A 61,637-nucleotide genomic window follows, 5' to 3' on the forward strand; every position below is an offset into this window, starting at 1 on the left:
TATAGTGAGGGGTCCAAAACTGAGCACAGCACTCCAAATGCAGCCTCACCAGTGCTGAGTGCAGAGGGATAATCACCTCCCTGTTCCTGCTGGCAGCACTGTTTCTGATACAAGCCAGGATGTCGATGGCCTTCTTGGCCAGCTGGGCACACTGCTGGCTCATGCTCAGCCGAGCATCAACCAACACCACCATATCCATTTCCTCCACACAGGTGCAACTTCTAGCTGCTCTGCCCTAAGCCTGTAGCATTACCTGTGGTTGTTATGATCAAAGTGCAGGACCTGACACTCGATCTTGTTGAACCTCATCCTGTTGGCCCAGCTCTCCAGTCTGTCCAGATCCCTCTGCAGGGCCTCGCTCCCCCAGGCAGGTCAACACTTCCAGCCAACTCAGTGTCATCTGCAAACTGACTGAGGGTGCACTCAATGCCCTCATCCATGTCCTCAGTAAAGATACTGAACAGGAGAGGCCCCAGTACGGACCCTTGGGGAACACCACTCGTTATCGATGGCCAGCTGGATTTAACTCTGTTCCTCACCACTCTCTGGGCCCGGCCATCCAGCCAACCCTTTACCCAGGTAAGAGCACACGGATCCCAGCCACGGGCTGCAGCTTCTCCCAGAGAATTGTGTGGAACATAGAGTCAAAGGCTGCGCTAAAGTCCGAGCGAGCAAACTTCATCACGAACTTCCTTGAAATTCTGCACATACTTTTATTTTAATCTTACATTTTAAAAACACTGCTCATAATCCATAGCTCTGCCCCAGCTCCGTCCCGGCGCTCTCCTCACGGACACCGCTCTATCCCCGCCTCGCTCCCCGCGGCAAGGGCCGCGGCGCAAAGCGGGCGGGGAGGGCGGCAGGCGGGAGCGAGGGGGCCGAGGAGCTGTGCTGCGGCCAAGGAGCCTGAGGAGCCCGCGGAGGGGGCGGCGGGAGGAGCGGCAGGTAACGGGCGGGGAGGGCTCCGCTGAGGGTCCGGGGAGCTCCGCCGTGTTCGTTCATCCAGGGGTGTCCCGGATCGGCGCGTCCGCGGTGCTTGGGTCGCCTCAAGTGCCGCTCCCTCTCGAAGCCACAGCTCTGCTGTGTCACCCCAGGTGCTGGTGAGGGGTCTGGAGCAAAATTCTTATGGGGAACGGCTGAGAGAACTGGGATTGTTCGGTCCGGAGAAGAGGAGGCTCAGGGGAGACCTTATCGCTGTCTACAACCACCTGAAAGGAGGTTGTGGTGAGCTGGGGTCAGCTTCTTCTCCCACGTAACAGTGATAGGACGAGAGGTGATGGGCTCGAGTCGCACCGGAGGAGGTTGAGGTTGGATGTTAGGAAACACTCCTCAGAAAGAGTTACGAGGCATCGGCACAGGGGGGTGGTGCAGCCGCCATCCCTGCAGGTGTTCAGGAACCGTGGAGATGTGGCACTGAGGGATGTGGTGTGTGGGCATGGTGGGGTGGGCTGATGGTTGGACATGGTGATCTTAGTGCTCTTTTGCAACCTCTATGATTCTGTGATACCAAGGTGGATCCAAGGATGGTGATCCTGTACCTGTGTCACCTCAGGTGCCCGTCCTCTGTGGAATCAGAGGTCCTGTGGCTCTGGTGCCATGCAGTGGTGTCCACACACCTCTACGTGCTGATATCCATCCTCTTGAGAGTCCATGATAGGTTCCTGTCCTTGCACGCACCCAGGCTTTCTCCAGATCTCTGTTCCTTCGGACACACAGACCCAGGTTGTTCCCAGAATCACACTCTGTCCTTGCCACCAAGATGCTTGAGTGCTGTGTGTCTCCATGCTGCACTTGCAGCACATGGCAACAAATAGTCAATGTGAGTCCAAAAATGTGTTTGAGAGCAAATATGGCCCAGTATAACTTAATTATGAAGAGATGGAATTTGACCTCCGCACTATGACACTGGAGAAATGGCTGCTGACTGCACCCATGAAACTGGCAATTTTACATTCGTGTGTTTTGGAGCAGATCACTGATATCACTAGCAGAGAATGATCCAAACCAAATTCTTCCTCATGGAAATCCAGCGGTATCTTCAAGCCAGCAGCACCTCAACTATCTCACTGCTGCATCAAGTGTAACAGCTGCTGAGAGACCTGAGCTTACTCCTGAAGCTTTCATGTTGCCCATTGCAGTCTGTAATCATTTCTCTTCTGCTGTTGTTTGCATGGAAGAATCACAGAAATTGAAGGGAAAGCACTGAACTATCCCATATGTACTGCTTTGCTATGTACAAGCACACTTGAGAGAATCTGAATTATATGATTTCTGCCGTTCCAACAGGTTAACAAGGCTTTAATATGGAGCAGGGCTCAAAAGTATTTCAAGAACAGACTCTCACTAAGTAAGTAAAGACTGTCTGGAGGTTAAATGCATAATGCAATTGAATTGTGTGGGTTTATTAAGGATGTAAAACAAAATACTGATGATCTCAGAAGCAAACATTCTTTTATCCTTTTTGGGCAAGGTGTAAGGAGGCTACTGATACCTAAGACAACACAGTTCAGAGCTTTAATTTTCTACTTTTATTTATTTAAATCCTTAAAATCTGCATACCTAAACAAAAGAAAACAATGAAAACTGGGTTTTATTAAGATGTTAAGAATTTTCATTTTGAATGGTCTTCAAAAATTCTTGAAGTTGCTAGGCTACAGCAGTATAAACTTAAATATCACAGCACTTAAAACATTCAAAACTATTAGAAACAGGGTTGTTGGTTGTTCAAGCTGTAGTTTTATTTTTCACATACAATAACCAAAATTGTTCTGCCAAACATTAAGCACATTTCCCTTCCCAACACACTCACCTTTTTTCCACATCATCCAAATCGAGTTGCTTTAATCTGAAAAAAAATACAGCACAGCACAAACCATGGGTGAGATTTGATGTAGGGTCTCATATCATCCAGCCTGCTCAAGGAACAGAGCAAGGTAAAGAACACTTCTCCATATGTCATATCACATGGTTCTTCATATCGTTCTTATCAAGAAGCGGTCTAGCTAATGTGGCACATGTTGAGTGTAAAAGTACTTCTTAAAGTAATAGAAACACATACATTCACCCACACCTTCTTCTGGCTGAAGAAAGCTTTAATAAAAGCTGGTTGTACAGGATTTGGTTTTTTCTAAATTTGGAAATACACACATTTGACATGCAGATAAATAGTCATTAATGACAGCAGAATATGAATCATCTCTGTTTTCACTATTATGGAAATAGAGTAAAAGGACTAAGAGTTTGCCTACATCTCTTTAAAAATGCATTACTTTACAGTGTTTTGAGCCATTTCATAGTAAATGCAACAGAGTAGTTCCCACTTGCTTAAATACAAGTCATTGGTTCCGTGTGGGAGGAATGCATTTGTTGTACGCAGTCAGCAGTGTAGGAGTGCTGAATGCTTATGAGTAAAATCCCCATCCTTCTTCCCTTCATGGGAAAACTTTTTCCCTGTGTTTTCACCTGATCCTATATTAAACAAAACATGCCAGAGTTTTTCACCTTCCACCTCCAGTGATGAAATTAAAATTTGCATAATTCTCACACCATACGATTGGTCATATTCTGAGGGAGTGTAGTAACCACTGCTTTCAAAACACCAAAGGGATTAAAATAATAGGCACAGCAGCTCTTAGTCCTTCTGTGCTAGTAGGTGGGGATAACTGCTAAGCGCATCTTTATGCAGTGATGTGCATAATGCTACAGTGATGATACAGAGCAGCTCTGGAAGTAAGAACAGAAGCAGTAATCTACAGCTTCAGGTACAGCTTTCCTTTTTTAGTTGTGAATGTACCTAAAGGATCTAGGTAAGGAAGCAGACAAAGATGAAAAGGAGAAAATAGAGAGACTGAGAAGCTGCTTCAGATGGGAATTTTTCCTTCAACGTGTCCATTTTCTATACTGGCAGTTCTAGGTTCATGAAACTTGCAATAATTGCTGCAAGAAAAATTTCTAGCAACAGCTGCAGAACTTGTCTTGTGGAGTTGATCTCAAAAGAATAGGTGAAACAACCCGAGAGGAAAGGATGTCAGCCATGGTGGATCTGGAATGGTAATCAGGTGGTCCAGGCTAGAGATCACATTTGGAGTTGCACAGCAATGTTTAGATAATCTATATGATGCACAACAGAGAAAGTACCAATTTATGAAGGCTAAAATCAGATAGCAGAGTCCCTGCTCATTGTTCCCTGACATGTTGCCACCTGGCAATCATGGAGTGGTTTGAGTTGGAAAGGACCTTTAAAATCATGCAGTTCCAACCCCTGCTAAAGGCAGGGACACCTCCCTCTAGACCGGGTTGCTCACAGCCCCACGCAGCCTGGCCTTGAATGTCTCTGGGGAGGAAACATCCACAGCATTCTGTGGACAACTTGTTCCAGTGTCTCACCACCTCATAGTAAAGAACTTCCCCCTGACATCCAACCTAAATCTCCCCTCTTTCACCTTAAAACCATTTCTCCTTGTCCTTCCTGCTGTTATCTACTCTTTCAAAGAGTTGATTCCTCTCCTGTTTTAGGCTCCCTTGAGGTACTGGCAGGCTGCAATGAGGTCACCCAGCAGCCTGCTTTTCTTGAGGCTGAACAAGACCAGCTCCCTCATCCTGGCTTTGTAGGGGAGGTGCTCCAGCCCCCTGATCATCTTTGTGGCTCTCCTCCAGACCCTCTCCAACAGCTCTCTGTCTTTCTTGTACTGTATCATGCTGTTGCTTGCTACTTGCTTGCTTTTTTGTTTCGGTCATTCTATGAATGATATTAAATTTTATAAGATTACTAACATTAAAAAACATAAAGACTTTTAAAAGTATTTATAAAATCTTTCCTAGCTTAATATTGATAATGGCAAGGTTTCCAAGATTTGAATTTCTTTAGCAATTGTCACGATTATTATGTATGCACCTTTAAGCACCAAAAACCCTCAGTAAACATATTTCCATGTAAAGGAATTCTTCTTCTTAGTGCACTACACTCAGAAGTTGAGCATGCAAGATATGGAGTACAGAATGTGTGAGGCCAGGGCTTGACTCTGAGCAGAACTTACAGACAGAAGATTTTGGTGTGTCTGCACAGGTATCAGGAGGGCTGACAGTCAGGAAGCTGGTTGAACAGTGAGGAAGTGAAAGATTACCAGAAACATTTACAGCAGGGACATTTTTATCCACTGCCTTTGTTATTTCAAACAGATAGTTAACTTGAAAGAAATCCCAATGTTTCCTCTAGGTATTGACATCAACTGCAAAGAGTAAAATGTATGCTTATATTAGGGCCGGTTTTCCATAGCCATTTAGAGCAGAGGCACATGTGAGTACCCGAACTGCTCTTCAGTGGTGCACTGGCTGCAAACTCAGCAGCTGAAGGCTCACAGGCATTAGGGATGTGCTGGTTTAACCTGGCAGATGCCTAAACACAGCACAGTCATTCACTCAACTCCCCCAGAGAACAGGGGAAAAAAAAACGAAGTAAATTCATGGGTTGAGATAAAATTATTTGCTAAGATAGAGAAAAGGCAAAGGATAACAGGACAAATATATCCATATTTTTATGTGTGTATATAGCAAGTGATGCACAAGCAATTGCTCACCAGCCACCAACCAAAGCCCAGCTAGCACCCTCAGCAATGGCAGAGAGCATGATGAACTCCCACTCCTTTCAAAACTCCTTCCACATGATGTCATGTGGTATGGAATGTCCCTTTGCCCAGTTTAGGTCAGCTGTCCTGTTCCTGTCCCCTCCCAGCTTCTTGTACCCACCCCCAGCCATTTGTAGGAGAGGAGAAACTGGAACAGTCTTGGCACTTTACGACACTGCTTCGCAACAACTAGAAATGTTGTGTTATCAAACATTATTTTTCTCCTACAACCAAAACACAGCACCATAGCAGACACTGTGAAACAAACCAACTCTGTCCCAGCTGAAACAAAGACAGTATAACCTCTGAGTCCATGGTTCAGTTTGTGTTTGATTAGTTGGGTTCTGCTAAAAGAGCTCCTAATTGCTTGGCACGTTCTTAGTTGCAGTGTCCACTCCAAAAAAATCTGCCAGATTGCAAAGTACATGACACGAAATGGTATCCTGTGCTAATTTTGGATATTGAAATCCTCACCAACACCCCTTAGGACAGAGTGGTTACATGCCTGCTGCTCTGTGCTTTGTCATTAACCCTCTGCATGTTGCTGCTACATTATGCAGATGCTGCACTGGCTTTTTTTTTTGGTCTCTGTGACCAAATCTATGGCAATTATTTCATAACTTACTGACTGATGGGTACACTTGGAAGGAGGGGAAAGAGAGCTAGGAAATGGTAGAGAATTCATAAAGGAAGTGGCTACGCTCACTTTTTCAGACTGTCGCACCACAGATATTAATGAGTGCAAACCTGATAGGCAGTCACAGAGGCATTTGCCACACAACTGCGTGTACCATATCAAGAGATAAGGTACCAGTCAAGAGAGTTGGTAACTTTTAAGCGTGTGTGAATTAAATAGTCACCAGTTATTGTTCTTTTACTTATTTTTAGAAAGATTAGTTGAGATAATATTTTTAAGAGGAAAACTCAAAACAGTGACACCACGCTTAGATTTGTTTAAGAGAAGAGATGCTTATCAGACTGCTAAATATATTATAGTGAAAAGTAATAGATTACAATACATTTTTCATCATCTTAGATGATCAAATTTATGAAAGAATACAATTGCTCGTTTTATGAACCAAAAGAATAAAAGTAATAAGAGGCTTGAAAATCATCCAGCAGTATGAGGAAACTGAAATTAAATTTAGATTAAACTTCAATTTTATGAAGTTTACATGAACAAGAGTACAATGAATAGGCACTGTGACAGAAAAAAGTGAAGAGCAAACAGGTGTTTACTAACAGTACAAGCTATTGACTTAAGAGGGAGACAGATGACACTGCAGAAAAAAACACCACGATTTATTTGTACTTTCATGTAGATACAGCAGTAATTGAGTACACTAATCTCTAAATCATTGCAGAGGGAAAATGGAGACATTTTCGTAATGATTTTCATAATGGTGAGATAATAGCACTGAAAGGAGTAATTTGAGGATTTTAAATGAGGTTTTTTTCGTGGGCAAGGTAAGACAACAGTGGCTACTGATGACACATTTCAACACTTCCCGATATGTGCCAAAGATAAGATAAAGGTAGACCAAAAGAAAGTCATAAACTGTATAAGCAGGCAGTTTATAAATGTTATCTATTTAAAACAAACAAGCGTATAGAAAACTTTAATTAAAACCATAATAGGAAAAAGAAAGATACAAAAGGAAGTTAAAAAAGAAATTGTTAACTAATATGAGAAAGGGGCCTATAGATAACAGATGCCACTAATAAAATGTGTGTAAAGTAGAGATTTACCAAAAAGGAAATGAATGAGATGCTGCGCCTCGAAAGGTTAAAAACGCAATGCATTGCTCACTGGTTGAAAACAATCAGTGAAAGATTTTCCTTCACTTCAGTGAGATAAATGCCACTTCAGCTCAGTCTTTGCAGTGGTCCAAAAATAGCTCTAAATGTTAATGGAATGAAATTCCCCTTCTTTATTTAACGGAGAGGAATTAGCCAAGAGTGTACATTGTCTCCTCTTCCTTTTCACGAAACACCAGAATCTTATCTTAAATGGATACAAAGCAGTACGTTGGAAAAATAAAACTGTTAGAAATGTTTCAGTAAAAAGTTTTATTTAATTATATTGTCATTTTCTTTTTCCTAACTGGAATGTTCCATCGAAATTTGAATAGATCCACAAGTTCTAGAAAGATCCCGACTTATATAGAAGCTGCCATTCTAAAATGCCAGCTGTAAATTCACAGATGGAGAGAAACACAGTTCATAAAATGATTGAGTTTATTGGGCAATAAAGTCCCCAAAACACTTAGGGAAAAAATCTCATATACCCAGAAGAACTGTAGAACGTAGATGTAGAATAGGCATTTCTACAAATGGAAATTTTTAGAGTGCTGAAAAAATTGTGCAATTTCTTGCAAAGAAAGTATCCCTAACCAAATTTGTTATCATTCTTATTTCATTTTTTACTAATACTCATTATCAAATACAAAGTTTGAATTTATATGGAATAAAGAAATCTAAGTTCAGGTGCTTTTTATGTGTCTGCTAAATGGTATATAACATCTGATTTATTGCTCCCGTATAAGTACAAGAGGGTGACTAAGAGCATCTTTGACTGCTTTAAGTTGCTGATATCTCATATATTAGCCATATACCATCATTTTATTCCTTATGATACATCATATTCCTAAAGCAGCAATGCAAAAAATGTTCCATCACTGACAGTGAAGTTGTACTGCAGAGGACGTATTCAAAACTTAGCCTCTTAAGTTTGGAAAATTTCCAATGTTTATGGTCTCCCCAAAACAAGGTCATTTTCAAAACGCCCTCATCTCTGTGCTTCCTGGTGGTATTAAATATGGGTAGTGTTATAGAAGCCTCTTTATTTAAGTTCATTTTCCACAACAGGAAAATAGAGTGTAAATGTTGAACCAGCAGTCAAGCATAGTGACTAGCGTTCAAACTAGCTGTTTAGTAACTTCCTCCAGTAAACTCTTTTTCCACCATTGCTCAACACTTAGTAGGATGTCCTGTGCCCATAAGCAACTTGATATTCTCCTGCTCTTGTTCTTGGAGCTTCAGCCTGGATACTTTCTACTCAACTTATGCTCATACAACACTTTGTCTCCGAGGGAGCAAGAGGATATCAAGCACTATTTATGCTAGGCAAAAAGCCAGGAATATGCTGAATATTCGGATTTGGACTTCAGGCAAGCTTATGATTTAAGTTTTGAAAGTATTACTTTTCCATTTCTTTCCTTTCTGATGTTGAAAAATGGCTACTTCCATCAGAAGTAAAATGAAGTCTTAGCAATGTTACTACAAATTTGTTTTCTCCCTCGCCCTGTATTTAAAAAAAAATGGTTTTTTTCATTATTATTGTTACAGAGCCTCTTCATGTGAAGCTGCTCTTCAGGATGTAGTGCATCAAACTGTCATCATAGTAAACAGCAAGAAAGTAGAATGGGAAAGGAAGATGAAAGCTTTCAAAGCACGGATGGATATCCAGCATCAAGAATCAGCAAGTGCCCAAAGCAAACTGGATCAAAAAGGTCAAGAGGTATTTGAAAATATCAGATCTGTAAAAAAGTTTATATCCTGTGAAGAAGTGAGTAGTGTGATCACAATGCTCTGTTTGTAGGCTTATTTGATCTACCATGCAAAAATACCAAACTCTTTGGAGGTCACAAATTATCCTTACTATTTTGATTTAAAGTGGGCTTCTGTTCTGAAAAGTGATTGTAAAAATGTCATTCAAAGTCCCATATTTCTTTTATTTCCTTAAAGTTTAAATCAAATATTCTCAGATTAGCTTTGAAAAGATAATTTGATTTTTTTTCCTAGATGACAATACTTCTACTTTAATCAGAAATTTTAAATGGAAAAATGCAGTTCCAAAAGTTTGACAAAATTATGTCACTGTAATTCATATTTATACACCATTTTTATCATTTCACTTGCTGTACTGGCTTTGAATGTTAATTTCAAACTGAAGGCACCAGCGGATCTGACATCAGCTGCAGTTCAAGTCATGTGTGCTGAGTACTGTTTCAGAAGTATTGGTGAATCCTGGCACGACATTCAGCTCCATTGCAAGACATCTGAAGTTAGGTGTTAGGTGTTTACATGTGGGTGTCCTCATGTGTGCTAGGGGCCAGTGGGAGTCTTGAAATGCATCTCTCTCTCCCTAACAAACAACTGTAGGAACTTGGCCTTTGTCATTGCAGTCAAAGGAGCCAAGAGAATAATTCAGCTAGCCAGTCCTTAAAGCATCAATCTATTTGCCCATACACAGATGTTATCTGAAATATTTTAGCACATTGCAACTGGCTTTCAGCTGCCTCTCCAAAAAAACCTAGGTATCTTGTAGGCTCTTTGTTATATTTCCCATGTCTCTGTAAAAATCTCAGATAATTCAAGATGTAAACAATTCAAGCAAAATTCTTATGTTGGGACACAGCAGCTCATTTCTATAGTTGGGTCAGAAATGCTTCGTTAAGGGATCTTTCATGACAGACTCACATAGTTTTATCATTAATTCATCATATAATATGAAGTTTGATTGCTGCAATCTGGCTTTGTGGTGTGTTTCTAACTACTTTGTCAGCAACTGGAAAATGGCTCAGAATTACGAAACTCAGCTTTGTGCACTTAAATCTCAAGTAAGAAAAATATCACTTTTGTTAATTTCTGATTGCATTATAAAAAACTCATACATGTCTTATGGTATAGACACACCTTTATGGATTTTGAACCCCTACTGCAAGAAAGACATTGAGGCCCTGGAGCGGGTTCAAAGAAGGGCGACAAAGCTGATGAGGGGTCTGGAGCACAGGGCTGATGAGGAGAGGCTGAAGGAGCTGGGAATGTTCAGCCTGGAGAAGAGGAGGCTCAGGGGAGACCTCATTGCTCTCTATAACTTCCTGAAGGGAGGCTGTAGTGAGCTGGGGGTCGGCCTCTTCTCTCCTGTCATTAGTGATAGGACCAGAGGGAATGGCTTCAAGCTGCACCAGGGGAGATTTAGGCTGGATGTTAGGAAATACTGCTTCTCTGAAAGAGTGGTCAGGCAGTGGAATGGGCTGCCCAGGGAGGTGGTGGAGTCACCGAGCCTGGAGGTGTTCAAGGAACGTTTGGATTCTGTGTTGAGGGACATGGTGTAGTGAGAACTATTGGTGATGGGTGGATGGTTGGACTGGATCATCTTGTAGGTCTCTTCCAACCTTGGTGTTTCTGTGTGTGATTCTGTGTGAATTGTGTAATACAAAAGAAGCTGACTGTGGCTTCTAACCTGTCTCCATTGTCCTGTACTGAGATGTACAAACTCTTTGGATGCATTTTGATGTGAAAACAAGTGTTTAATTTTCTGACTATGAACTACTAACCTATAACCTCAGTGAATGAATAAAACACATAATTAGATTCATGCTAATATGATTTGGATGCACATTAAGAATTTTGAGATTTAAACTGCTCTTGCCACTACTTTGCTATAGACTTTTTTCTGTTATTAGTTTGATTGGTTTACAAGGGTTATTAAAGAAGTCTGTTAACTTTCCACAAGGGAACACAGCAGTAAAACCAGAGTAGCCTGGCTTTGTGGAGTTGTTTTGGCTTTGTATTTGTTGCTCTGTGTCCGTGCTTTTGTTCACCATTAGTTTTTCATTTCAGTTATGAATTCAGATCCTTAACAAATTCCAAACTATTCTGTTTTTAACAAGTTCATGTCCACATCTCTACATTGTTTTTACTGCTATTCTGTTTCCTGCATTGAATTATCCTACCAGAGAGTAAGTCTAAATAAAACTTTCCAGTCATCACACTTACCACAGAATTCTTAAATTGTCTAAATTGGGAATCATTATTTTCACTTAAAGGTGATAACACTTATCACCTACAGTCCATCAAGCCACTAAATATAGAATTTATTTCTAAGATGTCTTGTTTGGATTTTGTGTTGAAGGACATGGTGTAGTGAGAACTACTGGTGGTAGGTGGATGGTTGGACTGGGTGATCTTGTAGGTCTTTTCCAACCTTGGTGATTCTGTGATTCTGTGATCCCTTCTCTCCCTTCTTTTGGTTCTTATCTTCACTTGAACATTATACCTCCTTTAACAATGTATATTCTTAAGAGCTGCCATTTAATTTTGCGCAAATAGCATGTTAATATTGACATCATTGTATCTTTCTGTGCAGATGTTGTCTTAAAATCCCTTGCAATTTTTGTTCCTTCCTAATCTTGACAGAAATAGAAAGGGTTGTTTTTTCTAGCTCTCCCTAACAGCATTTAGACTATTCAGAACAAATTTCTCTATGATAACAATTCTTCTGTAGTCCTCGGTGCTTTTTACCCTTGATACTAATATGAGCAGCTGTTTAACGAGCAACCTTCCCACAGAAGGTTTATATTCCAGTTGACTGCAATAAAGTATTATTTTGTGTTAGAGAAATAGTTCCTGATAGCTAATCTGAAACTCTTAAACCACACTTTTGCACTCATTCAGATGTATAGCATTTTGTTATACTTCAATAGCAAAAACTTCAGGGATTCATCTTAATTATTTTCTGGTTTTCTTTTTCTTTTTTTTAATTTAATTTTGTTTTGTTTTTCCTATAGTGATAGTTACTCTCATTTTGAAAATGACAGAAAACCTTTGGCACAAGAAGGAGAATCCATTCTTGTTCTAAGCACTTCAGCAATTAAGTGCCTTTAGAATTTAATGTCCAAGTCTGAGCTGCGTCGTGCTCCCTTTAGGAATGCAAGGAATCCTTTAGGATGGAAGGAATTAAACACTCCTGGAATACGATTCCTCTCAGTGTATGCTGAGATGAGAGAGGTGAAATGTATAAGCATTTCAGGGCAGCTCTTTCTAACTCTGAATAGCGGAGCCCTCCTCAGGCTGATGTAGAGTAGCAAACTGTTCAGTGACCACACTTCTGAAGAATCTTGTACTTCTGCTGATACCTTCCTGACTTTGCCTTTGACACCTAAGCCATGCTTTCACAGCAAGATCAATAGGCAGAACAGTATTTGGGGTCTAATTCTCAAAGATGCTCTTTGGAACTCCACGATTCCAGAAGAAAGGAATCACCCCATGCATAACCTTTCATCAAATTCCATTATAGAAAGGAAATGTGCAAGCCTAAAATATTTTAGTGATAATCCTTCATTTTGGTTGATGAAGCACCCTTTTAAATTGTTAACACAAGATGGCAGTAAACAAGTGTAAAAATTTCACCGTAAGCACAGAGGCAATGACACTATGGGTAATGGTGCCATAGAAATCTTCAGCATAATTAAGTAGTTGTTAAATGAACCTACTTGAAATGTTAGTTTACATTTGAGGGAGACCTTAGTTCATCTCCAAGAAATTCATTTTGTTAAATGCTTCTTCATTGTATTGATTAAATATTAGAATGTTGAACTTGCACTAGGCAACTCTAGTTTAATGAGAACTTTGGTCACACAGTCATCCTTGACAGATTCTGTCTGTTCCCCTCTGCTTTTATTTTTAGTTTTTGAAGCTGACACGTAGTTATAACAAGCTATTAAAACAAAAAAATCGTCAAAGTAGAGAAATAAGTAAAGAAAGCCTAGAGACATCAGTTCTTCTGAACAACTTAAAGAAGAAACTGGAGGTAAGAATATTTTGTTACCACCCTCTATTTTCAGTATGCCTCTAGAATTAATTTCTTGGTTACAGCTGTAAACTCCAAGTATCTGATTCTTCTACAAAAGACACGTAAGAAAAGGTGCATAGTGTTCAAGTTTTGTTCTTTTGCTGAAGTTTTATTAGTGTTGTTGATAGTTTTATGAGTTAACATACATCATTTGCTTCATAAACATGTTGATAAATAAATTTTACTTCCTGTAAGCGTACTGGAGAGTATCATATGTTTAGGCATGAGAGTTTTTGCATGTGCAGGATTTTGTCACATGATATCTACCATTAACATAAGTCTGACAGACTTCAGGACAACTTCTATTGTGTAGGGCTAGATAGAATAAGGATTTAAGACTGAAAAACTGTTTGTTATAGACGCATCCTGTCAGCACTTACACGTCTGAGGCCATCCACAGCTTTGACTTCAGTGCCTAGTCTCCCTAGGTCACACATCAGCAAGGATAAGGCACTTAAAAATACAGTCTGCAGAACCCAACATTTTGAGTGGGGAACCAGGTAATCTGTGATGTTGAGGATAGGATTCAGTCATATTCTCTATTCAACCAGACACAGAAAGTATTTTAGCTGACTTATTCTTGGGTACAGTAAGATGCTGATCTCTAATCAGAATTCTCAGCCTTGACTTCTCAAGAGTTTGAAGTTCCATTATTATCTGCTGAGTAGTGAAATATTTACTGAGCCAATGGAAGACTTACCCAGCACAGAAAATTGGCACCTACAGAGTGAGATTCTACATGGCAGCTTCTCCTCGAATACTCTTACGGTACATGCACTGGCACAGAAACATAGGACTGAGCAATGTAATCTCTAGCTCTATTAATTTTTCCTTCTGCTTTCTTACTTAGCCAGTACATTTTCTTTGCAAAATGAAAAAACTTCCAGAAGAGAAATTCTAGAAACTGTTGAAAAACAGCGTGTAGTTGATTATGTAGAAAATTAACATGAGGAGATCCTGGTTCAAATTCTGTTTGGAGAGAAGATTATTAAACAGAGTGTTTCCTGTACTTGGAGAACAGTCTATCCTCTAGTCTGATGTAGCATAGAAGGATCAGAAAAAAAAAATATTTTCTCCAGCCATCCTTTACAGAGATCATGAAAAAATTAATGTGTGCTTCAAGCATTCCCTGACCTGGTTCTGTAGGGCAAGTAAGCAAAAGAATACCAGTAGAAACTAAGTGTGAGCTAGTTGCATAGCTTTTCAGCATGGTGAGGACTTAGATGCTCGTGATTTAGATTTATATATATTTATCATGGTAGACAATTTAAACACTTGGAGAACTCCACAAATGAAATCTTAAGAGCTCACAGAATCACAGAATCACAGAATTGTAGGGGTTGGAAGGGACCTCCAGAGATCATCGAGTCCAACCCCCCTGCCAAAGCAGGTTCCCTACACCAGGTAGCGCAGGTAGGCATCCAGGCAGGTCTTGAACATCTCCAGAGAAGGAGACTCCACCACCTCCCTGGGCAGCCTGTTCCAGTGCTCTGTCACCCTCACTGTAAAGAAGTTCTTTTGCACATTTGTGCAGAACTTCCTATGCTGCAGTTTCCAGCCGTTTCCCCTTGTCCTGTCTCCACTCACCACTGAAAAGAGTCCGGCCTCGCCATTCTGCCCCCCACACCTTAGATATTTATAGACCTGGATCAGGTCCCCTCTCAGTCTCCTTTTCTCAAGGCTGAACAGACCCAGTTCACTCAGCCTTTCTTCATAGGGGAGATGCTCCAGGCCTTCACCATCTTCGTGGCCCTCCGCTGGACTCTTTCCAAGAGATCCCTGTCTTTTTTGTACTGGGGAGCCCAGAACTGGACGCAGTACTCCAGATGAGGTCTTACCAGGGCAGAGTAGAGGGGGAGGTGGAGGATCACCTCCTTTGACCTGCTGGCCACGCTCTTTTTAATGCACCCCAGTAAGCCATTGGCCTTTTTGGCCACAAGGGCACCCTGCTGGCTCATGGCCAACCTGTCATCCACCAGGACACCCAGGTCCCTTTCCGCAGAGCTCCCCTCCAGCAGGTCATCCCCCAACCTGTACTGGTGCATGGAATTATTCCTCCCCAGATGCAAGACTCTACACTTGCTTTTGTTAAACCTCATCCTGTTTTTTTCTGCCCAGCTCTCCAGCCTATCCAGGTCTTGCTGAATGGCAACACAGCCTTCAGGCGTGTCAGCCAATCCTCCCAACTTCGTATCATCAGCAAACTTGCTGAGGGTGGCCATTATCCCCTCATCAAGGTCATTGATGAAGATGTTGAACAAGACCGGACCCAGCACAGACCCCTGAGGAACACTGCTGGTTACAGGCCTCCAACCGGACTCTGCACCACCAACAACGACCCTCTGTGCTCTGCCAGTCAGCCAGTTCTCAACCCACCTCACTGTCCACTCATCTATCCCACACTTCCTCAGCTTTGTTATAAGGACGTCATGGGGGACAGTATCAAATGCCTTGCTGAAATCAAGGTAGACTACATCCACTGCTCTCCCCCTATCCACCCAGCCAGAGACAACATCATAGAAGGCTACCAGGTTGGTCAAGCACGACCTCCCCCTTGTGAACCCGTGCTGACTACTCCTTATAACTTCCTCTTCTTCCAGTTGTCTGGAGATGACATCCAGTACAAGCTGTTCCATCACCTTTCCAGGGACAGAGGTGAGGCTGACTGGCCTATAATTGCCTGGGTCTTCCTTCTTGCCTTTTTTGAAGACCGGGGTGACGTTGGCTATCTTCCAGTCTTCAGGCACCTTCCCCGTCTTCCAAGACTTCTCAAAGATGACAGAAAGTGGTTCAGCAATCACCTCTGCCAGCTCCTTCAGCACCCGTGGATGAATCCCATCGGGTCCCATGGATTTCTGAACACTGATGTTGCCTAGGCGTTGCCGGACCACCTCTTCCCTGACAGAAGGGGGGTCTTCCATTCCCCAGATCCTCTCACTAATCTCCAGGGTCTCAGATTCCCAAGGGGGAGCTTTTCCACTGAAGACAGAAGCAAAGAAGGCATTCAGTATCTCTGCCTTCTCAGCATCCCCCGTTACCAGAACACCCCCGTCACTTAGCAGGGGAGCCACATTCTCCCTAGTCTTCCTTTTACTGTTAATGTACTTGAAAAAACCTTTTTTATTATCCTTTATCCCCTTTGCCAGATTTAATTCCAGGCGGGCTTTAGCCTTCCTTGACACATCCCTGCAGACACTGACAACATTCCTGTATTCTTCCCAAGTAGTCAGACCCTTTTTCCACATTTCATGGGCCTTCTTCTTTCCTTTGAGTTTGTGCATGAGCTCCTTGCTCATCCACACAGGTCTCCTGCCACCCTTTCCCGATTTCTTCCTTACAGGGACACACCGATCCTGAGCTTGGAAGAAGAGCTGCTTAAATGCCGACCAGCTCTCACAGGCCCCCTTGCCTTCCAACACCCTAGCCCATGAGACAGCTCCAAGTAGGCCCCGGAAGAGATCGAAGTTGGCTCTCCTAAAGTCCAGGATAGCAATCCTACTTTTTGCTTTACTTCTTCCACTCAGGATCTTGGAACTCCACCATCTCGTGGTCACTACAACCCAAGCTGCCCCCGACCTTTACTTCCCTGACAAGCCCTTCTCTATTAGTGAGAATAAGGTACAGCAGTACCCCTCTCCTCGTCGATTCCTCAACCACCTGCATCAGGAAGTTGTCTTCAACACATTGCAGGAACCGTCTGGACCACGCATGCCTGGCCACATTGCTTTTCCAGCAAATATCTGGATGATTGAAGTCCCCCATAAGCACCAGCGCCTGGGATCGTGACGCTGCTTCCAACTGTTTGTGGAAGGCCTCATCAACCTCCTCCTCCTGATCAGGGGGCCTGTAGCACACACCCACAACGGTGTCAGCCATACCAGCCCGCCCCTTGATTCTTACCCACAAGCTCTCCACTGCTACACCACTCTCCCCCAGGTGGAGTTCAATACATTCAAGCTGCTCTCTTACATAAAGAGCAACTCCACCACCCCGCCTTGCCGGCCGATCTTTCCTAAAAAGCACATAGCCCTCCATGACAACATTCCAGTCATGCGAGCTGTCCCACCACGTCTCTGTGATCGCAATGAGATCATAGCCATGTGACCGCACGCAGATCTCTAACTCTTCCTGTTTATTTCCCATACTGCGCGCATTAGTGTATAGAAGAGAAAAGAGCTGACCAATTATAAATGCTTTCATACTTAAATTACAATTTAAAAGTATTTTAGGATCTATGTTTTGATCTTGCCTATCCTTCCTGTTATGATGTAACACGTAGGGGCAACTTCTGCCACCTTCAGGTCACTTTACATAACACATAAATGATGTCTCTTCCACGTGGGAGAGTCCCTATCAGAAAATTTGCTAAGCTTTGGATTTTGGCAGAGCTACCAGCATCTGCCACTGCAAGGACAATAAATGGGTTATACATTGATAATTGACTAAACGTATCAGTAGTCTGAAACTGCCTGATCCAGCTAATTTGAGAATGACCTCATTCAAGATTAAAATGAGAAAATAATGAAAGACAATTCTATCGTTTGATTAATTAAGCAGTATGAAAAATGATTGCTTGAAATATATACAAAAAATTCTAGTACTTAGGAAATAATCAGTGTTGAAAATCTACTAAACTCAGCAGTCCTTTAATAAGGCCTTAAACCTGCAGTCCTCATTTAGCAGACCGAAACTGCATCTGTATGACATTTTGTGAAACTGAGGGTTTTTGTTCATTTAAAATACCAAAGCACACATTATGAAAGCTAAAACTTGTATTAATCTATGTTGAAAAGCATTTGGTCTCATTGCAGTAGCTGTGTGTGTATGTGTGTATTAGAGGAATATGTCAGTTTAAGATAATTATAAAAACTCATCTCCCTTTTTGGGACCAATGCTTCCATTGTGAAAAAGGCAGATCCTATAAAGGCTCATAAGAGCATTTTGCTTTTCACTATATAAACCAATATCACAGAACCACAGAATCACAGTATGGCCAGGGTTGGAAGGGACCTCAAGGATCATGAATCTCCACCCCCCTGTCACGTGCATATATACTGCAATTTTGCAAATTGTTCATCCAAACAAGAAGAGCTAGAACTGTATTAGCTGTGGAGCTCTCCCATTTATTTGTATACTATTGCCTTTAAAGTCAGTTGTGTCAAGAATACAAGATCTGATATAAGAAAAAATTCCAGCAGTGTAAATGGGAATATAAATACAAATATATATCAATACAAGCATATGTATATAAATACAAAACAATTCTATTTATATATAAGTCTAAACCCAAACACAAAACTGCTACTAGCAAAACCTGATTGTAATAACATTTCCTGAAAAGTTTTTGCAAACTAGGTGAAGTTAGGAAAAAAGTCCAGAAGCAGCAATTGAACAATTTTACAAGAAGTAACATTTATTCACTGTAGCTGCTGTTCCTTTGTTCAAGAAAAGGAACAACCAAAAAAAGCACTCAAAATATTTGTCTGATTATTAAGGGTTTGATCCCATGCTGATTACTCTTACTTTTCTTTAAAGTCACAGGAGCTGCCTGCCTTCCAATATAATTGGTGTTTTATAGTCATAACTGTAAGATTTACAGCAATTGAAATGATTTTAAAAACTTTGTCATTTCTATTCAGCGATTGAGACCTTGGTGTACTGATGGACAGTTGGCTGAATATGAGCCAGCAGTGTGCCCAGGTGGTCAAGAAGACCAATGGCATCCTGGCTTGTATCAGGAATGGTGTGGTGAGCAGGACTAGGGAAGTAATCATGCCCCTGTACTCAGCACTGGTGAGGCCCCACCTCGAGTACTGTGTTCAGTTTTGGGCACCTCAGTACAGAAAAGACACTGAGGTGCTGGAGCAGGCCCAAAGAAGGGCAAGAAGGCTGGTGAAGGGCTAGAGAATATGCCTTATGGAGAGAGACTGAAGGAACTGGGGCTGTTCAGTCTGGGGAAATGGAGGCTGAGGGGAGACCTTATTGCTCACTTCAAACACCTGAAAGCTGATGGCAACAAGAATGGGGTTCATCTCTTGGGTGACAGGTGACAGGATGAGAGGAAATGGCCTCAAGCTGCGCCAGGGTAAGTTTAGTTTGGATATCAGGAAACACTTCTTTACAAAAATAATTTTTAAGCATGGGAATAGGCTCCCCAGGGAGGTGGTTGAGTCACCATCCCTGGATGTGTTTAAGAACCATTTGGATGTGGTGCTCAGGAACAGGATGTAGCAGAGGGTTGTTAGTTAGGGTAGTATGGTTGGGTTGTGGTTGGAGCCGATGATCTTTAAGGTCTTTCCAACCTGAGCAATTCTGTGATTCTGCGATTCTATGCTTATTTCACCACACAACTTTTTCATATTACCAGCCTCTAAGATTATTTTTTTCCAGAGAGGCTGTCTTGTGGCTGGATGGCTGTTTTATATCATTGGGGTCTTTTTCTTCTTTCCAAAATTATGGAAATATTACATATCAGCTACAGAACTGTGCTTTTCTTAGAACGATAAAATTAATAAATTATTTAGATTAAGGAAAAAGAGTAATTTTCCTTCTGCTTAGTAACTTTGTTTTGCTGTATTTCAGGAATTTGAAGCAAAATTGAGAGAATGGGATGAGGAAAAGACAATCTTCCAAAATCATCTCATGTGTTTAGAAGCTCAGCAAAAATTATTGTCTGAGAAATGTGATTTGTTTCAGGTAAAATTCCTACCTTCCTTCTTCGGAAGGAAGTCGAGAATAAAATGAGCTGTTTGCTCAGTTTGAGTTATTTTAATCTATGTTTTGAAATCTAAACACTCCTAAGCTTATAGCAAACGTAAAAATAATATGGACACATTATTTTAAGTAAGAAAGATCCATACTGAAAGATACTGATACATGCAGTTATTTTAATTTTGTTTTTCTTATGTAATACAAATAAATCTCACAATGAAAACTATGATATTTCCTCTGAAGATAACTGTGAAAAGCAATGCATGTTCCTTTTTAATTTTTCAGGTATACTGTGGACTTAGATTTATTGTCTTTGCTATTTTCTAACATATGTAGGTTGCTCTGATAGTAATGTCTTATTCGTTTCCATGGAAGTTGCAACAGATACAAAGAGAACAATAACACTGTTGATAGAGCAAATTCTCAGCTGCAGAACACTATTTTTCAACATATTCACCACCATTAGCTCTGCATTTTTGCCAGGCACAAAGATGAGCCTGCACGCCAGACTTGTGAATGTCTGCACCAGCAGAGGTGAGCTGCTGTCACTGTTGCCACTGCAGTGACGTACCACCCACTGCTTCACTGTGCTCACATCCACTGTTTGGTCTCCAGAAACATTCAGTAAGCATTAATGAATGTCAATGTGGAATTTTTTCCACACTGAGAAATTGAATTTCACACCTCCAAACTTCCATGTCAGTCTCCATTTTGTCAGACTGCCATTCTGCTGCTCATCTGTCACATGGCAACAAAATCTGACAGAATATTGGCAGGAAATTTCAACCTCTACTGCCATCCTACCAATATTCAACTCTGACACTGTGGGTCAACAGAACAAAAACGGGAGGCATTACTTGCAGAGCAGTCCTTGTACAATAATTGTGATGACAAGTTATGAAATTTAACTTCCACTGTAAATAGAACATCTCACTCCTGTTTGGTCAAAATATGAAGCTCCCTCAAATCTGAGGTATCGCCTCACTATTTGAGGATCATAAATGAACATTAACTTCATTTATACAAAAAACTGGATCCCTCTGTGCTGTTCCAAAAGCTCACTTAGATGTGTTTGTTGGATTACTGATACATTTTTGATCATAGTTTTCATCTTTCAGTTACCACTCAGTCCATTCTTGGTTCTGTGATCCGTTTTTTACTTGCCAGTTCACATAGTTCTTTATTGTATTTATTATATAGCCTAGTTGTACAGAATATTTTTTATTGTGTTAAATATTTCCATTCTAGAACAAAGAATACATTTAATGATTTCTTGATGACCTACTGTGCTCTTAAAAAAATTTAAAGAAATAACTTAAATATTTTTTGGGCTACAAAATAGCTCAAAATGAAGCATTGGGAAGCCAATTACATTGCTCACTGGTAATGCTCTTTTCCAGTGGGACTAAGCTCATTGAATCTTTATCTGGTGAAACATGTTCTTAATGATTCCTACGAGACTCTTTACCCATATCCACTATTTCCAAGGATGACAGTTACATTTCATTTACAGATGTGGAAAGCATTCTTTTGCTGTTACTGAACTTTCATACAAATGGCTGGAAAAAAAATGTCTTTGACTTGACAAATCCGTTGGCTGGTGTATGTTAAGTTGATTGTAAATTAGACAAGCCGAAGTAGAGTACTCAAGATGATCATCCACATTTTTCTGTCAAAGGTCAGAAGGCTATCATCAGTGAACTCTCTTTGAAGACAGCTTTCATCACAACTGTAACATCATACGAGTAACATCAGGCTAGTTTATTAATGATAAGTTTGATGGATTGTTTCTAAAGCATCAATAGGTTCTGCATCTTTGGTCCAAATTCTCATCTGTAAGGTTTTTGATTTCCAGAATCAAAACTTCTATTTCACAGGATGCTTTGACATCTTTGCTTGTCAAACTCCATAACTTAGATGTTGGGGACCTTAATCTGTTAGCCACATACATTAGATTTACTTGCCAACTTATATAGGCTTTTTATTTAATATGCAGCCTGTGGTCCATTTCATCCAGCACAAGTTAAGAGAACACAATCAATGAAATCAGAAGGGGTCCAAAGAAAGAATTCCTTTTCGCAGTTGTTATCAAGGAAATAAAATATATTTTTATTAGCAGCACTACTTATTTTTTATTTAAATTTTCCTGCTCAACTTGATCTCTTCACATGATATACGGTTTGCAGGTTATTGGTATCATTTTTCAGCTAATTCTGAATTTCAGTCTTCTGAAAGATTAGTGCTGCTGTGTCCAAGTGGAAGGATCTGTATGGATAATTTTTTAAACAGTTACCATAGTGATTGTGGTTCTTCACACTGCCTATGAATTCACAAATACCACCAGTACCTATTTTCTGAAGTTTTCTTTCTAGAATTATTTAATGAGTACAAGAAATTGAAGAAACTGAGTGGACTACAAGACTGTTTCCAGAGATGCTGAATGTGCAAATGATTTTTCCACAAGATTAACAATAATGATTAAAAAAAATACAGTTACTGCAGTAACTGAGCTACAAACTGCATGCTACTCACCTTTTAGTCAAAGGTTAATGCCAATCCTGAGGCATACACACACATCTCCTACTGAGTTCATTATATCGAAGAGAAACATTTCTCTCAAATCATTTTTTATAGGTAACTGCTTTGAGTAGGTCATCATAATCACCTTTTCACTTGTGAGGCTAATTAATATCAAAGTGCTAGGGAAATACACAACAGAGAAAAATTGTTGAAAAAATTCTGTACTCTTGTAAGTTTTAGAAATGTTATTCTCACTGAACATGATGAACTTGAGGCTAAGGAAAGGAAGTGTCTTTTAGAATAGAGATACAAACCTTCCCAAAGGTGCCATCTTTTCTAAGCAAGTCCTGATGAAGAAAATGGAAATTAGCTTAATCACTTCAGTAGAACTGTTTGGACCTGAAAATTTAGATGTAATTATTGAATTTCATTAAAAATATTTTATTGTTTTATAGAAGCGAACTCAGAGTTATCAATTCCAGATAAGCAATAAGGAACAAAACCAGGAAGAGATTGTTAAATATGGCCAACCTGAAAGAGAAAAGGATGGGTTAATTGTTGAAAAGCTAACAGCAGCAGTTAATGAAATGACAATAAGCAGGAATAGATTAGAAGAGGAAAATCTGAAACTCTATGAGGATCTAAAAATGTTCCAAAGCCAGTGCCAGGTAATAATACATCTTGTTTTCCATAAATGTTGTGGAGCATTATTTTGGAGCGTTATTTTAATAGGACTATACTTTAAAAAGTAGTTCTAGGATGCCTATATACAAGATCTGTACAGTTGTTTTTTGTATATTCTTTGCAGAAACGTGTAATGAGCTGTGAGCAGTCAATCTTTTGAGTAAGATGTGAAAAACATTTGATATGCAGTAGTGTATCTTATTCTTGTCTATTTATCTCCATTTTTATAATTTTCCTCTCCCTGTAGCACCATAGAGTGAATTATCTTAATTCGCTTGGCTCCTTGTATAAAAATTATTTGTACTGAATGCCTTTATCTGGTTTACATCTTGTTGCACAAAGTGCCTTTTACATACTAAATAAGTAGATATAAAAGTCTATGGTATAGTTTATTGTTCTAAGAATATTCTTCAGTGCAATGAATGTCTAGTCTGGTAGCATTGACGCATGAGATTTTATCCTATCTCTAGCTTAACATTTTTCTGCTCCTTTATGGAGACAGCTGCTTGTGCCTCTTCCTTTGATCATAATCTATGGATTCTTACAAGACCGAGATAAGATACCACAGAATCATAGAATGTCTTGAGTTGGAATGGACTCCAGAGATCATCAAGTTCCAACCCCCTGCCACTTGCAGGGTTGCCAACCGCTAGATCTAATACTGGATCAGGCTGCCCAGGGCCCCATCCAGCCTGGCCTTAAACACCTCCAGGGATAGAGCATTCATAATCTTTCTGGGAAACCTGTTCCAGCACCTTACCTCTCTCTCAGTAAAAATCTTCCTCCTGATACCTAATCTAAATCGCCACTCCTTTAGTTTAAAACCATTCTCCCTTGTCCTGTCACAGTCTACTCTTGTAAAAAGCTGGTTTTCCTCATGTTTATAAATTCCCTTCAAATATTGGAACGCCACAATGAGGTCTCCTCTCAGCCTTCTCTTTTCCAGGCTGAACAAGGCCAGGTTGTTCAACCTGTCCTTGTAGGGGAGGTGCTCCAGTCCTTGAAATATCTTTGTGGCCCTCCTCCAAAAGCTCTGCATCTTAACTGTTTTGGGGGCCCCAGATTTGGATGCAGTACTCCAGCTGAGGCCTCACAAAGGCAGAGTAGAGGGGGACAATCACCTCCCTTGCCCTGCTGGCCACTCATCTTCTGCTGGAACCCAGAGTATCATTGGCTTTCCAGGCTACAGGCACTGCTGTCTCAGGTTGTTTTTCATCAACTGGGGCCCCTAAGTCTTTCTCAGCAGGCCTAGTCTCAAGGAGGTTTTCTCACAGTTTGTATACATATCTGGGATTACTTCAGCCCAAGTGCAGAGCCTTGCACTTTGTTTTGTTGAACCTCACTATATTCACAAAGGCCCAACTTCTCGAGTTTATCAAAGCCTTCTCAATGGCATCCCTTCCTTCTGCTGTATCAACTGCACCAGTCAGCTTGGTGTGACCAGTAAACTTGCTGAGGGTGCACTCAATCCCATCATCTATGTCACTGATAAATATGTTAAAGAATACCAGACCCAAGACAGTCCCCTGGGGAACAGTGCTCATTACTGGCCTCCACCTGGACATAGAGCCATTGGCTACCACCTTCTGGCTGCAACTTTCCAACCAGTTCCCTATCCACCGAATTGTCCACCCTTCAAGCCTGTGTGTCTCCAATTTAGAGAGAAGGTTGTGGTGGGTGACCTTGTCAAAGACCTTGCAGAAGGCCAGGTAGGTGACACTGGTCACCTTCTCTTTGTCCATCAGTGCTATCACTCCATCATAGAAAGCCTACAGATTGATCTGGAACGACCTTCCTTTGGTGCAGCCCTGTTGGCTGTCTCAGATCACCTGCTTGTCTCTGATGTGCCATAACTGTCTTGAGAATATATGAAATACTAATCAATAAGAGATTTCAGGATCCTTTCTGCACACTCTTCCATTGTCCTTAATTGCTAGAAATTTCTCAAGATCCAACTTGTTCTGGGCTAATTCTTGGTGTAAGCTAATTCTTTTGATATTATAATGTAGATATTCTTGCACATTCAGCTTATTTCATATTTTGTTTTTAATTTAAAGGCATCGATCATCCTTTGTACAACTTACTGAGCAATCAGAAAATAAAAATGCTGATTTATTACTACACGCACAAAGTCAACAAAGCCAACGAGAAGTGCTAAGCAAGGTACTTCATCCTGCTAAGTGTTTCTAGGTCTTACGCTGCAATCTTGGATTTTGAAAACTGAAAGCGAAGTATTGGCCATAATAATTCTTGTTATTTTTGGTAGAGTCATTACTGAAGGCAATAATCAAGTCTGTAACTATAGTCGTGGTTGTTTTCATGTCATACATTCTACAGTGCTGTTGATGACAAATTTACAACAGTAAATCATCATAGAAAGCCTACAGATTGATCTGGAACGACCTTCCTTTGGTGCAGCCCTGTTGGCTGTCTCAGATCACCTGCTTGTCTCTGATGTGCCTTAACATATCTTCCAGGAGAATCTGTTCATGATCTTCCAGGGCACAGAGGTGAGGCTCACCAGCCTGTAGTTCCCCAGGTCTTCCTTTTCTTGTAAATGGGAGTGATATTTCTCTTTTTCCAGTTCCCAGGGACTTCATCTGACAGCTACAGCTTTTCAAATATAATAGTGAGCATCACAGCAACCACATCAGCCAGCTCTCTCAGGACGCTGGGCTGCATGTTGTCTGGCCCTATGAACTTGTACACGTTCAGACTCATGAGTTGGTCTTGGACTTGCTCCACCAGTGCAGTGTGGGGGAGTTTGCTCCCTCAGTGGGGAGTTTTCTACCTCATATCTTCAGCCTTTTTATTAGCAAAGATTGAAACAGATCAATAATAAGATTTTAATTTCTATTTTTTTTTCCAGTAACATGATTTTGCTTATTAATCTAAGCACTTCAATATATTATATTCAGGAATATATTGAGTGGCCTATAGAGAATTTATCTGGAGAAAGATAAATCTGTGATTCTGTTGGACTGGATGATCTTGAAGGTCTTTTCCAACCCTGGAGATTCTGTGAAGATCATCTATTTTTCTTAACTTCATTTAACTTTAGTTACAATATACTTCACAGTAGTTAAGATATATGATGGAGATTTATTTCAGGTATTGTCAGAACAACCAGATCCTGCATATGTGATGTTTATACATTTGATTTGCACGTTAGTTCCCCAAGTCACTGGACTGTATGCAAGTTATCGGTATGCAAGCAAAAAGACCTGCTTTGGGGAATGTGAGAAGGTTGCCACAAACAGTAGTTGGATTAGAATATATTTGGAGCAGGGGAAGCAAGTTAATAAGGGGCACAGGAAGAATCGATGGCAGCATGCTGCATCCTTCTTTAAGAAAATCTTCAAGGAAATGTTTTTTAGGGACATCCATACAAGAGAGCAGGAAGTGCAGGATCTGTCATGAGCCTGAAGGAGCAGGCAAGTGAGCATATGAACTCTGGATGGAGGACGAGGGCAGTTGGATGTGGGTTGGGTGAAGGAAGGAGGAGGAGATGGGAGTCTTGGTGGAGACGAGACTGATTTCCATGGCAGCTAGCCTGGTAGTACGCCTCACACATCTTCCATGCCTGTGACTACTTTATGTATGCTTCCACCTGTTGCTTTCATACTATTGGTTAGAAAGAATAGCAACCTGAATGGAAGGTGGATTTGTTGGCTGTGAAGAAAACATGAATTTAAGAAGATCCAAATTGAGACTAAAGAGTATTTCTCAATCTCATGAACTGTTTGACAAACTTTGTTGCAACTGTACATGAGAGGCAGCTTGAGAACATCACACAAGAGATTTGGTTCTTGGAAAGTTGGCATTAAGTCAGGCAGTGGACACCAATTTATATAGAAATACAGCATATAACTGAAACAGTTTTGAGCAGAGTTGGAAAACAAAAGCTGATCACAAAAGTTTTGAGTCTTCCTTTTGATATCAAACATGGCAATCTTTTTCCCAAAATAAAAGAGAACGTTTGGTGAATTTTTCAACTTCAAACAGTCTCTGAAAAAAGTAATATTGAATTGGATATTTTCTAAACAAAATCTTATGCTTTCATTTTCGTTTTGGTATTTTTTACAAAGTGCAGTAAATGGTACCATCTAATTTTATCTTTTTTTAAATGATGCGTGAAACTCCTGACCTGAAGTTTTGTACTGCTGTGGCTGCTGTTATTGCTGGTATTACTACGTTTCACAGGAGGAAATACAACTTCTGTAAATGTGCATGGAGACTGCAGTGTGCCACAAGTTATTTGACTTCACTACAACTGTGAAGCATTCCCCTTATCCACTGCATAAACAAATCAGAGGTGTGCACACTCACACCTTAAATTAATGTACTATGTACCAGTTGTGGCTATCTCTTGGATGTTAAAGTCATTAAGATGATCATAAGCAAGTTCCTGCTGACAATTTTAAAAATTCATTAAGCTTTAGTTTGCTAGAATATGCCCAGACTTGCATTTCCAAGTTTAAAAAGCTATCTCAGGCTTAATTTAACACAGGATTTGATGAATGAATCTGTCCATACAATCCCCATAAAAAAAACAAAAATGCTTCATATCTGTCTTTGGCAGCTCTTTCAGCCAGAGGAAAACCCCGGGCTTCTTGGAAGGAAAGTCATTCTAGTATGAAACCACCTTAATTTATTACTGTTCTCACAGATGACTGTTGGCTTTAATTGACATTGAAATAAGCTTTCTCTATCCCCAAAGTTTTAATCTTTTCTTTATACCTTCTCCACATACTCTCCATATTTAAATGTTTTCATGATTGAAGATGATTTTCACTGATGAAGCCAATGTGCTTAGCCTGCTTCTTCAGAAAGTAAAGCATGTGAGCTCCCATAAGAGGTTACTATAAACACAAACACAAATGAGGTGACTGCTCAAGGCAAAGTGCACTTTCATCATGTGGCAAAAGTGAGGGGACGAATCTCTGTTAGGACTGGAAACCTACTGACACAGCTGGATCTTAGAGGATCTTAAAGGATCTGTCCATTGTAAGGAAGTTTTCACTACCCTGTGGAGATCTCACATCTTTCACCATCTCACCACTACATCAGCTATTGCAATGGATTAACTGGAAGCAGAAAGACCAATATTTTCAGAAAAATACTTTCTATCAATTTTTAAAAACCAAGTTAATTAAGTTTGATTTTCAATGTCAAAGTAATACGACTGATTGTGCAGATATTTGGTCGTTAAAATCCATTACTCTCTTACTCAGGGAGAAGTATATCAGCCAGCACACGCTGTGTAAGGCATGTGTTTAGCATCACTGAAGTCATTGATCTCATAGGAACCAGGCTGATTTTATATCTATATGTGTCTGGAAAAACCTATTCTGTCCAGAATTCTCTTTGTGAGGGCATTCTTTCTTCACTTCTCGTCCCATGTGTCTCCACGCCAACAGTAATATTGTTTTTGTCAACTACCTGTATGTGTTAAATACTCTATAAACCCACTGAAAGCACTTATTCAACTGCAGTTGGAGTGATCTTGCATTGCCAGCTTTAACAAATGGCCTCTTTTCTTTCACAAACACGCAGAGATTTGCCTACCTCTACATCTGTATTCAAACTAGAACTCTGGTTTCAGATGTTATTTTGCACTGAGCTGACAGAAATTTAAGCCTCAACTGTGAAATTTGTCTCAAGTGAAGGCATGGGATCCATATCAAAGCACCTAAATGTAGGTGGCATGTTTCTCCAAGATAGCAAACAGCCCCAGCAATCTTATGGATTACAGCAGGAAGTGGAGTTTCTGTAAATAATCGGTGGTTTTGGGGGCTGGGTGGGGAGGAGATGTCATTTCACTGTGTGAAAGATACCATAACTGTAGGCACCCAAGTCTGACAGTTCTGCTCTTACTGAAGTAAGCTGCAACATAACTGTAATAACTGTTATTGAACACGTAGGAAACCAGTTCTGGAGGGGAAAAAAAAAAAAAAAAGAAAGAAAGATCACATAGACTTTACTGTGGGTTTACAGAAGAAATTAGTTCCAAAAAGGTCAGAACACAAAATGGAAAACAAAAATAAAACAAAGCCTGTGGTTTTGTTACTCATAGCGTCTGTCTTCAGCTGTGGCGGTGCTTTTTCACTGTGCCCTTCAGAAAAATAATAAGCAGAATGGACTTTAAAACAGGCCAAATATATATAAATCATTCTCCCATGCCCTGAAAAGCAGAAGAATATTTATTTAAATGAAAAGCAGGAAAGAAAGGAGAATAATTTTAGGTGATCTGGAAAACTGGAGGACTCGGTAAATGTTCTCAGGCAGTTTTATCTTCAAATACAAAAACAAAAATTATAGTAGCCTACTTAAAATGTGCTGTCCTACAGCATTCGGAGTGTCTTAGTCACTGCAAATTTATAATCAAAGAAAAGTGCGTTCTTGCTTAGTTCTTCTTATGTCCATTTATGGAGTCCTCAGTCTCACGTTGAAGGCCCAGTGTGCTTATGGATTAGCAGAGTTCATTAAGACTGCACAGCCATCCTCTCCCAGAACCAAATGTTTGAACTGATGTCAGAAAATGATGGTGTGAACATTCTGCAGACAGCACTGCCCTTTCACTGTGCTTGGCAAATTCTTCCTTTTCTATTAGAAATAAAAGCAGGATCTAGCAGCAGTGCGTATCCTTAGATATTCATAATAATTGTAATGTATCTTTAAAAACTTTTGTACATGCATTTCAGGTTTGTGAGATGTTTTAGAATCTTTTCAATGATAGGATCATTTCAAACAGCTCTCGTGTTTAAGTATAGTGGTTGCCTCCCAAGAGTGAAATTTCTTTTATTTTCATAAGGATGGAGCTCAGTACAGTGGCATTTTCTACTATTTCCAGGAAAATTGTAGCAGAAATACAGTAAAATCTGAAAGAATTGATTTTTTTTTCATTTTCTGGTATATCGTACAAGTAAAGATGCGATTGAAAATTAGTCTAATTCAGCAGACATCTGGGTAAGATAGTGTCAAAATTTTCTGCTCTTTAATCAATGTGGTTTCAGAATCATTCAGTTATCTGTCAGGAGAAGATATTTCAAAGGGAAAGCAAAGAGCTTGCTTTGCGTTGAGTTGCAATTAACCATAAAAGTGTTTGCTTGACAGAACTACAAATGAATACAGATGCATGCTTTTACATCCATGTTACATCCCCTGTAAGAAGAATAAAAGAGTTACAGAACACTACAGTAAAGGGCTTAAAATTCCCAAGTTTCCCTTGTTGTTACAAAAGCATGTTCTTGTGCACCTAAAAAAATGCATACAGATGGATATAAATTAAGGTTGCAGTAAAGAGGCAGCTAGTTTCCTATACTAGCTTTTTTTTTTTTAATTGATTTAAAAATTTATTCTAACTACTCAAACGCAGTTGTTTACATTAGATCAAAATTGACTAATTATCCAAATAACAAATAGGCTTTGTTTCCCATCTCATTTATACTTTAATATTTTATTTTTAGTATTTGTGTGGCTAATTTCAGTCTCTTTCCCATCGTACTGAAGCAAGTTTGTGGTTTAGATCTTATCCTGAAAAATTATACGGCAAGGTTACTCAGCTTAAGTTGCAATTAAAAGGTTTAAATCAGAGTGATTTAAGTGGGAGCTGAAGCAAAGTGTGCACCCTCAGACACTCACATGAACTTCACTGGAAAGCTGCTAAACTTGTGCAGGTATGCCTTGATGCCTTGATGTGTGAAACAGTTTGAACAGTTTGAGTAACCAGAATTTCACAAACAAACCAAAAGGCACGGTTTTGCTGTGATAGCCTTCACTTTTAACTGCTCTTCATATTTTGATTTGGAATTTTTACTGCTATTTTAGAACTTTCCAAAATGAAGATGAAAGGCATGTGAAACTTCAACAGACTGCCATATTCGCAACCAGCGGATACCATAGAAACTGTAGTCCTACTTCACAAGGCCAAGGTTATATCAGTGGTTCCAAAAGCACTTTATCTTATCACTTGACAGAGGTCATGAAATGGAACTAGATGATAAGTCTCCATCACTAGCAACAGAGCATCCTTTGTGTTTTGGTGGACTGCTTCCTGAAAAAGGCAGAACGGGCATTTTATTGAGCCGTGCTTACAATGCAGAAGAAATCAAATTATCACTAAGTAACTGTTTCTCTGTATTCTCAGAGATCCTTCTGTGGACCAAATGCAATCTTGGAGGAGCCAAAGTTTAGATTACCTCAGTTGTCATGAAAAAATGAAAATACCTTATCCTAACATAAGTGCAGTTTTTCTGAATATTAGACATCCCCTATTGGGCCGTATTCTGTCCATTAACAGTGATGATAATTACTTGCCATTATGTGACTGTGGGACAGACTTCTATGTTAGCTCATTGCCATTTGTAGGGGAGTACTCTGCTTCATATTCCGTCTGCAGGGGTGCTGTGCTTTAAGTCTGTTTCCATAATACCTGCAAACTTACACCTCACATGCTGTTAGATTGATTGGGTTTCTACAGCATGTGATTGGTGGGTGAAATTAGAAGAACTGTAACAGCTATTTTCCATGCGTGAGCTGTTGTATTCAGAAAGGAACAGAAATAACTGCTGTAATCCTTATTTTTCTTGAAATGAAATGATGCAAAATTCTTTCTTTCAGTCTTCATGGGATGCAGATCTTCAGAGGGTGCAGATTAGCAAAATCCATGAAAAGTGGGATACATCCCAGTTTGCCTATAGCAAATTCTTAAGAAAAGCTTTCCAGAATTCTTAGAATTTTATACTCTTCCTTAGTATCTTTTATTCTTCCTTACCCACTATAAGCCACTTTTTTTTCCACTTGAAAATTCAGCATTCATTTTCCAGATCTCAAGTTGTGTGATCACAGCGAATTTTTACAGAACTAACGGGTTAATGAGGAGTGGACTGTAGCCATCTCCCTGTCCAACTGTGATGAGGAGATCCTGAACTGCGTGTGGCTGAGTCATCTCAAGAGAAGAAAATGAAAGACTGTAATTCAGCATTTACTGGGAAGAAGTAGGCAATATTCTTGCCATTCCACACAGTAATAAGGGTGGAAGAGGCATCATGACCCCAGGTCATCTTAAAGCAGGTTGCAGTGACCGTACTGCTGTTCAGAGAAGTGCACACACCCTTTCCTGTCAGCCGCCTGGCTGCTGGAGTCTCACTGCAGGTGGGCAGCAGCTCAGTGATGGCCTGCCTGAGGAACAGCTACAGCAGTGCAGCCCTTCAGTGTCTGTGCTCCCAGCAGCTGTGTCCCAGTAGTCAGAGAACAGGGAGGGAACCGCACAGTCCTGAATGTTTGACCTCACTTCCGTTTTTATTTTCTTATGTTTTGTGTGAATGTTAAGTACGTGACTTTTAGTTTCTCGTGGATTGGAAGTTTTCCTCTTTAAACTGCTAGGAGCAAAAGGAATTGTTTGAACTTTTTCAGGAAAGTCTGATAAACACCAGTCCTCATCCTCTGTTCTGTCAGAAGAGTCAGACAGAGACAGCAGGGCTCAAAGCTTCTGTTTCCAGCCAGGCCACGGATAACGGCCATTCTGACACAGTTTTGCAATCTACAGGGAAACTGTTACCCAGCTGGCACTCAGGACGGGGTTGATGCCAAGACAATTGACTAGGTGATGAGGAAAATACTTGCCAGAAGATGTATGGGCAAAGTACAAATTAAACTTTTAAGTAAAACTCTCATACAGAGTTTTATGTCCAAATCAGAGGGATCCAAGCAGGTAAAAGTTCAGAAGATCAACAAAATTGATCATTCAGACTGACTGATACTACAGCTTTAGAGGCAAGACAAGTCAACTGTCTGTTACTCTAGAGTTCTTTGTTTGAATGGAAAGCCACTGCATGATGAAACAAGGAGGAAAAAATACAGCGTATTGTAAATCAGGGTTCTTTGGCAGATTTTTCAGAATTGATGTTTCATGTAAGTCAGATCTCCAGTATATTCAAAATTTCTTTTGTAGCACTAATTGAAGACATCAGAACAAGGGTGATGTCCTGAAACCTACAAAAATTACTCTTTTAGTATTTAGAGAAGTGAGAAAATAGTCACTCAGGCTTTTGACAAAGACCTGTATCTCATCTCCCACTAGAGAATCTGTGAACAACCTTAATGAACAGTGCACTGAAGTCAGTGTCCTTTCACATTCCTACTTAGAGGTTACAGAAAACCACTCCTGCCTTTAAACTAGAATGCTCTGCTAGGATTCACTGAAAATTTCCAGAAACTCAGAATGTATTGTTTCCAGGCTTTCTAAATTGAAATAGATGTTCTTTGCCTGAACAGTACGTTACGGTGTGTTCTTCTACGGAAATGAACAACTGCACAAAATGGCCACTCGAACCATTCCCAGTCTCTGGGAAGACAATTCAATAGAACAGTCCAATCTCCAGCATAAGGTTTAATCTTTTGCATTGAAAAAAAAAAAGAAAAATAGCCAATAAGTTTCTGTGCAGTTTCAGAATAGTCCATTTTTCATAATTTCTCTCTATTAGCCGGAGCAAGCTGTTCTGTACATTGTGCTCTCCAATCTGGATCTTTGACTTTTAGTCACAAATACTTTGTCATGTTTCTCTTGGTGGACATACATTGTGTGCTCTTGCTTTCAAGACTTGGTATAAGACAAGAAAGGCTGTAGCATTAGGAAACTTTTTAACTTTAAGGATGGGAAATTACTTTTGAGTAAATTGAATGGAAAGGTATGGAAATTCTAGCATTGGACATTATTGGGAATGATTTTGACTGTCTTGGTCCTACCATGGTTCATGCTGCTCACTTTTTAGGTGTGTAGATGCTTGAATGTTTAGGTCCTCCAAATGCCTTCCTCAGTGGCTTGATGATATCCTAGGCATCTTGATTTTTATTTTCATATACAAGCAGAAGCACATTTTTCTTAGAAGACTGCATCTCTACCTGCTGTCTAAGGTGTATCACAGTGTAGGGTTGGAGGCAACTAGCCCAAGAGGCCTCCAGATATAGCCACAATGAGGCTAAAATTAGCCAGACCAATTCCTAGGCTTGTTGTTGTAAGAACTTTCCTGGGAAGCTGAAGGGACTAAACATGTGAAGAGTCTGGAAGCATGACTTGACTTCTAAATGTAAGACTATCCCAAACATCAGTGCTTTCATTTACCCTGCTTAATGAGCAGACAAGAAAGTAGGCACAACTCACAGGGCAAGAAAGAGATTGACTCTAGACAAATTAATTAGGCGCTCTGTGAGTGAGAATAGACCTGGCTTTCTGGAGTGCTTCTGCCCAGCAATCCAGTTAACTTTGAGTTGTTCTTGTCTAAGGAAAAGATATATTTAACACATCCCATGTGGAGATTCACATCTTTATCAAATTTTGCTTCACTGCCAGCAAACAATGAGGCAAAAAGGTGATTCTCATTACTGGTCTACACCAAGGAAATATGGGGTCAGCTGACACATGAGTAATGAAAAAGCAGAGTCCTTGTTGCCTATCTACCCAAAAAGTTAGGTCGAAATCTTAGCAATGGTCCCATTTCTGTACAGCATACAGTTAGGAAACTGAAAGACAAAAAAAGAAGTGTTATCTGAGGAAAACAAATTCAAAAATGAAGACGGAGTCTCTCCTGACACATGGGTTAAAGCAATTTCTTTATGGTTTTCCTTCCTCAGGCACAGAAAGCAAAGATAATACAGAACAGAGTGAAAAAACAGATCAGAACCTTGGAAAACAAAGCTTACTTGCTAACAAGAAATTTTGCCTTTTAGACCTGTTTATACACAACCTCCTCACAAAGTGCATAAAAACAGTGCATTAGGGATCTATCTAAAATGATAGCAGTGTCTTACCCCCAGGATACAAAGGTGTAAGGAACCATCATCTGCTTGTTCTGAGTGATAAACGTTCTTCCCTCAATGCTGAGTAAATTCATAAATGTCTCATTTGGGGCTTACATTGTGTTTCAAGAAAGCACATCAGAGTAAGTACCAGTTGAAGCCAAGGACACCAGTATTTTATCAATGGCTTGAGCAGAGATCCATGTGTTTCTAATGACAAAACAGCAACTGTAAACATTGTTAGAAGGAATTTCTCATAACTTGAGATAACATTTCTGAAGACTAATACTCATATCAGTCTGCTGTTGGAAGGGGTTTATTTGCTCAGTATTGATTTCAGAGATGTTTCTTTAAGAAAAGCCTCCATCCAGAGTGTCTTCTTCGTCATGCAAAAGCTTTCTTGAAATACTTCAAAATAACACTGCCAACTCTATCACTGAGCCCAAACTTCACAAGGAAATAGCCCATGAGAGTAGCAGAAAGAATGTGCTTGTGTCCATGGTATTCAAATTCTCAGGGAAAACTCCTTGTACAAAATCATGTTGATTTGTGTGGGAAATCCTGTACATGTTTATAAGGAAAAAGGTGACAGAAGGTGATTTTCCTCCAGAGTTTCTCAAGCACTGGAAGATCAATGCTTGTGCAGGGATTCATAGAAGAATGTTGTGGAACAAGGGGATTCAATACCTCTAGGTTGTTCCTTCCTATGTAGCAAATCATGTCACTTTCTTCCCCATCCTGCTAAAACACTACTTTGGAGGCACTAGGAATAGGAAAATTCTGCTTTATCTGTGAATTTCATTTGAGGAGCTGTGCATGTCCAGAAAGCCTGGCTACAAGGGTGGTATTACATCCAGTGTTTATTTCTGACCATCATTTACTCGCTATAGTTTGAAAAGTAAAGGAGTTTCCTTTAGGAAATCCCTAAACTTCATATCAAGGTCTGCTGCAAACAGTTTGAATGAACAGAATAGTGCTGTAAAGTCTTTCTGTTATGTAGTTTGCATCTTTTGGCCTGAAAAAGAGCAGATTTAAACCAAGCCGAAAGCAAAGACTGAATCTGCCTGTAATTGCTGCAGAAATAGGGAATATGTCATTCTGATACAATGGATCTTAGAGTAAAAATGTGCAGGTATGATAGAGCTGACATTTTGCACAAAATATTTGGATATTGAAATCATTTGGAGCCATTCCTATCTGACGTATCAACAGATAACTCTCCATTTTACATTCTAGGAAAAACAAAACCAGACATTCTAGACTAATAATTCTATCAGTTACTAAAATATTTTTTACATACAGTTTAATTAGGATAATAAATTTTAATAATCTTTCTCAATTCATAGCCATATAAAGACAGAAAATTACCTTCCTCTTAGTCAGTATTACAGTAAAACTACAAAGCTGCTTGGAGTTAACTGTTAAAAATGCATGCCATAAAGTTGTAATTATCTACACAAATAAACACTGAAGTTATTTAAAGCATTGTGATTTCATTTGATAGAGGTTTCTTTTATGAAGACATTCCAATGAACAGATCTTAAATATTAGCAAAAAGAATTAACAGAAATTGCTTCTTACATGTTTAGAACTGATTCCAGCCTCAGCAAAGACTTATTCATGTCTTTTCCTAAGTTCCATGACAACCACTTTAAAACTGATTTTCCTATGTTTTATGCTTCAGTCTGCTAAATCCCCATTTAATGGAAAAAAGATTTTTCGGTGACCTACTCATAGTTTGGTACATTCTCCAAAATATCAGGCCTTGATGTTAATGGCACTGAAATGAGAACAGATTTTCTTCCTTTCCTCAGAAAGTATCTCATGAGGTGGAAGAGAATCAAGAGAGAAAATTACAGGAGGCTATCAGCAGTACCCAACACAGGTTACATTCTGCAGTTCCAAAGGACAAGTTATTGTCCTCTGTCCTGGTCTAAATTACACAAGTGACTGATGTGACCTTTAGCTGATCCAAACTTTGGAGGTTCTGAAGCAGCATAATTCTGCCTAACAGGATATTTACATTTTCAGTGGAAAATCTACAGCCTAATGTTGTGAATGAATGTCAGAGGTGTTGAAACGCATTCAGATGATGTTACTTAGGCACCTGAACACATTTTAAAACATACATTCAGAGTTATGTTTTTTTTGAGAGATATGAAGAATTACAGGGTTATTAGCTGCTCTGTGCACAGATGTTTTACGTTTAATAATTGATAATGCAGGCATGTTGTTGTACTTGCTGCTGTTTGCTAACCATGGCTTTCTATGCACGTCTTAGTCTTCTCCTGAGACATCCTTCCCTGCAACAACACAGAAGTTCCTTCAAGAGGAAGAGAAACCTACCAAAGAGTTTGAAGAATGTTTAAATTCACACCTTGAAGAACTGTAAGGACTTTCTGAAAACATGCTTCAAAAATACACCGGGCTTCAGCAAAGTAAGCATGCTTAAGCTAATCACACAACTAAGAAAATAAAACCACGTTTAATCACTGAAGAGTTTCTTAGTGTTGGAAATATCCAAATAATTTTGTGAGGACAGCATCTCTGATAAAAGCAGATTTTATTCGCAATTGCAATGGTGGCGTCCCGCAAGCAGGAGCACACCTATGGACACAGCATGACAGCCTTTATACCCTGCTTTCTCCCCTTGCCCCCCCCCTCCCCTGTTTCCCCACTGGCTGGGTACGCCAGGATCACAATCTTATCAGAAGGTTGACATCTGTTATTGACAGGGGGGTGGGGGGGTGATGCCAGGCTTTCTGATGGCTCTTCAGGCGCTTCCTCGCACTTCTTCAGGCATGCCATGACTGTTCTCTGGTTTGATCTCGTGCAGGACATTCTTGCAGTGTGTGTGACAAAATATGCATACGTACACCTATGTACAGAGTGTGCATTCCTGGGGAAGGTTCATCTAAAGGATAAGTGATGTAAACTATCAGAGGTCTTCCCCAAGTTACGTAGAAGGACTCCCAAAAAGAAATATGATAGCAGAGATCATGAAATATCATTACCTGACTATATTATAAAACATTTCCCTAGACATATTGCAAAATATGCCGTTTTCTTTTGCATAGTTAAATCAAGAGCCTGTTGCAGCACTGTACATTAAGTAAGACATTTTCAATTCTGTGGTGTATGAGGGCTAGTAAGTGGAATTATTTCCTTGCAAATACAGTCAGCCAAGAGAAATTCTCTAAATTGCACAGAGCAGGAATTATAAGGGCTTTTAGCTGTGTCATAGCTCCCAGCATTAAGAGCTTATCTGTGCTCTGGTTATTCTTGGCTATACAAGTAACCCTTGGGACTCCTGAAATGAGAAGTTTGAGCTTTTGATTTCTTACACTGTAAAGCCATGCACACTGTTGAGGAGCACAAGCAGACAAAGCACAAAGCTACTTTGAAGCCACCTCTATTACCTCTTTTTGCAGACCTACAGATTTTACCTGGACAGAGTCTGATCACAGGTGCTTTCTGTGCTTTACATTAATACTTAAGATTTTTAAATCCCATCTTCAAAAGCACCTTCAAAAGCTTTTGATACTGTATTGACTTGTCGTTTAACCACACTGGAATATAGAAGAGCCTTCTACTTCTGATGACTTGTGATGAGTCTTAAGAAATGGCCTAAATTCCTTATATTTTTTCTGCAACATGGGAAAACATTCTAAAACTGAATAGAGCTAATTCGAGTCCATATGCTAGAAGACTGCACAATGTTGAGATTCCATTTATTTGCAATTCAAACTGGATTCTATTGCTGTGTAAGCGAAACAAATTACAGACAGTGTTGATGAACCACCAATTTCAGTGAAAGAGATACTGAAGAAGTGCTTTCCAGCATGTACTGCTGCCAACTGCCTGGAAAAATCTGGATAAAAATAATGCCAGACTGTCAAACAGCTCCAGTGTGAGTAAAACAGTGTTACTGATATTCAAGACCACAGCAAAATGTAAATTGTCTTTGCAAGAGATATTTCCTTTATGACAAAACTCACTACATCACACACAAAATACCAAGATTTTAAATACCAGTTTGCCATAAAATGAGTAATGAAGATGAGGGAATCAAAGATTCTTTACAGGAAAACTCAGAAAAATTGCTAGACTCAGCTGGAGGAACGAAGAGTGAATAAAAAGATAATGAAAGGACATTTGAGCAGACTAAATATATATCTGTCCTCAATTAAAGGAGAGCTGCATCTGGATTTGTTAAAAGAACTAATGAGAAAATGTAGGAACCTCTATAAATGGAGTGAAATTTTAAGATGGGAAAGATTTGCAGAAGCAGAAAGTAAAATGTCTTTCAGAAGGGCAGAAGAAAAGGACTATTAGCTGGTGAGCCAGATTGTTTTGCTGCTGCAAGGTTTAAACATGCACAGAGTCAGCGTGCTCTGGATCTCCAGAGGAATGTGCCTGAGTCCAGTGAACTACCCAAGGATCCTGCTCACAATGCAAGTTTGTGTGATCATGCAGAATGAATGAAAGAAATGATCAAAAAATGAGTAAGATTTTCTTTCTGAAGCCTTTCACGATCTGGCCAAGCTCTTAAATTTGGCTAATGAAACATCAGAGTCAGTTTCAGCTTGGCTTTAGTGTAGTACCATACAATTAACCTCCACATGAAAAGCATTGAAAACTGCAAAGCACTCGTGCCTGAACAGCCGGCTTGTTTTCACCTGCACTTCCTGCACAGAGCATATTGCACTGAAAATGTGCTGCGTGGGTACAGATTAAAGTCCTGGCTCTTAACACCTCCTTAACTGAAAGATCACCTTTCTCTTCCGTGGCCAAAATCAGCAGAAGCTGCTAATCTCTCAGCGCGCATTTGAACAAGGGCCCAACGCTGCTGCAATCAACTCAGAGCCACACCGCAGCTCTCCGAGTATGGCTGCAACAAGGCCTTGGAATCATTAACTGATGACCAGTATTTCTGAACGAGAGAAGATGGTGTTGGTATTCATGCAGTCTTAGGAGTAAAATTCAATGCAGATGCACGTTTTAAAATTTTAAATTGATGAAATACTTTGATTGTATTAAAATGTAGAAACTTGCTTGAGCTGGTGAGAGGTCTGTTAAGGATATCCCTGAGTCCATCATGACTGAGGCAGTTTATGCACTAGATGACATTTCACATTACTGGGAAAAAAATTTAAAGAATGATGGACAGCAGAAATAATAAAGTGTGAGAATTACATCCCTGCAAACAGGGATTGGAGATGCATACAGACTGCTAAAAGAATAACCGGATGGTCCAAGGCTATAAATGTCTGAAAGTACCAATAAAAATGAAAAAGAAATGAATTATTAATTGTAAGTTCTGTTGCGAGAACAAGGTGAAACGCTATGGAGCTAAGGATTAGCCAGAACATACAGAAGATTGCTCTTCTACTTTATGAAGAGCTGGCAATGCAAAATTCTTATGAGCTGCTGGACTTCTGTTATGATTTTTCAAAGCTTCACCGAAAAACATTTTTGGCTCTCAGTTGAAAGACTTGTTTTAAATAAAAGAACAATAGTTCAGAATGCCACCAGCCTTTTTTGCTGAAGGAAGAGCAGAGGTCACATACACACAGTTGCCAACGTGTTTCATCAAGGTGCAATTTTGAAATAGTTGGTGTTGGATGAGCTGCCAAGCCATTGCTGTCCAATTCACTTCCCAAAGTGTTCTCTGATGAAACAGTGGACTAGAAACATTTAATAGTAGCTCACATGAGAAGTGGTTATTTAACACATTTCCTTCTTACTTCATTTCTTACTCTCTTAAGTGTGGGAGATTTAGGAACGGAAGAATGGAATAGCAGCACTGGGACTGTGGGTGCTGTGGGACTTGCATACTCACAGGACCACTACAGCCCTGCATGCAAACAGCAGCAAACCTCACCAACACAAAAATGGACAAGCATGAGAAACCACAAGCACAGTTGTCTTGCTTTTCCAATGGGAAGACTTAAATGATAGCTTTAGCTTATCCCCTCCAGACTACAGAGTGCCTACATCTCTGTTCTCATCATAGCATGACTGCTTGTCATTCCTACTTTACCAGTGGTGTAACAGCACAGAATCAAGCCCAATAGCACTCAGTCATTCACAGCCAGGCTAAACAAAACCAGGGGCAAGGAGAAAGAAGTCATAACCATAGGCTGCCTAATGCAAGGAGCCCCAGGTGATATTGCTTCCATGGTCTGTCATGGCAGCCGTCATGTTTGTTCTGCAGTCCACCCAGCTGTGTGCCAGGCTCCACCCAGGAGCCGGTCCTGCTGCTTTCTGCCTCTGGATCTATCAAAGGTCAGACAGCAGGGTGAGTGCTGTGGGAAGGACCTCAGCTGTACCATACAGATCAAGGGATTTACATTCCCACACAGCTTTGCAACAATCAGTTATATCATTGACATCACTTTCTTTTCACTTAAGTCTATGCAAAATAGCTACTATGTCACGGACATAGCTGTCTATGTCACGGACATAGATTGATCTGGTCAACTCCGTGACACACTACATTTCCCATCAGCTGTGTTGTTCAAGCAAAATTCCTTCTTCCCCAGCAGAGCAGTCTGCTTGGAAAAACCTAAGCTAAAGATGGCTCAAAGCAGAGCTCGTTTGAATTGCTCAATGCGGGAGTGCTGTGTTCTTCTTTCCTTGCTGCAGGGTTCAAATCTCAGAGTTTCTTATTCATCATGTCTGAGAGACTTTCTAATCACACAGACACCTTCAAGTCTATAAGCACGCTGCAACTTAATGTAGCACACTGAAATTCCATCAGTTTTTGATGACTGAGCAACACCCCTGGATGCTGACAGACTGCACTCAACTCGCACCCCAAACCAACAATCCCATTGCTGTGCTCTGCTCTGCTCAGCCACAGTGCTAGGAGCCTTCCATCAGATTTATCAAGAATGTGTTTGCCCGTTCATCCTGTGAGAACCAGTCTGTGTGCAAAGAAAGTCCGATCTGCCACTGAATTGCCTGCTACAGATGTAGAACTTACAGGCTTGGCTTGAATCCATCTACGATCCCAGACAGAACAACAAATCCAACAGAAGTCCTGGGTTCTCAGTTTCCCACCTAAGTACCACAACAAGAATTTTGTAGCTGAAGCTTTTCCACCATGTGCAAATAACAGCGGCTCACAGAAGACAGGAGCAGCCAAAGACCTGCACCTATGGGTACGATGAGGACACGGTGTGGGAACAGTGGGGTTTCCCTCTGCTGGTGCAGGGGTGTTGCACTGAGACCACGTGCCCAATATTCTCCTGGTAAGAAATGTTCTGTGATGCAAGTCCAAACTCAGAATGGAAGAGCAGGCTCCAGTTGACAGCTGCTGGAGCTAAGGGTGCATTCAGAACCTGTGCACATGCTGCCTGGATACCCAATGAAAACATTCTGAAAGAAGAGTCCACCGTATTTCCCGTATGTATTTCAAAGTGCCATTTTCTGACCATTACTATTTGAAAAACATTCTCTTGAAGTCTGATGGAAGCAGAAGACTGGTCAGATTGATCCCTTCTTCTTCCTTCAGAGCATGGGCCTCTGGCACTCGCTTTGGGGACCTCGGGGCCATTTATAACACAGATGGCTGTCTGCCTGTTGTGAGGATACTTGACACAAGTCTTTTGCTTAGCACTTTGAAGACATAAATCTCCATTCAAACCCTGACCTCCACGTGGTTGACTGGTTGATTCAGACCTGATTTATGCTTTGAAAAATTGGTCTTAATAGATTGCTTCTATAACTTGATTTATCAGAAGGCAGTGGCAAGTTTATAATGACTTCACCTGATAATGAGCACTCTTGGAAACCATATCATAAGACACTGCTGAAGAAACGTCTCACTGTGAGTTTCTGGTAAAATGCTAGTAATAAATCATTCAATTTTGCCCATAAGCTCCTGTATGCTGGGAAACAGTCTGAAAGCCTATTTCTAAAATACTTTTGAAGGCAACTGACACTTGAAGTAATGCATACAGTTACAAAACAGAGGCATGGTTACACCTTAAGCAGACTTCAGAAGAGTTGGCATTTGGGCAACCACCATTAATTTCTTTCCTGATTACTTCCCAGTGATTTTTGACAGTTTCAGTCTACAGAGGCTTCGTACTGCTGTTTCAAATCTGCATTCCCCTGTACCAGCAAAAGGAAACTTGGTAGAAAATGTCAGAATCCATTCCTTGTTTACTAGAGAAAAACATTTTTTTTTAAGAGTCAAACTGTGAAATCAATTCTAACTTCTGCATAATGAATAGTTCAGAACATGTAACACTGCTTTCCTCTCATTAGCGCTCAGTAAAATTGCACATTTCAGGGAACTGAAATACAAAGTCTCTTATTAGCATTATTCTATAGGTTCATACTAATAAACATTTGGCTCCAAAAAGATGATTATCATGACCTGAAAAATTTGCAGATGACAGGAGACAAAGGAAGGGCATAAGAAAAAGCAGAAATGAAAGATCTAATTAGAGATTAATATTATCTGGCCCTGCTGACCTTTTACCTATTTTGCTGTTATCAGCCAGTTAATTGCTCTTATCTGTCACAAACTGAACTCTTGCAGAAAATGAAGGGGAAAAAAAAACACCTAATAGCAGTTTCAAGAAAGGCTCTTGCGAAAAAAAAAGCAAATCTATGAAGTCATTTCTGGGGCTGATAAAAAACCCGACAGGTGGAACTGTCTGCATTAAAGCAGCTACTTAGAGCTCAGGACTGTGGTAAATCCTACAGAGCGAGTATCGTAGAACAAGGAGGAGAGGAAGATCTCTGCTAGGAAGAAAAAGATGAGGAAGAGGAATCTGTAGAAGAGGTCAGACAGAGGAAAGTGCTTCCATTCAAGATGCCCAAGAAACCAGGCACCCTGCAGAACATGCACATTTGGAGTACACACCCTTCTGCTCACTTCCTCAGGCACAGATTTTGTTCCAGCTGAACATTTGCTTTCAAAAACAGGCAAACTCTCACATCTCCACTGCAGCCAAGTAAGAATAGGACAAAATGCACTTGGTGTGTGCCAGAACAGAAGCAACTGGGTGACGATGCAGACCAAGCATTGTCTCCCAGGCATCATTTTGGAGCTCTCCAATTAAAGGAGCAGCTCACAGAACAGAAGCATGGACAGTCTGAGTGCCAACATATGGCTTAGTGAGCAGAGGGATTCCCCTGCAGATTTTCAGCTCGTCCCTCAGTGGTGAAAACTCTTCTGAATATATGATGACAACCATTTTGTCCACATCCTTTGCTGTGCATATATCCCAACTATGCTGCAAACTGGAGGGAAACAAAAAAACCTTAACAGTTTTTCCAAACTCTTTCCTTTAAGCAAATTTTGTATTTCAAAAGCATCCTGGTCTGCAGGGCATGCTTAACTCTGGGTACAGTCAGTAGCAGTGACCATCCCAGCATAACAGGGTGGGTATCTCCCTTTGAACTGGGTTCTGCTGTAGCTAGTCATCATCTCATCCCGCCTGGGGAATGTTTGCCTTAAGACAAAGCCTAACGCAGGGAATTTTGCAGCTAAGTTTGCTGGGTCTTTTTTGCAAAACAAATTTGGTCATCCATAGCACTCTGTACAAGAACAGTACACTGAGTTAATGCAAGAAGCAAGAGCCCAGCCTTCTGCAGGCATGCATACAGACAATCCCACTGGCTGCACTGGGGCTGCTGGAAGGTGGCACCTGATGTAAAGATCAGAGTGGTCTTTGTCTTTCTGCCTGAGTACAGACAGTATTCCCTGCCACACTTCCATACATCGCAGCGTCACATTATTGCTTGCTTGGTCTGTATTTTACCTGCAGTCAAGTATTCTCAAGTTTCCTCCCCCAACTTTAAGGCCTAATCAGTGCCTTAAAATACTTAGATAGGAAAGGGCTTTAGAATGATACAGAACTCCTGAATCACTTAAGTCAGAATGTGACCAGTTTGAGCAATGCTTACAGCTCCCTGTAAGTGAAGCAGGTAGCAGATATCAGAGAAGTGCATCTCACTTAAGTAATGAGATCAGAGACCTGCGACATACTGTCATTTCTCCTTCCTTTGTGAACATTAAATTAAAAAAAAAACCCAAGGGCTGTATCCAAAAGCACCTTTTATTGCTGATAGTGATGGATTTAAATACTTAACACTCATACTGCGTTTATATAGTCTGCAGTTACCACTTCACCAAAACCAGCAGAAATGGTAGAACCTGCTCTCCCAACTTCAGTGGATCCTGAGTATTCACTTTGCACGCACGCACCTCGCTGCAACAAGAAATTCTTTCTGAGTGAACTAAATAGTGTTTAATGAAAAAATTATTACACCATGTAGTCTTTCACAATAAGTCACATTTTTTTGCAAAATAAGATTCCAAGTAAGACTTCTCTCTTTTATTCAAAAAATAAATATATCCTTTCTGAATCAAAGTGTTTCATATGACATTAAGTACAAAGAAGAAATGTACTTCTTTGGAAGTTCTGAAATAGACATACAAGAGCTCATGGGAGCAACATTATCCGTAACAGTGATAAAAGCTGAAAGCTGATTTTTTACAAATTTATAGCGGAACAGAATTTCCTTTTACAATATAGAACTTCAAACAGATTTAAGAAAAACACCATTGTCAAAGTCTGAAAGGCACATGAAGTGGACCATAAAACGTACTGGCACACTCACCAATACGTTTTATGTTACATTCCTAAAGAGAAACTGTGGAATCCTAACCAAGGGAAAGACTGAAGGTGCCAGCAAGTTCCTTTGTGAAGTACTGAGAGTGGCAGAGAGTTTCTTTTGGCTCTTGATAGAAGTATTAATACCCCAAAGTCAGAAGGTCTGAAAAGCCGCATCATTCAGTCGTATTCGGACGAGTCGCCACGTAAACAAACACAACGATCAGCAGTACGACGATGGCCAGCGTGGGAAGCACGACCGTGGTGATCTGCTGGCGGGCCTCCTGCATTGCCTGTTTCCTCTCCTTTTTATCTTTGGAGGTCTCCTTTTTGGGCTTTCCTCTCAGCTGCCTCATCCTCCAAATAGGGTCTTTTGTTCACCAAAATGGGGGAGCAGAGGGAGCTCAGCTGCAGAGAACAGGCTGAGGTCACTTGAAACAAGGGGCTGAAAAACTCCGTCTCCCACCAGTGGTTGGCAGCACAAGAAACTGCAAGAGAAGAGAGAAGTATTTGAAACAAAATCTACATATATTACAGTTATTAAAACCACTTGCAGCTTCACTGGGTAAAACTTTTACCTAACTGGCACCAACATCTGTGCACCTGAATCGCAGCACGTTCGCTCACCTCATCAGTAACGCTTTCCCCACTATAAACTGCAGAAGCTCACGGTGTGTTACTTGTCCAAGAGCACTGAATTTATCCGTGTCAAGCCAGAAACAAAGTCCAGCACCGTACACTTTATCCTCCAAGTCAAACAAGATAACACAGCTAAAGACTTAATGACCATACTGTCGACGAGCCTTGCATCAACACAGAGCGCAGCTGCCGCCTGGCAGCCGTCTCCCAACTACGGGCCCACGGCTCCCCACCAATCTGCAGCAGCAGGAAGCACACACACATCCTGTCATCAGGAAAAAACATTCAGCATTTGTCACCCACACCTGGTATTTATGGGAATCAGCAGTACTCTAACAGGAAGAAACACAGAGAAAGTGCTGCTTAACTTCTACTTCTGGTTGTGCTGCCATAGAACAAAGTCTAAGCCATAGCATGACTCAGTGCTGTCTTATTACAGCTGTCATTTTTATATGAAAAAAAATACCTCAAGTGATAATCAGCCTGCTGACAAATCACTGGCTTAGACAAGCAGTCATTAATAAGCTAGCCGCTCTGAAGCATCAGCTACACTAGTTATAAGAGCAGAAGTATCAATCAACGTTAACAAAAATACTGCTCGACACGAAAGCCTTCCTGAGCTAAGGACACTCACTGCATGCCAGCACTCCCAGACCCAAGCGTGCGGGGAAGGCTTTGCTCCCCTCACTGCCTGCAGCTGTGCATGCCACTGACTGGGAAGAAGGAAGAGGCCGCCCAAGTGGCTGTGCTCCTCTGCCACATCCACTGCTGTGACTGCCCAGCAGCTCCGTGCAGGCTGTGTGAATGCACATCGGGGGGGGGGGGGGTTAAAGCTGCTGGGGTTACCTTTGTAGCTGAGCTCGAAGTTAGCTATGAACTGATGGTTCTCCATCACACTAACATACCAAGAATATAACGTATGAAGAAATTGGTGTGTTAATGCAACTAACTGCCTTTCTTCTTGATGCACCATCTTGATAGGTTGCATCAAGAGAAGCATGACCAGCAGGTTGAGGGAGGTGACTCTGCCCCTCTAATCTGCTCTTGTGAGACCCCACGTGGAATACTGCGTCCAGTTCTGGAGCCATCAACACAAAAAGGACAGGGAGCTGTTGGAGCAGGTCCAGAGGGGGGCCATGAAGATGATCAGAGGGCTGGAGCATCTCTCCTATAGAGACAGGCTGAGGGAGCACTGAGAAGAGACAGCTCCAGGAGACATTATAGTGGCCTTCCAGTACATCAATGGGGCCTACAGGAAAGCGGGGGAGGGACTTTTTACAAGGGCAGGTAGCGATAGGATGGGGGAAATGGCTTTGAACTGGAAGACTATATATGTAGACTAGCTATTAGGAAGAAATCCTTTGCTGTGAGGGTGGTGAGACACTGGAACAGGCTGCCCGGTGAGGTTGTGGATGCCCCTGGAAGCATTCAAGGCCAGGCCATCCAGCCTGATGGATGGGGCTGTGAGCAGCCTGGTGTAGAGCGAGGTGTCCCTGCCTGTAGCAGGGGGTTGGAGCTACATGATCTGAAAGGTCCCTTCCAACCCAAAGCATTCCATGATTCTATGATCACAGAACGTTACAATGTTACAAGTCAGCATTACAAGCTGTCTTACAGTTGCCTTAAAAAAGAAATGGTTTTCCCTGAAAGTGAGATGCGTTCTGTTACCACTCAATCTTGTTTGTCAGTCAGACAACAAAAGCAGACTAAATGCTCACGTACAAAACAAGAGTCCCCACCTACCAGCTGCGTGCAACTACAGAAATGTTTGCATCCTTTCTCATAACAACAGCAATCTGCCTGTTGTGAATCTCACCCAGCAGTTGGTTGCACTTACAGAAGTGACCAGACTGTCAGAACCATCTGATGGTACTGGGTCAGTACTTGTGTTTTCCCACAGACCTGCCTGGATGCCATCTAAGCAAACAAACAAACCAGCCACCAAGCAGACAGGACCTCTGTGTGCAGCTGCTTCTTCTGGTCTTATTCTATGCAAATTCAGCCCAGTCTCCAAGGCAAACAGTTCACTTCAGTTTTCACAAAGTGTAAAAGGAAGATTTCGGTGACTGGGATGGCTCTCAGACGAGAAGACAAGACAATAAAGTTCAAGTCTTAGAAGCAATGGAGCTGTAGCATTAGAACTGTAATACCACACGTATGTAGAGAGACCAGAAGTGGCCGGTGAGCTTCGTAACGGAGAGGCATACGAACTGGATGGAGCAAATACACACAACATCCTGTTCCAGTCTGCTTAAACAAACAGCACTACTTGGTTACTGGATGTTAACTCTCTTTCAGCAAATCCTCAGCTGTCTTACGGATCCAGGGAGAGCCTTCGGCATTTCACCTTCTATCATCTGTGCCGCTGTGGTTTCTTTTCGGTCTTCGATTTCTTCTGGCAAAACCCAAGTGTTTTGCTTACCCCTTCTGTTTCCATTTTCCTCCTGCTCTGGTCACAAGCTTTGTTACCTAACTCTAAATCACTAAGCAGAATAAAGCTTTACATTTGTCCCCCAGGACAACTAGATTTGCAGATCATCAGTATTTTCTTACTGTTTTTTGTCTCCACTGTTAGCATACATCCATGGGTTTTATATCTAGATTACTCACATGACCTAAGAAGTGATGGGCAGTAAAATCCCTCAGGACTCACTGTGTACCATAGTAACAAACAGGAGTTGCCATGAAACCAGTCTCTGAAACACGAGATGTATGCCTTGCTCTACACAGCATCGCTTGCTACCCAGACATTAGAAGCATTAAGTCTCTTCTGACATAATATTTCATTCTGAAGCAAAATTATACCAAGTTGATTACACACACCAGCCAACATCTGATGGCTTAGAACATAAAGCCTTCCCGCAAATGTCAACACCACTTGAGTTGCAAGCTGATGCTCTCCAGTTTGGGAATCTGGCATCAATCCCAAACACGCTTCCAGTAGGTTGGGTTACTTGGCTTTGGTACAGGCAGAGATGGACTTGCACACAAACAGACCCAGTTTTGTAGGTAAATAAGCCTTAGGGTTCATCTTAACTGAACCATAAAGTGGAAGCAGGGAATCTCTGCAAGTTGCTGCCAGGCTCCTGCTGCCATTTGGAGCCCAGATGCGAGGCCACGATCACAGAGTTTTTGCAGCAGACAGCACTCACTCACAGGAAAGGCCCAGGATGAAGCACCTGCTGGACAGGAATATAATTCCTGTTGACATGAAGCGGTGCTTTTAAAAGTGCTCCACTGCAATAAGGCAAAATCCTGCTACCTACATCGTGCAAGCAGAGTAAGAGCCATCCCCATCTGCTCCCACGTCTCTCACCAACCACCCAAGGACTTCAGTGGGAGGCACACGACTGCTTGGTTATGGCCATGAAGGAGCAGATACAGAAAGAGCAGACAACTTCAGCCAAGCAAGTGCCAGAGGCGGGATGGCAGCATCAGGATCTCACTAGCAGAAAAAAGTGTGCACAGTTCAACAGAGCAAATCTCATGTTTCTGAGCTCTGTCCTCCTTTGGCCAGCAATCACCTTGTTTGCTCACTGGAAAGGCCAAATTCAGACAAGGAGAGGAAGGAAATAATATTGCACTGGCTGTAATTATCAAGCTAGTTACAACTGTCTCTTTAAATTATCTTGAGTCAAGTCACTATCGGAAGGGCAATCAGAAGGTGATGGCTTACGGGTGCTGCAATCTTGTATAAGCTCATTGCCAAGCTCAGAGAGCAACTCATTCTACAGAAGAGTTGGAAACTCCTTCTTTCTTTAACAGAAGCTGAAAGAAAGTATTCTTTCAATTCCCTGTCATCCCTGAACAGGAGAGGGCTTGCTGCCACACCTTGTATGCATCCCTAAAGCTGCTTCTGCTCAGCTCAGCCCAAGCACCTGCCAAGGCTGGCAGTGAACACCAAACTCGTTCAACTGCTGCTTTTACTGGTCAGTGACTCCCTCATCTGGGCCATTTGTCTGAACACCAACAGAAGGGATTAATGCAGTCCAGCAGAAGTGGAATATCAATAGCCCACAACAGCCTGACAGTTCTGACAGTAATCTGTAACATCATCTTCCTTCAATGGAATTGCATGGGGTGATGCAACTTTTATTTATTTATTTATTTATTTATTTATTTATTTATTTATTTTAAGTCCACTGTAGCAAAGTTACTCAAAAGCAGGAACCTGCTGGCTCGATTGCAAGTCAGAGAGCACAGGATACAGTTGTTTGGAGCATCCATTTCACAGAGAGTGCCCGTCCAACCCTGCAGTGTCCAGCTTGGCACTGAGCAGCTGAAGTTTTGAGCAGAACAAAAGCTTATAAGTTCAAGCTGCTGAAGACAAAGCTAAGAAAGTCATTCTTCAACATAACAGAAAGTCACAGTTAGCACCCCACTCCAAGTCTAGCCAGTGCAATTACACTCCTCTCTGCCCATCATCCAAACTGCTTTTGTATATAGAAATGCTCCTCATTATAACCTCTGGATTAAGTCATTCTGAACTGTTTTGCAGAGCTGACCTCAAAACCCAACAGCACAAATGATCATACTTAGCAAAGTTACTTCTATCAGCGCTGATGCATTTGGCAGCATCTTCAAGCAGCTAAATATGGGTAAGCAGAGGTAATGGTGAAACAAGGGAACTTACAGCCTTCAAAACGCACTGACAAGCCTCCAACCAGGCTCTACAGCAATCTGTCCTCTCCTTTTGTTGTAAAATTAACAATAACTGCAGTGATCAGCTGGTCATAGCTCCTCACATTGCCCGGGGCTCCTTCTGGGAGCCAGGGAAGGCGCAGCTGACTGCCTCCAGCCACACTGATGCTGCTGGGCATCGCTGTGTGAGATGGGATCTCCCACAAGTAACACACGCACAGAAGGTTTCGTTTAGCTGCACTCAGTGTAATCACACGTCTAGATGTCTGAAGAACTTATCAACATTACAGCATGAACTTATTAACCACCTTAAGCTGAAGAACTTCTCACCAAATCCTGAATTACAAGCATTTGCAAACCACTTTGGATTAACCTGGCCCCTGGAGCATGCTACTGACACCATCATGTTTCTGGAACTGCAAAATATCTTGAAATTCAAGCAAACACTCCAACAAGAATTTATTTTTATCATTTAAATTTTCCCCTGGGGCAATGTGTGTCAATGAGACATGAAAAACAAACAACAGAACAGCAGACGAAGATGTGCTGTATTCACATTGCTTGCCAGCAATAGGGAAAAAGGACACAGGATCCATATGCAGACAACACTCTTCAGATTACTGTAGTGTTGAAAAGCCTTTAAAACCTGTAGTTCAAAGAGTCATGGGATCATTTAGGTTGGAAACAACCTTCATGAACACCAAGTCCAATCATCACCTAACACAAGTCCACCGCTAAACCATGTCACCTGGTGTCCCAACCATATGTCTTAAATACCACCTGAGATGGGGACTCCACAGAGCAGCACTTTCCAACCCCTAACCACCTTTTTGTGAAGAAATTCTTCCCGATATCCAATCTAAGCCTCCCTCAGCACAGTTTGAGGCAGCTTACTCACACCCTATCACTTGTCACCTCAGAAAACAGACTAACATTAGGACACACCAGCATGGCAAATAAGTTGAAGGAGAGTTCAAACCATCCAACCTACCAGTTTGCTCCTCATTTGAGTTACCAAGCTTGTTACTTGAGGGCCCAGCAGCAGCCAGAGCCACTGTGAGCAGGCTGGAGCAGAAGTTGAGTGCCAGAGATGGAGAGGCCACCAGCACAAGGAGGTAGCAGCTTCTGGCAGAGCTGAAGGAAGTGTGACATGGACCCAGCCAGCAAGCTGGCTGAAATGACAGTGCTCAGTCCTACCTTAATTAATGTCTAGCTGTTGCCCAGACCCTGCTTTATTTCCTGTCTTTGAAACCACACCAGTGATTTTTTTTTAATTTTTTTTTTTTTAATGATTAAACCACGTGTAACACTGTTATAGAAGCTCTGGGTAAAATTTAATAAAAGCTTTGCTTTAGATTTTCTGTGGAGCACAGATTTACTCCATAGCTGATTCTACCTCAAGGTGAAGTACCACATTTTGGATAGAAATTCACTTTCCTGCAGCTCTAATGTCTGGCCATTGCCAGAGCAGCATCAGCAAGGTCACCGATTTCTGATGGGATTTGGCCAGCTTACAGATGCATCTAAATGGGAATTTTAAAAAGCCAGACATCTTCCAGAAGGAGCTTGGGGCAGATTTACAAAGGGAATTCTGTGCTCAGAGCTGTAGATGGGGTCTGCAGAGACCTCAGATCCGCACACAGCCTTTCCTACCAGCCAGGCAAAGCTCCAGCTCTGCCATTGGTTTCTCTTGTGCTTCGCTTCTTGCAGGTGTCAGAGGAAGAGCACAACCCTCGCATCTCCCCTGCAGAACGCCGTCAGTCCCTCAGACAGCCATGACCTGGGTGCAGGACTTGGGCAAGCACAGGACCAGCACTAAGCTCCCACTGGGTCTGCTATCCAAAGCGCCTGGCACCTCGTGCCCTGAGGCCTGGCTCCAAGGAGAGGGCTTCCAAAAAAAAGCCTGATTGTAACAGCTTCTATCCAACTGCAGCAGTTACAGTCCAGCACCATTTCAATCCGCTTTCAGGGACGATTATTACCCTACTTTTTAAATGCTAAATGTACAGAGATAGTTAAAAAAAACCTTCATTTTGTGAGAGGCCCCAAAGGAGCAAAATGCTCTGTGCAGTCACTTGTGTGGGTGACAAAGATAGACAGAGCAGAGATTTGCCAACACGACTGAAACAGCTGAACCCTAAAGAGCAAGTCTGCCCGGAAGATTGCCGTAACACTTTAATCCCAACCACATCCTCCCTCCCTCCCCCACAGCCACTTCCAGCAGCACAAAAGCAGCCTCCCAGTTGCAGGACAGTTCCTTCAGTCACTGAAGCTCTGTGGGACACAGAGAAACAACTCTTATCTGCTTAAAAAATGAACTTCTAATCTGTACAAGGTGTCTCCTTAAAGCAACAAGAGCAACTGAAGCCAGAGAGGAGTCTCTGGGTAGAGCTCAGTGACACAAGTAACTCCTGCTGCTGCGCTCTCAGGTGCTCTGGGTCACCCAGCCCAGTGCTTTTCAACAGAAGTTACAGAGCAGAGTGGAAGCACAGCTGAAGATAATGCTGGGAATGTTACATCTGAAAGCTTCGTGTTATTGTGACACTGTCATCATTTCAGACAGCGCCAAGAATGGAGAAAAGCATTAAGAGAGAAATTGTTGCTCCGTGAAAAATGGATTTTCACATTACAGCATGAAGCCATTCTTAACACCGTAAGAATTTACCTCAGTCTATTTCACCGTAGCAAAGAATGATGATTAACAAATCCAAGCAACTCCATTTTCATGGGTAAAGGCTTTTAATTGCACACATAATGACACGGAACTATTAAGTTGCTGTCTAAAGTCACTTTAACATTATTTTTTATTGAAGGTGTTTGGCTTTTTTTTCCCTCCACATTACAGACTGAACCTGAATTGACCCATCATTACTGCAGCATCACATTTACTGTAAATGTAGCTTTGAGAGTCTCCAAACTACTCACAGCATTTGGAAAATGAAAGTCATCACTGAATACTGCCAGAAAGTCAGAGATTGCAAAGCTGTCAAAGCAAAAAGCCACTTCAGTATGGTTTCACCACTCTGAGGACTCGGATACAAGAAGTAATCTGTATGAGAAGCAAAAAGCCATGGATTTCTGCATCTGCAAAGGTAAAGTTAAACAGAGACGAGGTGATGGTATTTCAGCCCATCCAGTGTTGCAGAGAAATCCAATCTGCCCTGCATGCAGCACAGAAGCATGAAGTGAATGGAGTAAAAAATAAGTAGGCAAGTCCTCTTGCACTGTGAACAGGTGGGCAATAAGTAATATTTTCCTCTGTAGATAAACAATCAGTATCAAGACAACTTTTGCAACAGGTAATCTGATGAAGAACTAGGACTAACGCTTCCTGAAAACAAACAGGTCATTTCGGTCACTGCATGAATTCAGTTCCCATGGGAGCTCTAAAGAAAACCTCACCATTCTCTATCCATACAGCCACAGATGATCTTGCACATAAATGCAGTAAACCACAACAGCCAGCATATGACTTCACATTGTGTGTTTGCTCAGCTGTTTTCCTAAAAACGAATTTTCTCAGCTGTTCCTGACAATAATCCTTTGGATACAAAACACGTATCTTCCCGTTGTGCTAACAGGAATTCAGACAGTTTCTAAACACCACATTAAATAAATAAAGCAGTCACCAGTGTCAAACTCACTAAAATCCGCCAACTCACATCCAGCATTTGGCCTCTGACAGCGTGCAGCACAAGGAGCAGACCATGAACGTATCATCGATGTTCTCCAACGGTGCTGCACTGAGGCCACGAGCACACCGAGACCTGGGCTGTCACTGATAACTCAGTGCCACAAACTGCCACCACAGCCCTCCTCCCCTGGGCTGCTGATGACCTAGATGGGAAATTCTCATTTCTTACGTGCCGGCATGTGTTCAGCTTGTTACTCCTCCAATTCAAGTACTGTGAGACAGCATCACTACAAACATGTTTGAAACAGAGCCCTAAGACACAGCGGGCAGAGCGCCCACGAGTCTGAAGGCTGATGTTACAGTTTGGTAATGCAAACATGGGAGTTGAGCAACTGTCACTGCTTTTCATTTTAATTCTGTCATTAAAACTTCGGCACTGAAAATTCAGTCCAAGCTAAAAGTCGGCAGGCGAAAAAATCCATGGCCCCAGCAAGAACGGATTGTTAAGCCCAAAAACATAAAAACCCACCGGCAGGGGAGCACGGTGTGGCAGTGGGGCTGTGTGTGTGGAGGGGAGCAATGGATTCTGATTGACAGGTGAGGAAAACTGGACAACATCTCCCAGGATACCAGGACAATATCTTGAAACAGCATCTGCACTTCCTGACCAGGAGACAACCCAAGCATGTTGGACTCCAGCTACTCACACAGCAATCCCTTCAAAGGGAGATGTCCCCCTTCTAGTTCAACTTACAGAACTATATGCAATAGCAGAGAGTAAGATAGATGTGTGCTGGGCTTCTGAGACCCTCCCAAGGCAGTCCTGCGGGACAGAACGGGCAGCACTGCACTGACGGTGGAGCTCAGGGCATTATAAAGTCTTTTGGAGGTATTTGCAGGTTTAAAGCAAAGTGGACATAACACCAGAGCCTGTTGAACAAGGGGTTGTGATCTCAAACTCACTCCCTTCACAGCTCGTTTGAAGTTCTGGTTTTTCAAGCTTTTCTTGGCACAGATGTGTTTTCAGTAGCAGGCTGAGGAAAGCCTGCTGGCACTGCGCCTGTCTTTCCCTGCTTGTCCACGTGCCAGAGGAGGACTGTGCGACAGCAGAGACAACTAAACTACACAGAAGTTCACCCAAACACAACTGCTGAAGCGGGTGCCTGTGTTGGGGGAACCGCTTTCAAAGGGCTTCCCAGGAAAGTGACACCCTCAGCCACTGGTTCTCCAAGCAGGGCTTGTTTGCAACCTTGTGCAGAAACGGCACGGCCAATTTCATTTCCACTTCTGTGGCCTTCTGCACGTCCTTGTGTTTGATCTGGGTAATCAAGTCATCAGTGAGTGAAACAGAAACCACCTTACATTAGAACAGCACCACTGGGAGGGCCGGGACTTTCCCTGGCAGCCAGAAATTGACGCTTTGCCCAAATTCCTTTCAAATTACAGAAATGTTCTCAAACACCAGTGTGACTACAATGCAATCAGGACACCTTTTTTGAGGGGAAGGGAAGATAAGAAGTGTGGCTTGCAGCAGGGGATGGATGTGGAGTTTACTCTTCCTATCACTAATCTCATTAAAATCTCATTCTGTTTACTTCCCATCTGAAACCTGAAGCCTTATTACATTTCACTAAACAATCCCACATTACTATAAAGCAGCAGGCTCCCCTGCCATGATTGATAGACTCTGTTTGCAATTATTTAAGGAGAAGGCACATAATTACATACAGCTGAATTAGGCTGATCAAATCCCTGTTAGTGTCTGTCAATTTACACATAATAGGACAGTATGACATTAATGTAAACTAATTCAAATGCAGAAAGTTTAATTAAGGCCTAAAAAAAATAAGTAAATAAAAAATACAAGAAAGAAGTTTTGCACAGTGTAACCAAAGGGAGTTTCCCAGCAAAGCCATTCCCTAAGCACCAGCTGCCTTCTGCCTCTGCAGCACTGGTTCTGGCACCACCTATGCACGTAATCCTATTTGCAATCCTACTTGCAGGAGTTTCCATCAGCTAAAAACTCAGAAGCAAAAGCAAACAGTGTGGAGCAGAGTGTGTAATGGAAACAAGCAGAGGCGGCCAAAGGATATCTTACAAGTTCCTCTACAGCATTCACCAAACAGCCATGGGTTCAACGCTGTCATCCAGCCAGCAGTAAGTGCAAGCGACCTTCCAGAACACTCAGCAACACCACAACTTTACACACCCTATGTAACGATGTATGAGCACAGGGATGCAGCAGAATTGCTAACCACAGCTAAAATATATCCATGCATCTTATATCATGGCACACAAACCACTTCAGAGCAGGTAAGACCATATGTGCAGTCCCAAGGACATCTTGGGTGGAAGCCAGGAGTCTTTTCATCATCAGCACAACTTCACTTTTCTCCCTTCACGCAGCAATGACTTCACCTGTCCTGTATGTGTATGTGCACTGCTCCATTTCTAATGCAGGTCCTTCTGTCTGTACACCAGCCGTGCCTTTCCCAAAAGAGAAGGAGATGAGAAGGGTGCAGAAGCGACGCCGTGACCCAGCAGAACTCATCTCCACCAATCCTGCCACTGCTGCAGCACAGCAGCAGGTAGGAACCAGCATCTCACACAGGCCAGTTCACTGATCCCAGCAGCAACACCTGATTTCCCCACACTGCAATTTCCTAGTACGCTCCCTGCCAAATTCAATCAATTTGAGTATCCCATTAAGAACAGAAAAAAAAAATCATTCATTTTGATTCATTTTTAATGGTGTCTCTGCTCGTTGAGCCTGCTGCTCCAATCTGGTCTACAAGACCATTTGTGAACCACTCTGCTCAGCCACCTCTCCATGGAGATGCTGCAGTGTTTCCAAAGTTGTACAAAATGCTGAAGGACACACAGGATCCTCACTAAAGCCTTATCCAAAAAGACAGCAAGAATTCTGAACCAATCCGTTTCCCAACCATGAACATCTCCTACAGAATCAGTTTTTGTCAACAGGGAGAAGGGCCAAAAGGAAACAAGAAAAAACCTTTCAAACCCAGGCAATCCCAGAAAGGATTAGAGTGCAATCTGTTGGAAAATATATTAAAATGCCACACTTTATTAAAACTGTCCAAAAAATTAAGCCCTCCAAATCACATCCCTGCACAGCTCTCAGTCAATCTCTCCGTGTGAGGGACGAATCACTGTGAGATAACCTTTCTGAACAAGTCTATCAGTTATTCTAGCTTACATTCTGGTTTCTTTGGCAGCACAGCTATTTTAAGTCACCCTCCCAAGCCAGCGCCACTGGTAATTTTTCTTTTTTGTTCCTCTGCAATTCTTCAAAGTATCATAAAGGCAAATTTAATAAGCACCTCAGTTTGTATTGCTTTCTATTTATAATGCTGCAAGCACCTGCTGCTGCTGCTGCTGCTGAGATCTAAGTAGGTATCTTTCTTACTTTGTAAAAATTAATTCACATTAATCTCAATAGCTCCATCTTTCAGAGCAATTTCAAGAAACATTCCTCCAAGCTGCTGGGTTTGTGGGCTGTTTTTCTGGTGATGGTGGTGGTTTGGTTTTTAAACATTTTTGTCGAGATCCAACTGACTTGAGAACACAATTCATTTCTTTTCATTGCTCACATCCACATTTGGTAGAGCATCTTCTGGAGCACTCAGCCCAGTACATCCTTTCTTCAACACAACAGCAGGCACACAACGATTGAAAACACTTTGGGTTGTACCCTGAGCCTGTAACAGTGTAAATCACAGCACCAGGACACACGGATGGTTTGGGAACTGCTCACGTGCTGGGTGTGGGTGCCCAAAGTCCAGGACATGACAGGTTTGGATCACATATGCTTTGACCTTCTCTCCAGTGGGGGATATTTTAGCTTTTTATCTTACCAAGGTGCCTGCGGAGACCGAGTGGCAGCTAAGGCTCTGCAGCACAGAAACCCCCTTTCATTGTTCAGAAACCTCCTTTCAGAGATGAGAAACCACTGACCCATCCTCCACTGCTTACAGTGTTAGTGGCAGCAGCCCAGCGCACTGGGCTGTGGGCATCCTCTCATCTACAGCATCAATGCTGATCCCTCTTGCTGTTATTTCACTTAGCAAGAGCATAGAGAGGAAGTTTAACACCACTGGGGGGGGGGAAACAACAATGTAGCACATGGAGGTGAGTAGGATACTGAGGTCTGGACAGAAAGAGCAAGAAAGCCCCCATAGTGCAAGTAGAGAAAGGAAAGAAAAAGAACACACGTGGACGAAAAAGTTGTATGGAAGTGAAAGAAAGGCTAAAAGAAGTGGATGGGAGAGCCAATTTGTTAGAGAAGTCAGACACCAGGTACCATTCTCATCTCTGCACCACATCGTTGCACTCTCAGCAGCTGGCGCGTGAGGTCTGTAATTCTCACCCATCTCCTGCCTCTGTGTTTAGGTGCGATATTGCACGCTTCTCTGCAGCCCGCCAACAGATCTCTCAGAAGACTTCGCAGGGCGTTCTGAGCAGAATTTCATCTTACGAGCGACTTGCAATGCTTCAAACTCTGCTCCACAGGGATGCTGTGCTATTTGCCTCTCTGCAGCCTTTAATATGGGCCAGGCCTTAGAGCTGAACAATTTTAAGTGCTCCTATTAAAAATCACGCATCTTGCTCCTTGGAAGAATGCTCTGACGATGTCTGTGACCAGCCCAGTTTTACAAAGGTTGCTGTCAGCTTCGTGAGACTGTAAATCTTACACATTTACACTTGCATGAAGTTTTAAAAACTACCTTTAAGTGCACTTGTTGAAAAATTAAAGCTTCTGTAACCTTCATGCATTCTCATCCTCTGCCACAATTATTCATACCATAAGAGGAGGTTCTGAACTTGTGCAACAACTGCATTCAGCAAATCAGCCGTAAGCAGACACAACAGAGATACTCCACAATTCCAAGCTGATAGCTAATCATGATTTTTAGCCTTCCAAACAAATAGGACAACTTAAAATGGCTAACACTGCTCTATCTACCCATCCATAAATTAAGAGTGACAATAGCAGATTATTACTCATTCACTCAGAGTGTTTGTTTGGCCCTGAGAGAACTGGCTTTATTCCAAGAGCTGGCAAACACTGGTTAATGTACATGTAAATGTGTTATTTCTCTTGGAGCAGGCAATTTCACAGAACGAAATACTGAATTACAGATGACCTCAGTTTTGCTGCCGATGCCTGTTTGGGACGTGGGGCTGCTGAAAGCCTTTGTGAGCTTTTTCACACCGAGTCACCAGGGAAAAGCCAGCGTTTCTTTGCAGAGTGAGACAATTTCTCTCTGGAAACATGAAAGCTCCAACTTCCCCATGAGGTAAGTGGATAGAGACTCATTCACATAAGGTTCCAGTACCGACCTGATAATATTGACACATTCCAAACTGTTTCTGCAAACTGCTCCCAACAGGCTGCTCCTCAGTGCCAGAGCTGCAGTGCCAGAAGTAGATTCAGACCCCAATGTTAGATATGAGGACATTTAGCACTAGCACTTCTCAGCTCCTGAGAGTGAAGAAGGGACTTTTTGCCCTTGAATTTCCAGTGCAAGTATAACGGAAAAGAAAATGTGGTTCTCCTCAAACTAATCTGGACTGGAGAAAGAAGAGAGACTAAGAAAAGCAACGGACACAGATAAACAAACCACATACACAGAGAGAGAATCAGGCAGCCAGCTCCTGGACACACCAAATAAAGCCAGGGCAGAAACCCGTGCTCTTGAACATGGGCTGCCCAAAACCCCACATTAAAAGACTCAAAAGCTCATTTTGTGCCTTTGAAGGCAAACAACATGGACAACACACATCACCTCCTGCACAGTTCAGAACTTCCTTCCTACAAAGGGAAGTAGATATCTAGATGTATTCCTCCTCTGACGTGGATCCCTCAGCCATTGCTTATCCCTCTGTGTGACAGAGAATTGAGATTTTCTGCAGCAATTAACCATGCCTTGAAGCCAGAGCTACAACAGCAATGCCCACTTCTGAGAAAGGAAAAGGAATAGCACTGCCCTTTCCTACTGTACCCATATACGTGCAGTCTCACCTCCCTTGAGGGCATGCTAATGATTCAAACAACTGGAGAGGGCAGCCAACAGGTTAAAATTGTTCATAAACATCTGAACAGAAATAACACAGTATTTATACGTCTCAGAATAGCCACCTTAGAATGAAATACAAAATAATTTTGCGTAGGCAAAGACTGCAGTAACTTGGTGGAGCTCAAGAGCAAAAACTGTACAGCACTTAAAAACAGGGAAGGTAGCTGCAGTCCAAATTCCTCTCCTTCAAATCAAATGAAAGACATAAGACAGTCAAAAGCCGATGGGAAGCAACAACTACCAACAGAAATCACTTTGAAAAGATATAGAACTACTTAGATGTGGGAAAAACTGAAGAGGAAGGAAGCAAAAGAAGCTCACATCCAGCGTGGCAGTCTGCCTCAGATGCTACTGCAGTACTTGGCAGGTTTCAGGCCACTCCATGGACATGAGCATCTACATACACAGAGCAGACTGCAGATTTGTGTTTCATGAGAGACGTGCAGCTGGTGTTAGAATTACTCCTCCTGATACTCTCTGTTTTAAGAGAAAAACAATTTAGACTTTACATGCTATTACACTAACTAAAGCTACTTTTGAAATAGAATTTTGGGAAGTAAACACAAGAACTACGGGTTTGCTTTAAGCCACAGAAAATTACAGAGATGAATACTGCTACAGCAAACACAGTCTACCATCTGACAGCACTCCTGGACCAAACCCCGTGCCGTTCAGAGCTGCTTTCACACAACACACACTCCCTCCCTCTTGTCATGCATTACTGCTTGTGTGACACTGAGACCTCACAAGGAGATCAGCTGAATGGGAGGCCGACAGAACAGAACAAGACAGTGTCAGGTTCAACACTGAAGAGGATTTTGACTTTTATTACAGGGTATCACTTTGTCTCTCAATGTTATACGTGGCTGAGATGAACCTAGCCTGGCACAGCTGCACAAAACGACACCTCTCCAGAAGGGGCGACAGCACTGTTACCAGATAAGCCACCAGTTAGACACTGGGCAGAGGTTTTAACTCACCTGGAGAGCAGACAGCTAATAGGATTTCTTA

General features: G+C 41.6%; 1 protein-coding gene across 1 annotated transcript; it reads left to right on the forward strand.

The window, feature by feature from the left end:
• Positions 1-2,303: 2,303 nt before the first annotated feature.
• Positions 2,304-60,012, forward strand: DEUP1 (deuterosome assembly protein 1). The gene is given in 14 exon segments (XM_042862455.1): positions 2,304-2,347; positions 8,973-9,173; positions 10,192-10,246; positions 13,099-13,221; positions 19,846-19,959; positions 22,977-23,162; positions 24,787-24,887; positions 25,236-25,341; positions 25,763-25,881; positions 31,009-31,148; positions 31,151-31,317; positions 37,259-37,415; positions 59,657-59,846; positions 59,940-60,012. Coding segments are annotated over 14 exon segments (1,776 nt in total).
• Positions 60,013-61,637: the final 1,625 nt, after the last annotated feature.

Source organism: Lagopus leucura, unplaced genomic scaffold (genome assembly GCF_019238085.1).
Source record: "Lagopus leucura isolate 7727_CA_CO unplaced genomic scaffold, USGS_WTPT01 Super-Scaffold_702, whole genome shotgun sequence".
Taxonomy (NCBI): Eukaryota; Metazoa; Chordata; class Aves; order Galliformes; family Phasianidae; genus Lagopus; species Lagopus leucura.